The sequence below is a fragment of the Podarcis cretensis genome (genome assembly GCF_951804945.1).
Source record: "Podarcis cretensis genome assembly, chromosome: 12".
Lineage (NCBI taxonomy): Eukaryota > Metazoa > Chordata > Lepidosauria > Squamata > Lacertidae > Podarcis > Podarcis cretensis.
This window is the reverse complement of record NC_137181.1, coordinates 50,343,326-50,415,414: the sequence shown is the minus strand read 5'-3', so window position 1 is coordinate 50,415,414 and position 72,089 is coordinate 50,343,326. Positions and strand designations below refer to the sequence as shown.

Below are 72,089 nucleotides of genomic sequence, written 5' to 3'. Positions count from 1 at the left end.
GACGTAGAGCTGCGCGCTGCGGCTTTGAAATGGAAACTAAACCTCAATAAAGACTTTTGTACATAACGACAGCCTGGCGTTGGTCCTCTGTGAGCTGGGACCTAGAGGCAGCTCTGACATCTGACTTTCGGTCATTCACTCAAAAATGGTGCCAAACGGTTGCAAATGCTCCCCTGAAAAGTTTGGCGGTCGAAACAGAAGGCTTTTTATCACAGGAAAAGAAATCAGCTCGCGACAACTTAACTGGCAGAAAAAGATTTTTTTTGGAAAAATCCCTAAGCCCCGGGCTCACAATTTCATCAAAAATCTGACTTTCGGCAATTCACTCAAAAATGGTAACAAAAGGTTGCGAATGCTCCCCTGAAAAGTTTCGCGGTCGAAACAGAAGGCTTTTTATCACAGGACAGGAAATCCTTAACCGGCAGAAAAAGATTTTTTGGAAAAAATCCCTAAGCCCCGGGGTCACAATTTCATCAAAAATCTGACTTTCGGCAATTCACTCAAAAATGGTGCCAAACGGTTGCAAATGCTCCCCTGAGATGTTTGGCGGTCGAAACAGAAGGCTTTTTATCACAGGAAAAGAAATCAGCCCTCGACAACTTAACTGGAAGAAAAACATTTTTTTGAAAAAACCCCTAAGCCCCGGGGTCACAATTTCCCTGAGACGTTTGGCGGTCGAAACAGAAGGCTTTTTATCACAGAACAGAAAATTGTTAACTGGCAGAAAAAGATTTTTTTGAAAAAATCCCTAACCCCCGGGTTCACAATTGCAGCAAAAATCTGACTTTCGGCAATTCACTCAAAAATGGTGCCAAACGATTGCAAATGCTCCCCTGAGATGTTTGGCGGTCGAAACAGAAGGCTTTTTATCACAGGAAAAGAAATCAGCCCTCGACAACTTAACCGGCAGAAAAACATTTTTTTGAAAAAAAACCCTAAGCCCCGGGGTCACAATTTCAGCAAAAATCTGACTTTCGGTCATTCACTCAAAAATGGTGCCAAACGGTTGCAAATGCTCCCCTGAAAAGTTTGGCGGTCGAAACAGTAGGCTTTTTATCAAAGGACAGAAAATCCTTAACCGGCAGAAAAACATTTTTTAAAAAAAATCCCTAAGCCCCAGGGTCACAATTTCATCAAAAATCTGACTTTTGGCAATTCACTCAAAAATGGTGCCAAACGGTTGCAGATGCTCCCCTGAAAAGTTTGGCGGTCGAAACAGTAGGCTTTTTATCACAGGAAAAGAAATCAGCGCTCAAAAACTTAACAGGCAGAAAAACATTTTTTTGAAAAAATCCCTAAGCCCCGGGGTCACAATTTCATAAAAAATCTGACTTTCGGCAATTCACTCAAAAATGGTGCCAAATGGTTGCAAATGCTCCCCTGAGATGTTTGGCGGTCGAAACAGAAGGCTTTTTATCACAGGACAGAAAATCCTTAAGCGGCAGAAAAAGATTTTTTGGAAAAAATCGCTAAGCCCCGGGCTCACAATTTCAGCAAAAATCTGACTTTCGGCAATTCACTCAAAAATGGTGCCAAACGGTTGTAAATGCTCCCCTGAGATGTTTGGCAGTCGAAACAGAAGGCTTTTTATCACAGAAAAAGGAATCAGCCCGCGACAACATAACTGGCAGCAAAATATTTTTTTGAAAAAATCCCTAAGCCCCGGGGTCACAATTTCATCAAAAATCTGACTTTCGGCAATTCACTCAAAAATGGTGCCAAACGGTTGCAAATGCTCCCCTGAGATGTTTGGCTGTCGAAACAGAAGGCTTTTTATCACAGGAAAAGAAATCAGCCCTCAACAACTTAACAGGCAGAAAAACATTTTTTTGAAAAAATCCCTAAGCCCCGGGGTCACAATTTCATCAAAAATCTGACTTTTGGCAATTCACTCCAAAATTGTGCCAAACGGTTGCAAATGCTCCCCTGAGATCTTTGGCGGTTGAAACTGAAGGCTTTTTTGTTGTTTTTGCAGAGTCTTTTACGCAGTGGAATGATGAGCAGTACGTGCCACATACTTTATTTTACTTTATTTACATTTCAATGCTGAGAGCTTACAAATAAGCATCTTGCCTCTGTGAGAGCAGAGAGGCATCCTCTCTCCGCTGAAGCACCGAGAGAACCGAGAAAAACAGGAAACCAGTGTACGTCACATCCAGTCTCCCTTTCCCGTGGGAAGCCCAACAGTATGCTGACTGTGGAATGTAAACACCTGTCTCGTGACAAGCACTTCGCTGCACAGTGAAGGAAGCAGAAACCAACATCCTCCCCCTTTCTGTGAACATCACTGGGCAGCGTGTTCGTACAATATCAGTACAAACCCAACTTCTGCACATAGGTACAGTGTTGATCCCTTGATACAATCTTGGACAATACATCAGCAGGAATTTCATTACCTGGCATATAGGACACCGTTACGAGTCCCTCCTGAATACGTTCCCTAGCATGTTGCAACTTCAATTGCAAGTGCTTCGTGCTTTGCTTACAACCTTCAGAATTCAGCAAAGCCAAACATGCTTTGTTGTCCTGGTAAACCTGGATTGGACATTTGACAGGAATTTTCATGTCTTTGCACAATTGTAACAACCATTCACAATCCTTAAGTGAATAAGACAGTGCATTCAGTTCAGCTTCACAAGTACTTAAGCTAACTGTTGTTTGCTTCTTGCATGACCAATCAAATAGACCCTGATTGTACATATAGCAAACTCCAGACGTGCTTTTCCTGTCTGCAGTGTCACTTCCAAAACTTGCATCTGCAAATATCTCAAGACCACCAGACTTCTGATTGTTAAATTTCAGTCTGTAATGCATAGTGCCTTTCAAATAGTGCGCTATGCGTTTCAGAGCTTTCCAATCCTTAACAGTAGGATTGTTGACTTGTCTGCTTAGCAAATTACAGCTAACAGCAATGTCTGGTCTTGAACATCTGGCAATGAAGTTTAGCTTGCCTAGCACACTTTTGTACAGTGTAGTGTCAGAAAATGCTTCTTCAGTGTCATCTACCTGATAACCTGTTGTCATCGGTGTGTCTACAGGGTTAGCATCCATCAGGTTTAGTTTGCTTAACACATCAGCAATTTTCCGTGACTGGTATACTAGAATGTTACCATCTTGATCTCTCTCTATTTCCAGAGATAGGTAGTTGTTTACCTCACCAAGATCTTTCATGTCAAAGTGCTCTTTCAGTTGAGCTAGGGCGTTATTGTACATTGTGACATCTTCCCAAAAGAATAAAATATCATCAACATAAAACAAGCAATACAGCTTCTTTTGCCCCTCTTCTTTGACAAATACACATGGATCAGCTTTCCCTTGCTTAAAACCTAGAGAAAACAATACTTCAGTGAGTTTTGTGTGCCAACACCATGCACTTTGTTTGAGACCATAAAGGGACTTTTTCAGAGCACAAACATATCCCGGATTTACCTGTACGCCATCAGGTGGAAGCATATAAAGTGATTCACCTAGAGATCCATACAGAAAAGCTGTATTCACATCGTGGTGACTAATGTGTAGATTCTCCTCTGCAGCTAGCTTGAGCATAAGCCTAATGCTCTCATACCTCACTGTGGGTGAGTAGGTCTCGTGATAGTCTTCACCTGGTACTTGTGCAAAACCTCTGGCTACCAATCTGGCTTTGTGTCTGACTATCTTGCCATTTTGATCAGTCTTCGCTTTGAAGACCCATTTGCTTCCAAGCAGTTTCATTCCTGGAACTACTGGAACTAGCTCCCAAGTCTTGTTCCTTTCTAAGGAACCAAGCTCAGCCTTCATGGCATTTAACCATGGCTCAGCTTCCTTTGAATCCAAATCCTGGATTTCTTGGAAACTTGAAGGTTCAAATACCTTCTTGGAGCTTTTAACAGCTGTTACCGCTATCTTAGCAAACTCATCAGCAAATCTCTTTGGAGGTCTGCCTTTTGTGGCTCTTTGCGACCTACGAATTAGCCTTAAGTCCTCAACACTTTCCTCTTCCTTCTTAGGAGAAAAGTGACCTATTGTGAACAATGGTTCTTCCAATTCTTGATCAGAGCTTTCAGAGGGTCACATAGAGGCTTTTGCACTCTTGAAATCCTCTGAATCACCCGATTCAGCTTCAGACTCAGAATCAGAACCTTCATCAGTGGGTGTGGGTTGTTGCGGTTGCTTTTGACTATCCTCAGTCTCATCACCGTCATCAGGATAACATTGGAAAATTCCCACATTCTCCCCCCACTTTGCAATGTACTCAACACTTCTTGTGAGCTTAATTGTCTTAGAGTCAGACATCATTATTCTGTAAGAACCTTTCTGATAACCTAGAAAGATACCATGCAATCCACGCTTGTCTAACTTGGAGCTTTGTGGTGAGTGAACCCACATGCCAGAACCAAAAATTTTCATGTGTTTGATGTATGGCTTCTTGCCAAACATCTTCTCATAGGGGGTACAACCAATCGCTGAAGATAACCTCCGATTATAACTGTAAGTAAAACACGAGAGAGCTTCGGCCCAATAACTCTCTGGAAGATTTGCATCATGCAGCAAGGTTTTTAACCCTTGAAGCAATGTTTGATTTGCCCTCTCGCAAAGTCCATTCTGCCATGGCGAGCGAGGACTAGACAAATCGTGTTGAATTCCTTTCTCAGTCAGAAAAGCTTCAAACTGCTGAGAAGTGAATTCCCCCCCGCGATCAGTGAAAAAAGTTTTTATCTTCTTACCATGCACATTTTCCAACCAAGCACAGAATTCCTTGAACCTTGGAAAAGCCTCTGATTTCTGCTTGAGATTATACACATAAATATACCTGGAAAATGCATCAATGAGAACCATGAAGTACCTGTTTCCACCCAAAGAGGGCACTAGTGGTCCAACCAAATCAGCATGAACAACCTGGTATGGTTCTGTAGCTTGCCTACTAGACACCTTACCTTTCGCAGCCATCTTCACCTTGTTTGCTGCGCATGCCTTGCACTTCATGTGGTACCTGCAGGGTTTAATAGTCATACCTTCAACCAAGGCAGGCATTTTAGATACTGCCTCAAAATGCAAATGACCAACTTTCCGATGAAAATCATGAATACATCCTGCATGCAAACTTTTGTTAGTACCTGCAATGCAACAAGTTTCATCCTGCACAACATCATCAAAATACAAAACAAACAAACAATCAACATATTCAGCATGCAATACATAATCATTTTTCTTTGTGATGATGCATTTCTTGTTCTTGAAGGAAACGTCAATGTTCCGTTCATTCAGCTGCGCAACGCTGAGTAGATTATGTTTGGCTTCTGGTACATAAAGTACATCTTTTATCGATAAGTCCAAACTGTGAAGAACAACAGTTCCGTAGCCTTTACTGGGGATTGTGTGGTCATCCGCCTGGTGAATCGCACCTTCCTGCGGTGTAAAAGACACGAACAGTCGCTTATCGTTGCACATGTGGTGCGTTGCAGCCGAATCCACCACGAAAAAAGATCTAGACGTCTTCTGGACCTTTGCAACCTTTGGAGTGAAGCGTGAGACCATTGCCTTGTGCTGCGTTGTCCTGGACACCAGAACTTTGCCTTTGCTTTGGCCTTTTCCACGCGATGAGCTTTCGCTGCTCTGCTCTGTCTTGGCCATGGGATATCTGCATTCCCTCTTCATATGGCCTAGACGTCCACACGAGTAGCATTTCACAGCCCTCAAAGCTTTGGCGCCATCTGGTGGTTCCACTGCACTCTGGGATGACGTCTGTGAAGACTCCCCCTTACCCATGCAGCTATCACCCCGGCGGTCTGCTTCATTCTGAATCACGGCAGTATCACAGGCTACTCTGAGCTGAGCATGTGGCTGATTGGCATCAGATTCCCCACTTGCATCAGCCAGCCTTCTGCAGCTAGCCATCATGACTCTGGCATTAGCCTTCTGCGTCATCTCTGCTGCTTTAAATCAAGCTGCTTTATACAAGCTGCGTCTCTGCTGCTTCAAACCTCATTCCAAAGGCACTTTTAAAAGGTACTTTCGGTTTACCAAGCCTCCACGCTTGTGCCGTGGCAAACGGCTTTAAAAGTTCAAAGTCCAGCCATAAAGCCATTAATTAGGAGCTGGCAGGCTGCCCGGAGCATGAGCACATACCTCATCAATCATCTTGACGCGCAGAGCAGATACCGTCCGATCCGTCCCTCTGCATTCCGACCCTTATTGCCGGCATTCTGATTCGACTTCTGAATTCCATTCTCAAGATGACTGCGTTTTCCTGGGCCCCATAACCAGAAATGTTGTTTTTGAAGAGTCTTTTACGCAGTGGAATGATGAGCAGTACGTGCCACATACCTTATTTTACTTTATTTACATTTCAATGCTGAGAGCTTAGAAATAAGCATCTTGCCTCTGTGAGAGCAGAGAGGCATCCTCTCTCCTCTGAAGCACGGAGAGAACCGAGAAAAACAGGAAACCAGTGTACGTCACATCCAGTCTCCCTTTCCCGTGGGAAGCCCAACAGTATGCTGACTGTGGAATGTAAACACCTGTCTCGTGACAAGCACTTCGCTGCACAGTGAAGGAAGCAGAAACCAACATTTTTATCACAGGAAAAGAAATCAGCCCTCGATATCTTAACAGGCAGAAAAACATTTTTTTGAAAAAATCCCTAAGCCCCGGGGTCACAATTTTATCAAAAATGTGACTTTCGGCAATTCACTCAAAAATGGTGCCAAACGGTTGCAAATGCTCCCCTGAAATGTTTCGCGGTCGAAACAGAAGGCTTTTTATCACAGGAAAAGAAATCAGCCCTCGACAACATAACCGGCAGAAAACATTTTTTTGAAAAAATCCCTAAGCCCCGGGGTCACAATTTCATCAAAAATCTGACTTTCGGCAAATCAATCAAAAATGGTGCCAAACGGTTGCAAATGCTCCCCTGAAAAGTTTGGCGGTCGAAATAGAAGGCTTTTTATCACAGGACAGAAAATCCTTAACAGGCAGGAAAAGATTTTTTTGAAAAAATCCTTAACCCCCGGGGTCACATTTTCAGCAAAAATCTGACTTTCGGCAATTCACTCAAAAATGGTGCCAAATGGTTGCAAATGCTCCCCTGGAAGGTTTGGCGGTCGAAAAAGAAGGTATTTTATCACAGGACAAGAAATCAGCCCTCGACAACATAACCGGCAGAAAAACATTTTTTTTTTTTGAAAAAATCCATAAGCCCCGGGGTCAAAATTTCAGCAAAAATCTGACTTTCGGCAATTGACTCCAAAATGGTGCAAAACGGTTGCAAATGCTCCCCTGAGAGGTTTGGCGGTCGAAACAGAAGGCTTTTCATTACAGGACAGACAATCCTTAAGCAGCAGAAAAAAAAAATCCCTAAGCTTCACAATTTCATCAAAAAACTGACTTTCGGCAATTGACTCAAAAATGATGCCAAACGGTTGCAAATGCTCATGTGAGATGTTTGGGGGTCGAAACAGAAGGCTTTTTATCTCAGGACAGAAAATCCTTAACCGGCAGAAAAAGATTCTTTTGAAAAAATCCCTAAGCCCCGGGGACACAATTTCAGCAAAAATCTGACTTTCAGCAATTGACTTAAAAATGGTGCCAAACGGTTGCTAATGCTCACCTGAAAGGTTTGGCGGTCGAAACAGAAGGCTTTTTAGCACAGGAAAAGAAATCAGCCCTCGACAACATAACCGGCAGAAAAACATATTTTGGAAAAAATCCCTAAGCCACAATTCCCGGGGTCACAATTTCAGCAAAAAACTGACTTTCGGCAATTGACTTAAAAATGGTGCCAAACGGTTGCTAATGCTCCCCTGAAAGGTTTGGCGGTCGAAACAGAAGGCATTTTATCACAGGACAAGATATCAGCCCTCGACAACTTAACCGGCAGAAAAATATTTTCTTGAAAAAATCCCTAAGCCCCGGAGTCAAAATTTCATCAAAACTCTGACTTTCAGCAATTGACTCAAAAATGGTGCCAAACGGTTGCAAATTCTCCCCTGAAAGGTTTTTTGGTCGAAACAGAAGGCTTTTTATTAGAGGACAAGAAATCAGCCCTCAACAACTTAACCGGCAGAAAAATATTTTTTTGAAAAAATCCCTAAGCCCCGGGGTCACAATTTTTTCAAAAATCTGACTTTCGGCAATTCACTCAAAAATGGTGCCAAACGGTTGCAAATGCTCCCCTGAAAGGTTTCGCGGTCGAAACAAGGCTTTTTATCACAGGACAAGAAATCAGCCCTTGACAACTTAACCGGCAGAAAAATATTTTCTTGAAAAAATCCCTAAGCCCCAGTGTCAAAATTTCATCAAAAATCTGACTTTCGGCAATTCACTCAAAAATGGTGGCAAACGGTTGCAAATACTCCCCTGAGGGGTTTGGCGGTCGAAACAGAAGGCTTTTTATCACAGGACAGAAAATCCTTAACCGGCAGAAAAAGATTTTTTTGAAAATCTGAATTTCGGCAATTGACTCAAAAATGGTGCCAAACGGTTGCAAATACTCCCCTGAGAGGTTTGGCGGTCGAAACAGAAGGCTTTTTATCACAGGACAGAAAATCCTTAACCGGCAGGAAAAGATTTTTTTGAAAAAATCCCTAAGCCCCGGGGTCACAATTTCATCAGAAATGTGACTTTCGGCAATTCACTCAAAAATGGTGCCAAGCGGTTGCAAATGCTCCCCTGAAAGGTTTGGCAGTCGAAGCAGAAGGCTTTTTATCACAGGAAAAGAAATCATCCCTCGACAACTTAACCGGCAGAAAAACATTTTTTTGAAAAAACCCCTAAGCCCCGGGGTCATAATTTCAGCAAAAATCTGACTTTCAGCAATTGACTTAAAAATGGTGCCAAACGGTTGCTAATGCTCCCCTGAAAGGTTTGGCGGTCGAAACAGAAGGCTTTTTATCACAGGAAAAGAAATCAGCCCTCGACAACATAACCGGCAGAAAAACATTTTTTTGAAAAAATCCCTAAGCCACAATTCCCGGGGTCACAATTTCAGCAAAAATCTGACTTTCGGCAATTCACTCAAAAATGGTCCCAAACGGTTGCAAATGCTCCCCTGAAAAGTTTGGCGGTCGAAACAGAAGGCTTTTTATCACAGGACAGAAAATCCTTAACCGGCAGGAAAACATTTTTTTGAAAAAATCCCTAAGCCCCGGGGTCACAATTTCAGCAAAAATTTGACTTTCGGCAATTCACTCAAAAATGGTGCCAAACGGTTGCAAATGCTCCCCTGAGATGTTTCGCGGTCGAAACAGAAGGCTTTTTATCACAGGACAGAAAATCCTTAACCGGCAGAAAAATATTTTTTTGAAAAAAATCCCTAAGCCCCGGGGTCACAATTTCATCAAAAAACTGACTTTCGGCAATTCACTCAAAAATGGTGCCAAACGGTTTCAAATGCTCTTCTGAAAGCTTTGGCGGTCAAAACAGAAGGTTTTTTATCACAGGACAAGCAATCAGCCCTCGACAAGTTAACCGGCAGAAAAATATTTTTTTGAAAAAATCCCTAAGCCCCGGGGTCACAATTTCAGCAAAAATTTGACTTTCGGCAATTCACTCAAAAATGGTGCCAAACGGTTGCAAATGCTCCCCTGAGATGTTTCGCGGTCGAAACAGAAGGCTTTTTATCACAGGACAGAAAATCCTTAACCGGCAGAAAAATATTTTTTTGAAAAAAATCCCTAAGCCCCGGGGTCACAATTTCTTCAAAAATCTGACTTTCGGCAATTCACTCAAAAATGGTGCCAAACGGTTTCAAATGCTCCTCTGAAAGGTTTGGCGGTCAAAACAGAAGGTTTTTTATCACAGGACAAGAAATCAGCCCTCGACAACGTAACCGGCAGAAAAATATTTTTTTTCACAAAATCCCTAAGCCCCGCAAAATCTGACTTTCGGAAATTGATTCAAAAATGGTGCCCAACAGTGCAAATGCTCCTCTGAAAGGTTTGGCGTTCGAAAGAGAAGGCTTTTTATCACAGGATAGGAAATCAGCCCTCGACAACTTAACCGGCAGAAGAATATTTTTTTGAAAAAATCCCTAAGCCCCGGGGTCACAATTTCTTCAAAAATCTGACTTTCGGCAATTGACTCAAAAATGGTGCCAAACGATTGCAAATGCTACCCTGAAAGCTTTCGCGGTCGAAACAGAAGGCTTTTTATCACAGGACAAAAAATCAGCCCTCGACAACTTAACCGGCAGAAAAATATTTTTTTGAAAAAATCCCTAAGCCCCGGGGTCACAATTTCTTCAAAAATCTGACTTTCGGCAATTCACTCAAAAATGGTGCCAAACGGTTGCAAATGCTCCCCTGAAAGGTTTCACGGTCGAAACTAGGCTTTTTATCACAGGACAAGAAATCAGCCCTCAACAACTTAACCGGCAGAAAAATATTTTTTTGAAAAAATCCCTAAGCCCCGGGGTCACAATTTCTTCAAAAATCTGACTTTCGGCAATTGACTCAAAAATGGTGCCAAACGGTTGCAAATGCTCCCCTGAAAGGTTTCGCGGTCAAAACAGAAGGCTTTTTATCACAGGACAAGAAATCAGCCCTCGACAACGTAACCGGCAGAAAAATATTTTTTTGAAAAAATCCCTAAGCCCCGGAGTCAAAATTTCATCAAAACTCTGACTTTCAGCAATTGACTCAAAAATGGTGCCAAACGGTTGCAAATGCTCCTCTGGAAGGTTTGGCGGTCGAAAGAGAAGGCTTTTTATCACAGGATAAGAAATCAGCCCTCGACAACTTAACCGGCAGAAAAATATTTTTTTGAAAAAATCCCTAAGCCCCGGGGTCACAATTTCTTCAAAAATCTGACTTTCGGTAATTGACTCAAAAATGGTGCCAAACGGTTGCAAATGCTCCCCTGAAAGGTTTCGCGGTCAAAACAGAAGGCTTTTTATCACAGGACAAGAAATCAGCCCTCGACAACGTAACTGGCAGAAAAATATTTTTTTGAAAAAATCCCTAAGCCCCGGAGTCAAAATTTCATCAAAACTCTGACTTTCAGCAATTGACTCAAAAATGGTGCCAAGCGGTTGCAAATCCTCCTCTGACAGGTTTGGCGGTCGAAAGAGAAGGCTTTTTATCACAGGATAAGAAATCAGCCCTCGACAACTTAACCGGCAGAAAAATATTTTTTTGAAAAAATCCCTAAGCCCCGGGGTCCCAATTTCATCCAAAATCTGACTTTCGGCAATTGACTCAGAAATGGTGCCAAACGGTTGCAAATGCTCCTCTGAAAGGTTTGGCGGTCGAAACAGAATATGATGGCCTGGGATTCCGATTCAGAGGCTGAACCGGAGGAATCCCAGCTGGCACAGGAGTCCCCGCCTCCAGGGCCGGCTGAACTGAGGCAGGGCCTTGATTCTGAGGAGCCTGCACCTAGGCCGGATCCTCAGGACCAGGCACCAGGTGAATCCATTCTGGCCCCAGAGGTGGTTGAGGACTCAGTGCCTGCAGGTGAGTCTCCCCCTGGGCCCAGTAACCCTTCAGCCTCTCCTGAACTGCAGAGGCTTAGGGCAGAGAGGCGAAGGGAACTGGTTTCTCCCAGGAGGAGTGCTCGCCTTAAGGCCAGGGGAGGCGAGGCGCCTGGGGGCCAGGACTGCCCCTGGCCTCTGAGAAGATAAAGGCCAGTCAGCCCCGTCCCAGGTTGTGATAGCAACGTCGTCATTGAAGAGCTGTTTCGGCCAGCATCCAGTCCTGTTCCTCCAGTGTTCCTGTTCCCCACCCGGCTTCCTGCTTCTGATCTTCGAGTGTTCCTGTCCCTGCCCGGCTCCCTGCTTCGGACCTCGCCTCGCACCTTGTGCACTATTTCCAGGCTAGTGACTCAGGACTGAACCTTGACTACGGTAGCAGTAACCTCCCCCCCGGGACCAGCACAGTTTGCTCCCGCCACACCCGCACTCCCCCTTCGTTGGGGTGCGTTCGGGAAGAGCCAGAGGCCATGGCTGACCAGGCAGCTGCGCTGGTGGCATTGGCCCAGGAGAACCAGGCCTTGAGCCACACCGTTCAGCAGCTAAGCGATGTGGTTGCGGCGCTTCAGCAGCGGTTGGATGCCTTTCCAGATCCTGGGGCCGACGCCCCAGCTCCAGGCAAGTACCCAGTGGCCTTGCCAGAGGAATTTGATGGGGCCCTGGCCAGTTTTCCCATGTTCCTCGCCCAGGCCAAGTTGTATATTCAGGGGCGAGCCCGAAACTTCCCTGACGACCGCACCATGGTGCACTTTTTGATCAGTTTGTTAAAGGACCAGGCGGTCAAGTGGGCTTTGCCCTGCTCCGGCAAGACTCTCCTTTGCTAACGGACTATGTGGGGTTTTGTAACCACTTAGAGACTGTGTTTGGTAACCCTCTGAAGGAGAGCCAAGCCAATCGGGCGATTCGTCAGTTGAGACAGGACAAGTCCACAGCCACCGCCTACGCCACAGAATTTCGGCTGCTGGCACAAGACTTGTCTTGGAATCACTCTGCACTACGGGACCAGTATCTTGAGGGACTGTCGGACGAGATACTGGACCAGTTGGCCATGATGGATCGTCCCACCACGCTGGACGCCCTCATTCAGCGGAGCCTGCAGATAGACGATCGGTTGGAGGACTGTCGCCAGGCCCGGGACCGCCAGCACTCCCGGCTCCTAGCGCCAGACCTTCCCAGCAGGTCCACGCCCACAGCCGAGTTGCCAGTCGAGCCAACGCAGCTCGGGGCTATGCGACCTCGTCTCTCCCCCTCGGAGAAGTCGCAGCGTTGGGAGGGGAACCTGTGTCTTTACTGCGGTGGGAGTGGACATTACGCCCGTTCCTGTCCCGAGAAGATGCCAGTCGCAGGGAGACTGCCAACCTCGGTAGCTGAAGGCCCTAGCAACATGGGGTCCCAAACCATGCAAGAGGGGCCCTCACCAGTGGAATTGTGACATCTTATGGTACCAGTGCGTCTCTACCCTCCAGGTGGGCCCTGGATTCTTACCCACACTCTGGTAGATTCGGGGGCAACCCGCTCCTATATGGACGCTGCCTTTGCCGCTCATCATCAGGTGCCACTTCAGAACAAGCCAGAACCGGTACAGGTGGAGGCAATTGATGGACGGCTCCTGCATTTGGGTGCCGTCACTCTGGAGACCCAGCCCTTGGTCCTGTGTCTCCAGCAGCACCGGGAGGTGCGAACCTTGGACATTGCCTCCATGCCCCGGTTCCCCCTGGTGCTTGGGATGGACTGGCTGGAGGCTCACAATGTTCAGATTGACTGGGTCAATTGGACTGTGCACTTCCCAGACCCATGTCCCCATGCTCGGTCCGAGATGCTAGCAGCCGCACCCACTGAGGAGGCTGCATCCACGCTCCCCGCCGAGTACCAGGACTACCAAGATGTGTTCGAGGAACGGGGGGCAGACCAGCTGCCGCCACATCGGTCTTTTGACTGCAGCATAGAACTCCAGCCCGGAGCGCCCCTACCGGTGAGTCGCTTATACTCTCTAACAGAGCCAGAGCGCGAAGCTTTGCAGGACTTCCTGCGCAAGAACCTGGAGCGTGGGTTCATTAGGCCTTCTACCTCGCCCACCGCTGCACCTGTACTCTTCTTTAAGAAGAAGTGTGGGGAGCTTCGCCTATGCCACGATTACCGGGCCCTGAACAAAATTGCCATCCCAGACCGATATCCTTTGCCCCTTATTTCAGAGTTGCTGGAGCGGGTGCAAGGGGCGCAGGTGTTCACCAAGCTAGACCTCCGGGGGGCCTACAATCTAATTCGGATCCGAGCCGGGGATGAGTGGAAGACAGCGTTCAGGACCCGGTACGGGCAGTTCGAATACCTGGTCATGCCCTTTGGATTGTGCAACGCGCCCGCTGTGTTCCAACGGTACATCAATCACGTGTTCCAGGACTTGCTAGACAAGTACGTGGTGGTGTACTTGGATGATATTTTGGTTTTTTCCCGTGACCCGGCTCGCCACAAGGGTCATGTCCGGACCGTGCTGCAGCGTTTGCGGGAGCACCGCCTGTATGCAAAGCTCAGCAAGTGCGAGCTCCATCAGCGGTCAGTGGACTTCCTTGGTCACCGACTCTCTCCAGATGGGGTGCAGATGGATCGTGGGAAGGTGGCAGCGGTTCGGGAATGGGCGGCACCTCGGAACCGCAAGGACCTACAGCGTTTCCTGGGGTTCGCCAACTATTACCGGACCTTCATTGCTGATTATGCTCATCGCACCACCCCGTTGACCCGGCTACTGCGCCCCAAGACGCTGTTTTTCTGGGACAAGGAGGCAGAGGATGTGTTTCAGGGGTTGAAGGCCTGTTTCCAGAGAGCACCGATCTTGCAACATCCTGATCCCTCTCGACCCTTTGTGGTAGAGGCCGACGCCTCCAGTACGGCTCTCGGTGCCGTCTTGTCTCAGCAGTACGGACCTGATGCACCACTCTTACCCTGTGCCTTTTATTCCCGTCAGCTCCTTCCAGCGGAGTGTAACTATACTGTATGGGAGCGGGAACTATTGGCCATCAAGGTGGCTTTTGAGGTCTGGCGCCACCATCTTGAGGGGGCACGACACCTGGTGGAGGTGAGAACCGACCACCGGAACCTGGAGTACCTCCAGACCACCCGCAAGCTGAACCAAAGGCAGATCCGGTGGGCGTTGTTCTTTTCCCGGTTCCAGTTCCGGATCCGCTACATCCCTAGCTCCCAAAACCAGAAGGCGGATGCCCTGTCCCGGAAACCCGAAGACAATGCAGACACGGTACAGCAGGCAGTACCCACCACGATCCTACCACCGGCTGCATTCCTGGCCACCCGGGAGGCTGAGCCACTGCAGGCTTGGGTGCGGGAACAGCAGCGGGTCGACGCTTGGGCCCAGGAACGACTCCGGGAACTGGCCGAAGGGTTATGCCCTCAGTATCCGGGGCTGGTCTTGCATCAGGGCCTTCTGCTGCACCACGGTCGCCTGTACATCCCGCCAGGGCCACTGCGGGCTGAGGTTCTCCGGATGACCCATGATGCTCCAGCAGTGGGGCACTTTGGGCGGTATCGGACCACCCATCTGATAAGCCGTGAGTTTTGGTGGCCCCGCCTGAAGGCTGACGTGGCTCGCTACGTCGCTGGTTGTGATGTCTGCCGGCGGGCCAAGGGCCCTACCGGGCGACCCCCCGGCCTACTTCAGCCATTGCCAGTTCCACCACGTCCTTGGCACACGGTTTCGCTGGACTTTGTAGTGGACTTACCCCTGTCTCGTGGCTGTACCTGCCTTCTAGTTTTCTCCGACCATTTCACTAAGATGGTGCACTGTGCACCCTGCCCATCTGTACCCACAGCCAAGGAAACCGCTCAGCTGTACCTTCAGCATGTCTTCCGCCTGCATGGCCTACCTGAGTGTGTGGTGTCCGACTGGGGCGTTCAGTTCACATCCCGGTTCTGGCGAGCATTGCACCAGACCCTCGGGACAGAGGTCTGTCTCTCGTCAGCCTACCACCCACAGACCGATGGCCAGACGGAACGGGCGAACGCGGTGCTGGAGCAGTACCTCCGGTGTTACTGCAGCTACCAGCAGGATGACTGGGTCAACCACCTAGCATTGGCGGAGTTCGCCTACAACAACGCGGTGAATGCGTCCACCCAGCAGACCCCGTTCCAGGCCAGTTACGGTTATCATCCACGGCTGTTTCCAGATGTGCTGCTGGCATCCGCGGTCCCTGCGGTGATGGAGTGGCTTCAGGAGCTCCAGTCCCAGCAACAGCTATTGATGGAGCAACTGCACCAGGCCAAGGAGGTGTACAAGGCCCAGGCCCACCGCCAGGTGGGGCCGGAACTTCACGTTGGTGACCTGGTATGGCTCTCCACTCGCCACCTTCACCCCTCTCGACCGTCGCGGAAGTTGGACGCCCGTTTCACCGGCCCGTTTCCTATCGTGGACCAAGTCTCACCTGTGGCATTCCGTCTCCGGTTGCCCGCAACCCTGAAGGTTCACCCGGTCTTCCACAGGTCCCTTCTGAGTCCAGTGGCCCCACCCGATGAGTTCCACCCGAACCGTCCCCGACCGCAGCCAATTTTGGTCCAGGGGGAGCCTGAGTACGAGGTGGAACGCATTCTGGACTCCCGATACCGCAAGGGAAAGCTGCAGTATCTCATAGACTGGAAGGGGTTTGGACCGGAGGACCGTTCCTGGGAACCAGCAGCCAACGTTCACGCGCCTGCCTGCCTCCGAGATTTCCATGCGGCGTACCCCAGCAAGCCGGGTCCAGACCCTCGATTGAGCGGGGGGCCTGGGAGGGGGGATGGTGTGATGGCCTGGGATTCCGAGTCTGAGAGTGAACCGGAGGACTCCCAGCTGGCACAGGAGTCCCCGCCTCCAGGGCCGGCTGAACTGGGGCAGGGCCTTGATTCTGAGGAGCCTGCACCTGGGCCGGATCCTCAGGACCAGGCACCAGGTGAATCCATTCTGGCCCCAGAGGTGGTTGAGGACTCAGTGCCTGCAGGTGAGTCTCCCCCTGGGCCCAGTAACCCTTCAGCCTCTCCTGAACTGCAGAGGCTTAGGGCAGAGAGGCGAAGGGAACTGGTTTCTCCCAGGAGGAGTGCTCGCCTTAAGGCCAGGGGAGGCGGGGCTCCTGGGGGCCAGGACTGCCCCTGGCCTCCGAGAAGATAAAGGCCAGTCAGCCCGGTCCCAGGTTGTGGGAGCAACGTCGTCATTGAAGAGCTGTTTCGGCCAGCATCCAGTCCTGTTCCTCCAGTGTTCCTGTTCCCCACCCGGCTTCCTGCTTCTGATCTTCGAGTGTTCCTGTCCCTGCCTGGCTCCCTGCTTCGGACCTCGCCTCGCACCTTGTGCACTATTTCCAGGCTAGTGACTCAGGACTGAACCTTGACTACGGTAGCAGTAACCTTCCCCCCGGGACCAGCACACAGAAGGCTTTTTATCACAGGATAAGAAATCAGCCCTCAACAACTTAACTGGCAGAAAAAGATATTTTTGAAAAAATCCCTAAGCCCCGGAGTCACAATTTCATAAAAAATATGACTTTCGGCAATTCACACAAAAATGGTGCCCAACGGTTGCAAATGCTCCCCTGAAAGGTTTGGCGGTGGAAACAGAAGGCTTTCTTTCACAGGACAAGAAATCAGCCCTCGACAACTTAACCAGCAGAAAAAATATTTTTGAAAAAATCACAATTTCAGAAAAAATCTGACCTTCGGCAATTCACTCAAAAATGGTGCCCAAGGGTTGCAAATGCTCCCCTGAAAGGTTTGGTGGTTGAAACAGAAGCCTTTTTTATCACAGGACAAGAAATCAGCCCTCGACAACTTAAGCAGCAGAAAAATATTTTTTTGAAAAAATCCCTAAACCCCGGGGTCACAATTTCAGAAAAAATATGACTTTCGGCAATTCACTCAAAACAGGTGCCCAACGATTACAAATGCTCCCCTGAAAAATTTGGCGGTCGAAACAGAAGGCTTTCTTTCACAGGACAAGAAATCAGCCCTCGACAACATAACCGGCAGAAAAATATTTTTTTGAAAAAATCCCTAAGCCCCAGGGTCACAATTTCAGAAAAAATCTGACTTTCGGGAATTCACTCAAAAATGGTGCCCAACGGTTGCAAATGCTCCCCTGAAAGGTTTGGCGGTCAAAACAGAAGGCTTTTTATCCCAGGACAAGAAATAAGACCTGGACAACTTAACAGGCAGAAATTTATTTTTTTCAAAAAATCCCTAAGCCCCAGGGTCACAATTTCAGAAAAAATAAGACTTTCAGCAATTCACTCAAAAATGGTGCCCAACGGTTGCAAATGCTCCCCTGAAAGGTTTGGCGGTCGAAACAGAAGGCTTTTAATCACAGGACAAGAAATCAGCACTCGACAACTTAACCGGCAGAAAAAATATTTTTGAAAAAATCCCTAATTTCACAATTTCAGAAAAAATCTGACTTTCGGCAATTCACTCAAAACTGGTGCCCAACGGTTGCAAATGCTCCCCTGAAAGGTTTGGAGTCGAAACAGAAGACTTTTTATCACAGGAAGAGAAATTAGCCCTCGACAGCTTAACTGGTAGAATTTTTCCCCCCAAAAAAATCCCTATGCCCGGGGGTCACGATTTCAGAAAAAAACTGACTTTCGGCTATTCACTCAAAAATGGTGCCCAACGGTTGCATATGCTCCCCTGAAAGTTTTGGCGGTCGAAACAGAACGCTTTCTTTCACTGTCAATGGCACCATTTTTGAGTGTGTTTCAGGGGAGCATTTGCAACCGTGGGCACCATTTCTGAAAAAAAAATATTATTCCGCCGGTTAAGTTATCGAGGTCTGATTTCTTGTCCTGTGATAAAAAGCCTTCTGTTTCGAACGCCAAACATTTCAGGGGAGCATTTGCCATCGTTGGGCACCATTTTTGAGTGAATTGCTGAAAGTCAGATTTTTTCTGAAATTGTGACCCCGGGGCTTAGGGATTTTTTGAAAAAAGAAAATTTCTGCCGGTTAAGTTGTCCTGATCTGATTTCTTGTCCTGTGATAAAAAGCCTTCTGTTTCGACCACCAAACCTTTCAGGGGAGCATTTGCAACCTTTGGGTGCCATTTTTGAGTGAATTGCCGAAAGTCAGATTTTTTTTCTGAAATTGTGACCCCGGGGCTTAGGGATTTTTTTTAAAAAAAAAATTCTTCTGTCGGTTAAGTTGTCGAGGGCTGATTTCTTGTCTTGTGACAAAAAGCCTTCTGTTTCTCAAGAAATCTTGAGAGAAATTAAACTGTACCAGAAGCAATATATGGAATTGATGAATCAGGAGATTGAATGGAAAATTAAACGAATGAGACAAAAGACATTCGAATCGGCAGATAAATGTGGAAAACTCCTATCATGGCAATTGAAGAAGAGACAGAAATTGAACACAGTTAGAAGTTTGGAGGTAGATGGAAAGAACATTTCTAAACCAAATGAGATCAGCAATAGCTTTCAGAGTTATTTCAGAAGACTCTACGCACAATGGCCGGAAAAAGAAAGAGAAATGGAAGAATTTCTCAAGAAACATGGATTACAAAAAATTTCGCAACAAAGTATGTTGCTTTTAAACGAGAAAATAACTGAACAAGAAATTGAGGGTGCCATTCAAAATATGCAATTGGGGAAATCTCCAGGGCCAGATGGATTAACCTCCAGATACTACAAAGCTTTGAAAGACTGGATAATACAGCCGCTTAAGGAGGTATGCAACGAGATACTAGAGGGGAAAAGGGCACCTGAGACGTGGAAAGAAGCCTTCATCACACTTATACCAAAGACTGAGGTTGATAAAAAACAGATCAAGAACTATCGCCCTATATCATTACTTAATGTGGATTATAAATTTTTTGCAGACATTTTGGCAAAAAGATTAAAGAAGGTGTTGGTGGAGGAGATCCATAAAGATCAGGCAGGCTTTCTCCCGGGTAGGCATATATCTACCAATGTAAGGAATATAATTGACATTATAGAAATGTTGACAGTGAACATTAATACAAAAGCAGTTTTAATTTTTGTGGACGCGGAGAAAGCCTTTGACAATATATCCTGGAAATTTATGAAAAAGAATCTCCATGGGATGGGGGTAGGCCAAAGGTTTGAAAATGGTATAAGTGCAATTTACTCTGAGCAAAAGGCAAAGTTAATTGTAAATAATGTGGTCATGGATGAATTACCTATAGAAAAAGGGACACGTCAGGGGTGCCCAATATCCCCATTACTTTTTATATCGGTCCTGGAGGTCTTGTTAAACATGATTAGGGGGGACCAGCTGGTAAAAGGGATTCAGGTCGGAGCCAGACATTACAAATTGAAGGCCTTTGCAGACGACTTAGTATTGACCTTGCAAGAGCCAGACACTAGTACCAAAAGAGCTTTAGAATTAATTCAAGTATTCGGCCAGGTCGCAGGATTTAAGTTGAACAAACAAAAAACCAAGGTACTGGAAAAAAACCTAACAAATGTTGAAAGAGAGAGATTCCAAGAGGAAACTGGGTTAGTGGTGGCAAAGAGTGTAAAATACCTGGGGATTAACATGACATCTAAGAATATAAACTTATTTAAGGATAACTATGATAAGTGCTGGACTGAGATAAAGAAAGATTTAGAAATATGGTCAAACCTGAAGCTTTCCTTGTTAGGTCGAATTGCAGTAATCAAAATGAATGTATTGCCTAGAATGTTATTTTTGTTTCAGACACTACAAATTGTGGATAAACTGGACTGTTTCAAGAAGTGGCAGAAAGATATATCTAAATTTGTCTGGCAGGGCAAAAAGCCCAGAATTAAGTTTAAGATACTTACCGATTCTAAAGAAAGAGGGGGGTTTGCCCTGCCGGACTTGAGACTGTACTATGAATCGGCAGCTTTCTGCTGGTTAAAAGATTGGCTACTTCTTGAGAACGCAGATATTCTAGATTTGGAAGGATTTGATAATAACTTTGGTTGGCATGCATATATCTGGTATGACAAGGTTAAAGTGTACAAGAGTTTTAAAAATCACATCATCAGGAAAGCGCTATATAATGTTTGGATACGGTACAAAGATTTATTGGAAAATAAAACTCCCAGGTGGCTTTCACCTATGGAGGGCAAGGAGGTAAAGAAACTTAATATGAGAACTAATTGGCCGAAATATTCTGAAATTTTAGAACAAGAAGGTGGTGAACTTAAATTACAAAGTTATGAGAAAATAAAGTCCAAGGTACGAGATTGGCTCCATTATTTTCAAATAATGGAGGCTTACAAACAAGACAGGAAAATTGGTTTCCAGGTGGAGAAATCGAAACTAGAAACAGAACTGTTAGAACCCAATACTAAGAATCTATCAAGAATGTATAACTTGCTGTTGAAGTGGAATACATTAGATGAGACAGTGAAGTCTGCTATGGTTAAATGGGCACAGGACATAGGTCATGACATTATGTTTGCTGACTGGGAGCAGTTATGGACCACAGGTATTAAATTCACGGCATGTAATGCCTTACGAGAAAACATTATGAAAATGATTTACAGGTGGTACATGACCCCAGTCAAGCTTGCGAAGATTTATCATCTGCCCAATAACAAATGTTGGAAATGTAAAGAGACTGAAGGTACCTTTTTCCACCTTTGGTGGACCTGCCCAAAGATTAAGGCCTTCTGGGAAATGATTTATAATGAAATTAAGAAAGTGCTTAAGTGCACCTTTAACAAGAAACCAGAGGCATTTCTCTTGGGTATGGTCGGCCAGCTGGTGCCGAAGGATAAGAATTTCTTTTTGTACGCTACTACGGCAGCAAGGATTCTCCTAGCAAAGTATTGGAAGACACAAGAGCTACCCACGCTGGAGGAATGGCAGGCGAAAGTGATCGACTTTATGGGACTGGAAGAAATGACCGGCAGAATCCGCGACCAAGAGAAAGAGACTGTGGAAGAAGATTGGAAGAAGTTTAAAATATATCTTAAGAGTTACTATAAAATTGAGGAGTGCTAAAATGCTGAGGGAGAGGAAGACGTAGAATTGCAGCGGTAAATTGTGTTTAGTTTAGGGTGAAATTGAAAAGGAGAATGAATTTATATTTAATTGGCTAAGAAGGGTTGCTGAACAATTGTTTAAAATAAAGGATGCAAAAAGGGGAAGGTATGGGGAAGTCCGGGAAAAGAGGTTTATGGAAATAAGGTAAAGAAAGTATGATTTTTTATGTTTGTTTTTATGTTGTTTTTGTGTTTGTTAAAAATAAAAAAAAACAAAAAGCCTTCTGTTTCGACCGCCATCGGAGAGGAGGCAAGAAGCTGGGACCCTTCCTGATCCATACTAGATAAGACCTTTATTAGGCTTTCTGTTGACTTTTTGACAAGTAATGGTATCTAGAGGTTCAGGCAGGGTTGGTCTGGCTAGACGAATGATTCTTCCCCATGGTATGGAGGCAAAAGACCCAACCCAAGCTCTCCAGTAAGAAGCATCCCTTTACTAGGAATGTCTTTCATCAATATTTGGCAAAACTTCAGGGTTTTTTCTAAAGTTAATTATAGCTCTATGTCAGTTCTTTTACACAAACATGCATATAATTCACACATACTTTCACTAATGGGATAATCTGAGTCCAAGCAATAGCTAAATGTCAGCCGTGGTTTGGAAAATGAAACGCAAGGACATACTATACTACACAAATTCCAAGGAGCTGTTACTACAACATCATTGTTTAATTGTATGCCATAGTTAAGCCATGCTGAAGGCGGCTTACGATGTGAAAGGATTTACAAAATATAACAAAAGTCATAAGCAATAAAAGTCAAAGGGCCACAAAACACACCTGTTCTTAATCAAACCTGTCACAGTGAGGTTTTGGGGGAAAATTCCTATGGGATCCCGCAGGATGCTTTTTTCAAGCCAAAATATGCAGGGGCATTTTTGCTGGAGAGGGCTTCAAGTGCACAGGGATGGGAGAGTTGCATCAATTCACATATTTTGCTAGCATCTGAACCCACCATGAAAGGTAGGTTAGAAGTAATGTTCTCATATTGCAGATAGATCATGGTGAGAATGCAGGGAGTGGGATCCTTTGAGCTGGGAGTAAGAAGTTTTGAAGCAGTGGCTTTTACGTCACTTCTTTTGCTCTTAACAGTTCTTAAAATGTAGCTGCTTTTGCATTGGAAAACTTTTATAACCTTGAAAGAGACATTCAGGGTTTCTCCTGTAAATGCATCTAAAGATAACCTCTTAAAAGGCAGGAAGTGAATGAAAACGTTATCATTTGCAACCTTATTTTTCTTTTTTTAAAATAATTTTTATTAACCGGCCAATCAAATCACATCACATAAATTCCGAATTACAAAGCTGAATTTTAAATTTTGTTGAGGGGACCCATATTTCAAGATCCGAAGGGGGATTCTGATCATCTTGCTACTGCTTTAATGTCCAAATCAGTCCAAACAAAGTTCATAATTCTATCCAGTCTTATCTTGCTGTTTCCACATCACCTCTTGTTCATATATTTTCTCTTTTTTCTTTATGATCTCTTCTGATAGTCTCCTTAAGCCGATAAACACCAATAATAATTCTGTGTGAATTTTTCCGTTCTTCCAATCCTCAAATCGAGATGGTTTCCATATATCATTGCCTTCATAGATAACATCACTTTTCCCATCTTTAATTACAGAACTGTTGTTCTTAAGTCCCTCTGAGAAGTTTCACCCACAATATAAAAACAGCTCTATTTCTCCTCCCAGACTTAAGTCCACCGACAGAACTTCCCAATATGGCGACGGCACTTTTAACTGCGTCATTCCAAAGCCCTTATACATTCCACGCTCTTCGCAAAATATGCTTTGGTTCAAAAGTTTATCTCCACACAGCCTTAAATCCACAGCTTAAGTCCTTAAAACGACATTTCTGACTTGTGGGGGGGGGGGTTTCTTGTTTAATCACATAAAAGAAAGAAAGGAAGGTTTTTCCCCCTCCCCCATCAGTCCCTTTGCCATACCGAGTCTTGGTGTATCTTTTCGTGATTTATACTTGCTCCTTCGACTCTTCTTGTTTTATCAGAGATCTCTTCTGTTAGCAGTCTTTACTCCCCCTTCTTCCTTGAAATATGTGCATTCGTGTCATCCAAATTGTTTCTTTTGAAGTTCTTGCAGCTAGTGGTGCGGATCAGAGACGGCGTCCAGGAGTGCCGAAATCCCACAGGAGGGCATTGTGCCTAGTGCCCCCATCCCCACAAATTCGGGGGTGGTATAGGGCACAGCAGGCAAGGGCAGTCCCACCCCACAATCCTGGGGGGGTAGGGAGTCTATTTACTCCCATCAAAGCCTCCAAATTACCTTGTGTGGGTCAGAGAGATGTTATCATCAGCCATCTTCTGATGCGCCCCTAGTGGCCCCCCCATTTGCAACCTTATTTTTCATGCTTCTTGCCTTCATTCCTAGGTCTATATTTTCAAATAATAATAATAATTTTTTATTTATACCCCGCCCTTCCCAGTTCAGGAAACGGCTCAGGGCGGCTAACAACAAATTTAAAACAATTGATGCAACAAAAAACAGCATAAAATACAATATAAAACATGAATAACAATTCAGAATTCAAAAATCAATTTAGGGGGAAAATCCATCCAATAAACATTAGATAATCACCAGGGCTAGCTGGCTAAATTAGTCCTATTTGGGCCAGCGAGGAGACCAGGGGAGAATTAGCTGTGGGATCCCAGAGCGGGTAATCTTCAGAAAAAAGGGGAAGGAAGGAAGGAAGGAAGGGGAATAAAAGAATAAATGGGGGACCTGTTGTCTTAGCATTGCTCATTCTGAACCCACCTCAAAAAAGATATGCTCCTGATTGTTTAAGCACTGCATATGCTCAAAAGGAAAAGGGGGTTTGGAGAAGTGACCACAGGAGGCTGTTTTTTATGATGGACTTTTGACAGTGATGTACTTTAGACCTCAAATGTGGATGTGTAAAATTTCTACTTGCAGGAATTGATGTGCAGCATACATTTCCAGTGCACGTAGATGAATTGTGTTTTAATGGTAGTTAATGAGTCTTACCCCTCCCCATTCCAGAGGGTGGCCCCCTTGGTTGGTTAGGCAGCCCGCCTCTTGGGCTTGGTGGCCGAGTCACTACAACAGCAGGCTGGAGTGTGGCTCCTCTTGCAGGGTTCTCAGGATTACTGTTTCTGGTGGTGCTTGCCTCTTCCTTCATTGCAGGAGTGTTTTTAATGTTGGCAGACTCAGGCTTGTTATCTTGTAAAAGGAAAGGAACATTCAGTGCTTTTTCGCATATTAACTAACCCATCCATGCATCCTTCAGATCTCATTTAGCTGTTATTTTTGTGCACAGCAAAGCCACTGAGGCAAGCAGTTAAATTCCCCTTGATATCTCTATTAGTTGTTGCATTAGCTAAACTTTTATAATAGTTCAACATCAACCTCCAGAGGGACTGCAGTCCACCTTACCAGATGCATGGAGGGACATCCTCATGAATACACAGGATTTGGGTAAGTATCAGTGAGGTCAGAGGGCAATGAAATGCTGACAAGTAAAACCTGAGAATTACACAATTAACAGTGGTATTTTACATAATCAGTAGGTGTAACAGACAACCTGGCACTGGTCAGCTAATTAATACAATGCTAAAAATCCTTTGTCTCTGTTTAGGCCAGAAATGATAGCACTGAAGTTGTCACCTGATGGCATAATGATGTTTAAAATAGTCTATGTAAAGTGAGCCAGACTATAATCCAGTCATTGGGCAAAAAGAAGTTTTCACTTTTGAGAGAGAGAGAAATAGTGTCACCAAAAATGCTGATTATATTTCAAAGGCTGGGTTAACCTAGTTTTCACCTAGTGCCTAAATGAGGCCAACATGGGACAACCTGATGCCATTTAGGGAGGGGGTTCCATAATGTGGGGGGCACTGAGAACACCCTGTCTCATGCAGTCACCTGTCCAACAGAAACTAAAACTGGAATAATAACCAGGGCACCCTCAGTAAATCTTAGTCATTTTTTCAGGTTTTTGATTCCCAAGTTGTTTAAACCTTTGTATACCAATACCCAAACATTGAACTGAGCCCAGGGATTTACCAAAAGAATTACTGGTACATTGACTAGCATTGATGGAGGGCCAGTGTGTTGGGCTGTTTTTACCTTCTGTTGGTTTGGGTCCATCCATGGCCTTTGCACGTGGAACAAGCAAGTCTTCCAAGTCTTGCATTGCGGGATTGGTGGAAGCTTTGTTATTCTTCTTGTTTTTCTCATCTTCACGTTGCTACAGAGCATGGCACATAAAAACCTTAGGGTCATATCCTTTGCAATTAATGGACCTAAGCTCGTCCTGATGATTAATTTCAGTTGGCCTACGCCGAGTAGGACTAGCATTGGACACAGCTCTCCGGCATCATCATCATCATTTTAAAAAAATAATTATGGTAAAAGCTACAAATTAAGGGAGAACTAAAACAGAGGCTGAGACTTGAGTGTTCTCAATATAAACTGGAAAATTACCTGAAATGCAGCAATATTATTTATTTATAAATACACATACATATGAGAATGGAGAAACAGGGCAGGAAAAATGGTTTAAAAGAACAGCCCAGGTTTGAGTAAAGCAGGGATGGAGAAACATTGAGGGGAGGGAAGTGACAATTTAAAACAATACCAGGATAAATACAATGAGCAGGACGGGACATTGGCAGTTTAAAACAAGGTTTGGGAATAGCGAGAAGGGTGTTTGAAAAAGCTCTGTTGTGTTAGCTTTTTGGTGTCAGCTTCTGTGTTGTGCTCATCTCTGATATTTCTCCTTTTAAAAACCGATTTTTTCTTTTTAAAAACGACCTCCCAGTGTCCTGCCAGTGTTTAAAACTGTCATTTTCCTCTCAGAGTTTCTTTCTCCCTGCTTTACTTAAACTTCTGCTGTGGTAAAAGAGCTACTGAGAGGGAAATTGGGGTTTAAACAGCAGCAGCAGAGGTTTGAATTAAGCAGGAATAGAGGATCGTGGAGAGAGAGAAAGGTGGCAATTTAAAACAGTTTTGAGGAGAGTGAGCAGGGATGACACTGGGGGAGGACTGGCAGTTTAAAACAAGATCTGAATACCAAGCGAAGGGAATTTGAAAAGGTTTTGTGTTGTGTTAGTGTCTGTGTTGTACCCAACATTTTTCTTTGTTAAAACTGGTTTGTTTGTTTTCTAAAAAACCACAAAGCCTCTGTGTACTCTCAGAATGGAGTTCTTCAGGTGGGGTGAGACATTCATTTGGGGAGTGTATTTATGCCAGTGGAGTGGGGCTGGGGGGCTGGATACATCATATATTTTCAAATGCTTGCCCCTAGATAGAGCTGCACACGGGTATATTTCATATTATAAAAATGGTGTAGCATTTTTTATATCAGTGTTAAGTGCATCTTAAAAAGTTGGGAATATGAGAATTTATTATGTGGTTTTAATATATAAAGAAGGAGCAGGTAATTCAGGATGAGCTAATATGTACTTAAGGAATGCTAGGAATGTAGCAATCAGCAAATGAACTGGCACATGGATTTTTGAACCATGTAGTTCAACAATGGACAAAAACACCTGTGGTGTTTTCATTTGTAAGTTAATTTGATAAAATACAAACATACCATTTGCATTTTCTTCTTCAGCTCTGCATTGGCATGTTGATAAGCTTCAGCCACAGCATTCAGGTAATATATAGCAAGGCTACAAAATCAAATATCAATTAAACTTCTGTGACACCTTACAATGGCTTAAAAGTAGACAAAAGAGGCAGGTTTAATTATTTGGGAGACCAAAACACATTGCCTAATTCATGCATTCTCTCAATACTGATCTAAGAAATACAATATCAGTTAAACACTTTCATGAGTGTTTTTGTTAATATCCACATTTCCTATCAGTTATTAACAAAAAACAAACAAAAAACCTCTTTCTTTTACAACTCTAGCAAAAAATATCAATGCATTTTATGAGAATCTATATATAATAAAAACCACAGAAAAAATTAAAATCAGAGGCCATCAACTGTTAAAGAAAGACATTGTCTTAATTGCCTGGATAGGTTTGGCAGCATAGAAAAGTTTTCAGCAGGCATTTAAAGGTTAAAACAGAATATTTATAAACTATATATAAGCATATGATTAAAAATATCAAAGTGGCTTACAAAAAAGTATTGTTGTTTTTGCTGCGGTGGAAAAATAATCTGTATTATGGATATAAGGAGTGGAAATGAATTAGGGTGAGAAGACATTTTTGACAGATTCTGCATAATCCATTAATGGTTGGTTTGATTTCAGGCTACACGCACAGCATGGCATTTTAAATCCTAGCAAATTTTAAACCAATAACCCAAGGATACCTCTTGCTAAAATAAAACTCTTCTTCGCTCTCAGGTCCCCAGGCTATTGGAACAACTTACATCATAAGTAGAATGGCGGGTATAATTAGTCCTGGATTTGCCACATAACCGAAGATCTTGGCCACAAAGGGTGGGAAATCGTGTTGGATGGTCTCTTGGATTACATCGTACATTTTCTTTTTCCCACTGGAATGGTAAACAGGTACATATAAATGACAGTTTGCAGTACTCATTAGAGGCCATTATCAACTTCTTTCAGAAATGTACCATTCAGAGGAATTCCAAGATTGTGTAGTTCTTTTTGAGTATGTCAAGACGCAGGTGCTTGCATCCATTTTGTCTTTTTTCCAAAAATAATATTTAATTGAAATTTGTTTTCAGTTACATAAAAGGTAGTGAAAAGTCCACTTACATAGACTTAGGGGGGGGCAGCATTCAATTTTCTTTTCTAAAGGGAACATGACAAGCAATCCTCATCTTTGGAAACTTTTGTACACTGTGTTATGTTCAGCAGGAGCTGGATCAAGAATGTCTTTTTATCAACCTAAACCATTTCACAACTATCAAGAGTGTGGTAGGTTATTTACCAGCTGGGATTTAATGAGGGCATCTAGTTACTTCAGGATAGCAGACATTATACAGTACCATATTCTTCATATGTGCAAGGTCAAGTGGCCCACAGACCAGTGTGCTATGATGCAGTCTTAAAGGGTAGAACAGCTACATGCAAAGAGACTTGTCTAAAATAATCTAAAGAAACTGTGTACGTTCCTTCTTCCCTCAAAAGTCTGAGAAGAGATTGCTACTGACAACGCTTATTAACAAAAGAATGGTCCGGACAGTGGAGCAAAAGGAACAATTTGTTCTGAACTGGCTCCACGCTGAGTCAGAGCCAGCAGTGCAGCGAGAAACAGTTACTAAATCAAATTAGGGCTCATTGACATGTTAATCCAGTCTGAGGAGCAATTTGTGTAAAGCTGATGCAGAATGGCAGTAAGAAATGCTTATTAATACAGTGATAGTGGAGCATATTCTGAAGAAGTCAGTTTCTGTTTTACTTTTACCATCTACGGTCATATTACATTGCAGATTTTGGATGGGGAGGCAATGGAAAAAGTTGCTTTGGAAAGCAGGGCTTTATTTCTGAAGCTTGTCTGACTTCTCTGGTACTTTGAGTTTTAGTCTATGTATTGATCCATTACATTGCCATATTCCAGATTAAGTGCACAGTCTTATATACAGTGGTGCCTCGCAAGACGAAAAGAATCCGTTCCGCGATTCTCTTCGTCTAGCAGTTTTTTCGTCTTGCAAAGCAAGCCCATTGACAGCTTAGCGGATTAGCGCTATTAGCGGTCTAGCAGCTTTTAGCGATCAGCTGTTAAGCGGCTTATCAGCGGAACAGCTGATAAGCAGCTTAGCGGCTTAGGAAGGGGGGGGGAGCGGAAAAAACCCGCGGGAACTTGCAAGATTTTTTCGTCTTGCGAAGCAACCCCATAGAGAAATTCGTTTAGCGAAGCGCCTCCAAAACGGAAAACCCTTTCATCTAGCGGGTTTTCCGTTTTGCGAGGCGTTCGTCTTGCGGGGCACCACTGTACAGACCCTCCAAGTGTCCCTATTTTCCAGGGACACCCCTGATTTAGAGAAGCTGGTCCCAGTTTCTGATTTCATCCCGGAATATCCCACTTTCCCATAGGATGTCCCTATTTTCATTGGAAAAAAGTTGGAAGGTTTGGAGATATCCGACTGCCGAGCCATCTGAAGGCAATCCTGTATAGGGAAGTTTTCCTAATGTTTGATGTTTTGTTATGTTTTCATATATGTTGGAAGCTGCCCAGAGTGGCTGGGGCAACCCAGTCAGATCTGTGGGGTATAAATAGTAAAATTATCATTATGGAATGGGATGTCCCTATTTTCATTGGAGAAATGTTGGAGGGTATGTTATATAGTTCCCCATAGGGCGGCTCTCTCTGCAACAAGGGAATATCAAGACTCCTAGGGCACAGCAGACTGCTCACTGTCCATGGCTTCTCCTTTAATATGTCAATTGCTCACCCTGGATGCTGTCCTACTCTTCAACAGCTCATCTCTTTTCATAGAGGTAAGGCAGGGAAAGGAAAGAAAGAAAACACTGGTCAGGAAAGTCAGGAGAGACAGCAAGTGTCCAATGTGCTAGCAGTAGTTGGAGTAACAGAGTACACTTTCTTTAAAACTCTTTAAAGTTACACAACAATTGACGCTCCTCTACCTATTAAATATGCAATTATGGCGCTGAAAAGAAAATCTAGGGCAATAGCTAACATTGCGCCAGCACATTTGATAGGGCTCCCCTCTGTAGTCCACTGCACACACCCAAGGTCTCCTCCAGAGGGTCTGCAAAGGTCTGGAGAAGATTTAGGAAGCAGTTATGCCACAGGGGAGAGGAGGACAAGGATAGCCCCATTGTGGAAGCAGCACGGCATTGTTGGCCGTCACCCTGAAGATTAAGAGAAATTCTTTATTATGTATGTTCTTCCATGGGAATAAGGCCCATTAAACACAGCAGTAAATGTGCATAGGATCGGGTCTAGTGTGCATGGTAGGACAAATGAGCAGGAGTCTGGTCTCATGCTAAGGAGGTGTTCTCCACCAGGATCCCCCAATACCTGAATGGTCCACAGTCGAAGGAGGGAGGCAGGGACATTATGGTGTAGGCAACCGGCAATAGGCTTAGGAACAGGATCAACAGCAAGAGCCCCATATAAAAATTATTGGATTTGGAGGCCTTGAAGACGCGCTCATGGGGAACATTGCTACTCATAACAGCCCAGCTCTGGTAATACATGGAGGTTAATAGACGTAGCACATTTATGCCGACTAGTCCTGGTGCATAGAAGGATCCCATCCTATAAGAAAGGAAGAAAAGAGAGAAATATAGAAAGCTTTTCAGGAAGGCTTTAGCTGCATCCACTTCAGAAACAGCAAACTATAGAAGAGCATAGGAGCCTGCGGTTAAGGATGGACTCAGAGCAAGTTCTGCCAAGAAGGAAGTAGTTAGCGACAACAATGTGATCATACTATAAAGCAAACTCTTTAAAAATAGAGCTTTCCCCTGCCTGGCTTGCAAAATGGAACCATAGCTACTTATTATGACAGTCCCTTCGGTTTCAGCATTAGGGATACATCCAGATGAGCTGTCTCCACCCACTACCCAGATCAGACAGCATAATAATGTGAGATGGCTTGGGTGACTTGAGCAGGCAGAAGAGGCTCCAGCTCAGTTCCTTTGTAGTGCATAAGACAGTAGAAAGGCTGGATGCCAAAGGGAAAATAAGGTCAGCATACGGATAGCCTCCAGACATCTTGAGCTCTATCACACCAGCAGCCACCTACTGCAGTGGGACTGGGCGTCTCCTTCATGCTGGACCAGAATTGACTTTCACCGTAAGTAGCCAATGTCCCATTCAATGTCCCAGGATGAGAGAAACATCTAGGTGGGATGTGCACCAATAAAATTGCCTTGGTGGGTGAGATGAAGGAAGGTAGCCGTGTGTTTTGGATGGATGGAGGACATGTTGGAACACCAGCAGGAGCTTATAGAAGGTGTGGGCATGGAACCAAGCCTGATAAGGACACCACACCCCTGTCTGTTTCTAAGTGAACTCCCTGGTGTTGGAGTGACAAAGTGGGCTGCAAGTGGCCTTTGGATCGTACCTACGGGACCGCCTCTCCTGGTATGTCCCACGGAGGGCCTTATGGTCGTCAAATAAAAACATATTGGAGATTCCGGGCCACAGGGAGGTTAGGCTGGCTTCAACCAGAGCCAGGGCTTTTTCGGCCGTGGCCCCGATCTGGTGGAGCTCTCTGTCACAAGAGACTAGGGCCCTGCGGGACTTGACATCTTTCCACAGGGCCTGCAAGACAGAGCTGTTCCACCAGGCCTTTGGCCAAGGCACAGTCTGACCCCCTCTCTCCTTCTGTACTCCTCATAGAACTCTAGCCCAATGGTTGTCATTAATTTGACTCTGAATTGATTTTAGAATGAATTGATTTTAGAATGTATTTCAATTAATTGATTGTGATTTTATGTAAACTGTGTTATTTTTACTGTTGTTAGCCGCTCTGAGCCGGGTTTTGGCTGGGGAGGGCGGGATATAAATAAATTATTATATTATTATCAATTATTATTATTATGGCACAACTGTGAGCTGGAAAGACCTCTGGCCTAATAATAACCATAATTTATTATTTGTACCTCGCCCATCTGACTGGGTTGCCCTGCATCCACCCTTGCCTTGATAATAAACAGAGACTGGTTCAGGAGGTCCTCCAGCTGTGGAATTTGTCTGGGCTTTAAGGAGAACTTGATGGAGTAGCTGTCCCAGATAGTCCTTAAAACCCAAAGATCCTGCACAAACCTTGCCCACTGGGAGGAAAAGATAGGGCCTCTTACAAGAGGCAATGTGGTTGTTTAGTGGGCTTACTGGCCTTGTAGGATTCCACAGACTTTCACTGGTATATCTGGGGCAGGCACATGGGGGTCTGTGAAACTAAAGCCCTGGGGTCTCTAAAAAAGGACCTATATGAAGAAAAATAAGGGGCCCTTTATGAGGCTGGCTCCTATCTTCCTTATTTGAGAAGAAAACATTGCCTTCTTGTCCTTTGCGGCAAGCCTGACTTTTGACTTCTTTTTTTCTGTTGTAATTCCCAGTCCCATGACTGAGCAGGGGGAGAGAGGAAGATTGAAGAGCTAAATTCAAGGTATGAGAACTCCTTTTTCATTTTTGAAATAACAGAAAGCAGGACAGAGAGTGGAGCTATCACTTCAGTGCGGCAGGAGAAAAAACAGCGCAGAGCCTCCTCAAGTCACCCAAGCCGTGTCACGTGATCCAGCCTGATCTCTCCCTCCCACTGGACTGAGAAAGAAGCATCTATATCATTTGCTCAATTTCAGGTGCACAGGCACAAAACATTAGGAGCATACGTGAATGGGGAAAAGAGGGAAGGTGTATATAGTGAGTATCAAGGAACATAGGATGATGGGAAGCTACCTTGCAGACCACTGATCAATTTAGCTCTCTAGTGACTGGCAGCAGCTCTCGTGGGCTTTAGATGGGGGTCTTCCAGCCCTGCCTGTAGATAATGGAGATTGAATCTGGGGTGTTCGGCATGCAAAGCAGATCCTCCATCAATGAGCTATGGACCTTCCCTGGACTGCAGAATATGGAAAAATGTAGGATCTTGCTCATCATTCATATATAAAATGAACCCCATGATAATGGGCTCCACATTTCTGTTTTAGTGACAAAATGAACAGGCTGTTCTTCCTCGCCCCTGTTATTTGACGGATTCTCAGCTTGAGTAAGTTGACACTACATCCTATGGACCTGTGGGATTATTCTAGAACCTTTTTAAATAGGTAGGTATTTGTTCTAAAACCACCGTTCTGAGTAAAAGTTACCAAAATGTGATGTGTCTAGCATGCACTTCTGAGTGATTAGAAGAGCCATAATAATAATAATAATAATAATAATAATAATAATAATAAAAAACCTTTATTGTCACTACACCACCCGTGTGCAGTGAAATTAAATGAGCCCCCCCCCCATATACTCAGTCTTGTTCACGCTCTGTGTGCTTGTCAGAAGTCAATTACATCACTATTTTTTCCCCATTCAGCAGCCCAACAGCCCACAGATAAAAACTGTTCTTTAACCTGCTGGTACGGTTGACTATACTTCTGTATATCCTGCCCGAAAGTAGAAGATTAAAGAAGTGTTAGCCAGGATGTGAGTCATCCCTAAGAATTTTCCTCACTCTCCTGAGGTAGCGGTCTCCCGCGATGTCATCTAGCGAACTCCGAGGACAACCCATTATGTCATGTGCTGTATTTGCCACCCTCTGTAGGGACTTCCTGTCCATGGCTGTCAAACCAGCTTACCACACTGTTATACAGTATGAAAGGACACTTTATATTGTGGCCCGGTAGAAGGAGATCATCAGTTTTTGTTTGCACTGCTCTTACGCAAGACCCTAAGGAAATGGAGTCTCTGTTGAGCTTTCAAAAATGCACAGCAGACCTCAGTCTGATGCATTTGTTAAGTTTTAATTTAGCATTTTCTCTAGCAAAGGGCTACAGTAGACAAGAATACCTCACCAGATCATTCCTTGGTTGAAGATCAAACCGAGCACGTTGCCACTAATATCGAACTCAGCATATGAAGGCTGTAATGAAAAAGAGGAAATATGACTGAATGCTAAATTTTGGTATTGGAGGACTACAGAAATATCAAGGAGAAAATAAAGGATTCTCACCAGAAATAAAACATTGGGTTTCCATTCACTTTTACCCTTTGGATTATTTGAATAAATATAAAAGGGGCCTAGAGATAGCTGATATCTCATTTCAAAAAGGAGTACCCTAATTCAACTATTGTTGCATTAGATTTAAAATTATCACTGAATGTCTGTAAAAAGCTTCCTGTACATTTATCCTCTTTGAAACTAATACCTGTAGGGTGGAGTTAAAAGTTAATGAACACACAGTAGTCATTTTCTATCCCTGATATTATGGTCTGTATAGACATGCACCAGACCATTCCCTTGTCTCCCAGATTCTGCATTTTTGATCATTTGTTTTTAAAGTGGATTAAAAATAATAATTCCTTCAAATAGTGGCCTAGTGAAATGCTGGTTGGATGCAGCATATGCTACGTTTGTCGGATCCCTTATTTCTGCATCTCAGGTAAAATGAATTCTACTTGTATTTCTGCAAATAAGTACATAAAGACACACAACCCTCCATTCCCATCTGTTGGTAGGGTTTTATGCATCCTCCTGCTGATCCAAGCCTCCACCTTGTTAGAGAAAGTGATGGCAGCGCCAAAACTGGGGAGTGGGTGGAAAGCAGCAAATTGGGGGTAATAGGATTGCTGAAACAATAATGTGTGACTCAGGACTGCCTGTCTTCCTCTGGAATGACAAGCGGGAACAATGTGACCCCATAGATGGAGAATTACATAATGTTGGGGTTGTCAGGAAAGAAGAATTACAGATGCTGTGTAAAAATTGGGAGATATAATGAGCTGTCTAATAATGACTCAGTTTTCTCTCTCTAGCCTAATGTGACTAGCATCAGCTCTCATATATTCCATCTGTGTACTTATTTACAGGGGACAACTTTCATTCTTTGGAAGCTGTTGCTGGCAAATATGTGCTGCTTTGTTGTTGTCCCAGTTTTTGCCTTGGGGGCGGGAATGCCATGTCCAAATGTTGTTAGTGGGATGGGAAAGATGTAATTAGAAGCCACATCAGTGTTTTGTTTTTTAAACAGCAGACATTGGAAGGCCGAATTTTATTATTTAATATTATTATTGTCACATTTACACCCCACTTTTTCATCAGGGAGCTTGGTGCCACACACACACTTATCTTCATAATAACCCAGGGAGGGTAGGTCAGCCTTCATGATGGGCCCAAGATCACTGTGACCCCAATGAAAATCCCCCACCGTGCTGTGGTTATGAGCCTTAGGGGGAAATGTTCCCATTGACAGCACTGGGAGTCGTCCCCCATAAGACTTATAGCAGGAAAAGGGTCCCCCCCTTTAGATCATGATTGTGGAGGGAAGGGTTAAACTTCTCCATGGGCTGGGCTCCCAGTTAAAATTGCCTCCCCACACTTCTGCCATTAAATTTTAAAAACTGTTGGCATGGTTTATTGTGATGCATTTGACATCAAATCAACTCGGACAGCTGGTAGAGTTCAGCTTCCTAGTATCCCTACAAGTTCCATCTCTGAACGGGGTGGGGTAGAGCGCTGAGAATAATCTTGTCTTTATTATATATGTGCATCAATGGTTCCACATGACGGTACCATGCACTGCACAGCCTGATGTTCTGGTGAGTCCTGGACTATTGATAATCTGAGATTTTGGGACTTTTAAGTTTTTTCTAGCATACCTTTACCTTCCTGGCTTTTAAATCCATGCAGGATAGATTGCTGCAGACTAGACAAAGCCTTTTGCCAACTTCAACTGCTGCTGGACAGGCAAGAGCCTGGCTATAGCGATCAATGCATTGGCAATCTCAAGGCTAGGTTACCGTCATTTGTTCTATATGCCACCGCTCTTAAGGCTAGTTCAGATGCTGCAGTTGTTGCAAAATGAAGTGTCATGACACATTTATAAGTCATAACATGCCCCAGCCTGCCTGAGCAGTTACACTAGCCTTATCTGCAGTGCAGGGGTTCTAAATGTACATTTCAGTGGTGGTGGGGGAACAGAATTAAACTGTGGCTCAAAGCATTGGTTAAACTCTATTATAAAACAAGAACTTTGTTTCATTTACAGTTCATTTACTTACGAATCCAGCCTCCAGGTCCCAGCACCAGCAATAGTTGACAAATCTGACAAAGCAAGCACGGAGGAAATCTCCCACAAGTATGGTTACAAATGTCACAAGTATATCAGACACAGTGAGCCTCACAAATTCCTGGGGGGCGGGGAGGGGACAAAAAGTGATAAGTATTTAGCTAGCATGTTCTCCAGTTTGTATTCTAAGACTTCCCCACCTGCCATATTTATTATTTTAAGAAGAAATGAACATTAAAAACAGAAAATTGTCTTTCAGAAGTCACTAATTCAGTAGCCACCAAATTTCCCATATAATCTTCCTTAGAAAGACTGCGTTGGGACTTGTAGGCCAGTCTAAGTGTCTGGTTATACCTGGTGCTGAACCAGGCTCACTTTTTGCCTCAGAACTCCTTTGCCTCAATTGCATTTGTCCAAGTTGCAGCCAGGCCAACTGGTTATTCAAGTCGCCAAAGGCCTAGCAACACTCCTCGGGCAGGGTTGAAAAGATATTTTAGGACTATGGCACTGGAGGGTTTTACAGCAGAAGCAAAATTTGGAATTGCCTTGAGATCTTATGACGAAGGGCACTATATAAATCTAATAAATAAATAAATATAAATACAAAAAGAAATAGAACTGGACTAAGACTGTGCTGGCTTTCCAATGTTCCTCCTGTTTTCCTGGCCAAGGGAGCTGGCCAGCTTTTGTGTTGTTCAAAACATCTGCCTAGTTCTAACTGAGGCAGTAAACCTGTGTGCATGCTGTAGCATAGGAGTCAGCAAACTTTTTCAGCAGGGGGCCGGTCCACTGCCCCTCAGACCTTGTGGGGGGCCGGACTATATTTTTGGGGAAAAATGAACGAATACCTATGCCCCACAAATAACCCAGAGATGCATTTTAAATAAAAGGGCACATTCTACTCATGTAAAAACATGCTGATTCCAGGACCGTCTTCGGGCCTGATTTAGAAGGTGATTGGGCTGGATCCGGCCCCCGGGCCTTAGTTTGCCTACCCATGTTGTAGCACTTCAGTCTGTAGGTGAGGATTCATTTGATTGACTGCTGCAAGTATAGGGTTTTTCTTTCGATGCCATGAGAGACTTCTCCATGACAAGCTCCCTCTTGCTGCCTGAACTGGCGCAGCCCAGATGCAGACTTGTCGCCTCAGAAAGAGCCTTGAGTCTACTGCTTCCATCTCTTCCTCTTCTCTCGTAGACTCCCATGTCTTTCCTTTAGGTTAGGACACATTTGGTGTTTCTCAAGCAAAGCATCTGTCTGATGGTGACAGGACTATAAAGTAGCAGGACAGTGGTGTGTGTGTCTTTTGGGTGTCTCCCTGAAATACGAGCACCATGAGCAGGGGGGACCCACTTGAATAAAATATTGGGGGGTCGGCAAGCCCCACGCCTCATAATCGATCACATGATGCCGCCATTTGAATGTCCGTCAACATTTTTTGGGGGAAGGCCCTCAAATATTTTACTGGGCGGAGCCAGAGGGACCTCGGCCCCTAGGAGTTGGCTCCTCTGACTACCATGAGGCAAACAGGAGACTAAGAACCCATGTTTGTTTCATAATCCCTTAGCCCTCTTCCTCCTGCTCCTTCTCCAACTGTCTTTTCAAGTGTTCTTTTCTTTTTTCAAATCCCCAAAGTTCTGAACTTCTTCTGCTTCAAACCTGCTCTCTCTTATTGGTCAGGCAAAGAAAGATTCCATTGCAGGCACATCCTTCTCATTTCTGCTGTGACCACTAGATGTCTCCTGCTCTTTAGATTCACAAAGCTGCATCGTATCTCCTGCCACTCCTTTGTTCTTATGGAGAAAAAAATATATATAATTGAAGGGAAGTAATTTTATAAACATCTTCCTCCCTCCGGCCCCCAAATGAGGAAGAAAAACTGACCCAATCAGGGGCACTTTGGCACTAATCTTCCACCTGCACTGTTCCAAGGAAGCAATAAAATGGGTTGAAGCTACAGGGGGGAAGCTTTTAATTTAAAGGAGGAATTCCTAATGGAGCTGCAGACTCTGCCTATTGGTGGTTGAAATACAGTGGGAGATGGTGCGAGCTGAAAACAAAAGACACACACACAAAGGTAACAGCTGGAGTGCTATGTTTTTATTTTCTTACACATACCCAAACCGCTACATGTCTGTGGTGTTAATTCCTGTGGAAAAGCACATCTATATCCAATGTCTTTAGTGACCAGGAGAATGCAAAGGTATCAGCCTTATAAGATTTTGTGTGTGTCCTCCTTTCTGGCTTCCCCTAGGTATTTGGTTGGCCACTGAAAGAAAAGCTCCACCATTGGAGATGGGATTCCAGAACATTCCAGATCTGCTGTTGATATAAAGGTCCAAAGTGGTCAGTTGGTTCAAGAAGGGAATCTCCATTTTTGTGTGCTTCCTAGTGCTCTTTGCATAGGATAAAAGCTGTGGTTGGGGTGAAAATGCTTTTTTCAAAAACGTTTTAAAAAATACATTGAATTTGGCATAGCTCACTGTCACTGTCTAGTGCCACATTTGTATATTGCACTTTACAACACATTTAAAATGTTTTATTTGCAGCTGTATAGCTCAGTCCTAGGTCTACAAAGTGAGGCTGCTGCTACTGTAGGCTGTCTTGAGGGGTTATTTGTTATTATTGTGTTTTATTCCTATGGAGAGGCCTTATCTGTGGTATTTTCCAAAATAAATTGGCCAGCCTTAGTATGTGCACTTTGAGAAGGGTGAGAAGGTTTTGTTACTTCACCTTAGGCATCAAAACAACTTGAGCCAGTCCTGTGGGAGGAGAGTTCTTACTTTAGAGTAGCCATAGGGTTGCTATCTAGAAAACCATGGGCCCTAAATGCTCTATTAAAGAAGGGCTGGATGTTAGGTAGCCTGAGGAAAGAGTACCAATAAGGAAGTTACTGTTTTGCTCCTGCAGAAGACCGTGATATAGATTTCATCTATTATGAAAGCTGAGTCATGAAGTTTGATTTTTGATTCTTAGACTATTTGAATTATTGATTGTGTTGGACTTAGGTTAGGATAACCTTTGCGCACTGAACACTTGACCCGGTAAATAAAGAACCTTCGTGCAACTGCTGAGACTACGAGGTCCTTGAAAGAGATAGCTCTGAACAAGAGAAGGAACAGTATAGCTCGGACAGTATTCTAACTTAAGAAGTTGGTGACAGTGGCCTGGTTATTGCTCTTAACTGCACCCTGTGGTTAGTGAGGAGATAGCTGAACCAAATGGTATGCTAACCTTGGTTTAGCTCTGTGTGGCATGGGATTAAATAAAATTGGGGAGAAGCAAAGTAACTGTGAGATCTCTAGGACCTCTAGGACCTCACTGGGTGGTTCCAGTGAGTCACAGTTTGGCTTACCATGTTGTACAAACTGTATGTTTCCTTGTGCATTTCTGTTTTGGAATCGTATAAATAAAGCAGAAAAAAAATACTACTGCTGACACTTTTTTAATGTACCGTCAAACCTTGGTTGTCGAACGTATTCAATTCCGAAATGTTTGACAACCAAGGCGAGGCTTCTGATTGGTTGCAGGAGTTTCCTGCACTCAAGCGAAAGTCGCGTCAGACGTTTGGCTTCTGAGAAACATTTGAAAACCGGAGCATTTACTTCCGGGTTTTCCGGGTTTGGGAGACAAAACGTTCCAGAACGGAGGCATTCGGGAGCCAAGGTTTGACTGTATTTGGAAACCTCCGACTTTTGAGGAAGTGCACCTGGCTCTATGGCAGAACATTTGGTCCTCAAGATGTTGCTGAACTACAATTCTCATCAGTCCCAACAAACATGGCCAGTGACCAGGGATGATGGGAACTGTTATGTACTAAGTTGAATAGGATCCAAAATGCAGCAGTCTGATTGGTCCTAGAACAATGCAGCAGTATAATTGGTCCAAAGGAGCCACCCAAACCAGCTCCAGGTGGAAGTGAATCCACAACCTGATTGGCCTACAGAAGAATCCCGTAATTAGCTGATCACGTGGGGCCCATTGTGTAAATAATGTATATAAAGCAGATATTGTGGGGGAACTTCCATTCTTCCTCACCACTATGAGCTGAACAAAGAGCATGAAATCCACTCTCGACTCCGAGTATATTTCAGGAACCTTTGGCCCTGCAGATGCTGCTGAACTATAACTCCCAACACCTACACTATGAGTTCAGGCTACAAAATGGTACAGAAGTCCCATGGGTGCACAACACAATTCAGTTTGATGGATTGTGTAGCTCTGATCTCGGTTAAACAGGGCTCACACTACCAGGCCCTGTCTGAGGCATGCTAAGATAAGAGTTTAATGGAAGGACTTACTATTCCCACAGTGGTTTCCCAGCAAGGTCCTCGAGGGACATCGGCTGGATCCATGGAAGGTAGAGAAACAGCACTTCCATTCGCCACAGACGAATTATGATAATTTAGGAGGGTCCAATGTGTTATGTTCTTGATGCTGACTTCTTCAACCAGCTACAACAGAAGACATATTTATATTAAAATAATCATATTTAATTCTCATAAAATGTATGCTGGGTAAACGTGCATCCTCATAATGGCGACATAAATGATCTAAACTTTAAATGGAAGCAGTTAAACGTTGTTAACAACAACAGAGAAGCTGTACCATCCAGGATAAGCACCTGGAAAGCATTTTCCAAGGACTATCTATAAAGATATGCCAGAATGGACAAGGCAGTCCAAAGGCACTGGTTGAGAATGAAAATCAGCTATCTACATTACAGTGCACACTTGGACTGTAAGCGTGGCTAAGAAAAGGGGTCAAATGTGGTTGTCAGGATATGCAAACAAGTATTCATATTCCAAACATATTGCAGCTCCGTAGGGATTCTTCCCTCCAAAGCCCTGGTCTGTTTTGTTTTAAATCCCTTGTTTCATCTCCTGTAGCAAGACTGAAGTCATACAACATTTGTTGGTAAGGGTGTATGGAGAATTAACCAGTTTTGAATGGTGCTAAACCTGACTCACAGCCACGGGGTCTGAATAATTCTCCCTCTTTTGGGTAGATTGTGTAAGAAGCCTAAGTGCCAGGCCATGTAGAATAGCTGTCAAGAAGTCTCCTTCCTTCTCTCCAACCATTTCTCTGACATGTCATGTTGAACGGGGACAGACAGACCTTCCAGGGAATCTTTTAGTCAAATGCAGTACACTTCCATTTGGGCCTGATGGGCACACTGGCTAATATTTCTACAGAGGAGTCGTCTTGACAAGGCCTTGGTTTTGCTTGAGGGTTTATTTGCCTCTCATACACCCCCCTACCTTGCTTGATGGACTCTGACTCATGAATAGATCTGATTTTCCCATACGCTCAGTCTTTTCTGTGGCTCAGCCCTGTCAGCCACTTACAGATGTCACTGACTCCTCTGCAGCTAGACCCCCACACCAGCCTACAATTTTTTGTAATTGCTGATCCAGCAAAGACTCTTTATTTCTAACTGACTGATTTCATCTCCTCCGGTGAGTCTGGCTGCAGCACTTTCTGCTCCAGAGCAGATAGATCTGTCTGGATCTTTTCTCCTCAGGGAATCCAAACCACAGAGTAAGAGTCGATATAATATAGTGGGAAGAGACTGGTTTGAATCTCACCACAACCATAATAAACTCACTAGCAGGGGCAATATAGGGGCAATATTGGCTTTACTTAGGTGCCACAAGACTGTTCTGCTACAGCAAACTAATGCAGCTACACCTCTGGGAATTAATGTACGGATATTCTTTTTAGATTCCCACCTTTTCTTTGACATCATCCATTAAGGCCAGCAAGAAAGTATAAAGGTTCCCAAGGAAGAGTGCAAAAATGCGTCCAAGTTGCCATTTCAGTCCAATCCGAGGATGATACTCTTCTAAGTTCGCAATGGTTTCAAACAGCGGAGGGCAAAACATTCCTAGCAAGGACATAACAATTTCAACCTGTCACACCGAAAAAGAGAGCTTTGTTATTTTTCAATGTTATTAATGAGCTGACACCCATCCTCGGCACCAGTTCTGCCCCTTGACACCTGTCCCCAGCCTCCAGCATCTCCTGCCTGAGGTGGCTGCCTCCCTTTGCCAAATGGTAGGGCCGGCCCTGTGCTTCTCCTTTGGCCGTTCTGATTTGCGGGGATGGAGGCAGGGCAAAGGCTGCCTTTGTCCTTCTGTGGGCAAATCAGGATAGATCTCTCACACCACCAAGCTGTTATAGGAAAATCCTTGGGCTCACTTGGTTTGCCAAACAAAGACACCAGCCAGGAAGTATAAGGAGCAAAACAGCAGCCTGTAGGCCTGATCTTTATTCAAAGACTGTTGCAACAGGACTTCCACCCACCACATGGAAGAAGCAGGAAGAAGCCCCGAATAAAGAGATGCTTCCTCTTTTATAAGTTTTCCCTTTTCCCATAAAGACCTTTGTTGAAGCATCATGCATACATTATAGATACATCATACATATGTCACAAAGAACTGGTTCATCAGGTCTGCCCCCGTCTCTCCCTTGCTTTCCACTTCACACCCATCAAGTGATACAAAGGAAATATTTACAAGCTCCTGGATTTCACACTTCTTTGTCCTGACTGGGAACCCAATCCATTCCTGGATGGTTTGCTATTGTCCATGGGATGACTACCTGTCTGGCACGCATTTGCCAGGATGCTAGTGATTATCTCTTGTGCAAGAGGTTGCTGTGTAGTTATCACACGTTTCAGGGATTATGGCTGCCCTCACTCATGTTCCAAGCTCCCCGCTTCGGTAGTCCTTTGTTCTCTGAGTAAAATGAAGTTGGAATGGTGTCGATCCGGACTTAGGACTGATTTTATATGAATATTTGAAGGTTTTGCTGCGCAAGGGACAGGTGAAGGCTATGTGACCTTGAACAAGATACAACGCAGCAAAACTGTGGTGAGTTTTTATGGGGATACAGTGGTACCTCGGTTTACAAACTTAATTAGTTCCAGAAGTCCGTTCTTAAACTGAAACCGTTCTTAAACCAAGGCGTGCTTTCCCTAATGAGGCCTCCCTCCGCCGGGGGCCTCCCACCGTTCGACTTCCTTTCTCAAACTGAGGTAAAGTTCGCAAACCGGGACACTACTTCCGGTTTTGTGGCGTTCGTGAACCGAATAGTTCATAAACAGGGCTGTTCTTAAACTGAGGTACCACTGTATTTAAAAAATTGAATGGTGTTGGTTTGGGGGATGGTCTGGGAGGTGCAGTGTCCCATTTAACTGGAAACAAACCATTATAAAAATTCCGGTAACAAAGCTATAGCGAGATGGCCACTTTAGGCTGGTGTTTTTGAGTGTTATGGAAGGGCAGAAATTACTAGTTAGAGGAAATTTATTATTGTTACATTTTTGATGCCAGAGAGGAGGAGTAATCCTTGCTGGATTTTCTGCCGCAGGTACAGAAAATAACTTAGCCGGCCTTGAGGGGACTAGTATGCACCTTGCCTTGTGTGATGGTGAAGCGCTATAACCTGCTTCACCTCAGTCAGCAAAATGTCTTGAGCCTTGTCTCCAGGCCCAATATTTTCTCTCAAGAGATTCAGGAGGGGAGCAGTTATACTCCCCTGCTGGCGGGCATTGACAGGATGGATTATTCTGCTTCAGCTTTCTCTCCCTCAGGTGAACATAGGGAAAAGGGAAACTGCACCAGAACTTTTTGAGTATATTTAAAAATGGTATCTTAGGAATAGTATCCAATAACTATATTGTTTTGGACGCTTGCTGAAAACGTTTCTGCCCAGGCACCTGATTTACTTGTCTACATTTAAAGTTGTGTTGAGTTTTTAACCTGGAGAAAACCACCAGTGTTTGTGGATTTTGCTGGGTTACTTTATTTGTAACCTGCTTGGAGAGCTTTTTGATTTTTTATCAAGCAGTTGATACATTTTCTAAACAAACAAAATGCGCCTCAACACTTGGGCTAAGCCTTTCGTGAAGAGAATGTGGGAGATATTAATAGTTGCAATACTGCTCTGAAAGCATCTGTATCCCTTTGCAGAAAGGCAAGGTGTAAATTTAATAGGAACAACAAAAAAGTGAACCAACAAAGTAGAATATTATCAGGTTTGAGGGTCTGGTGCTTTCAAAGGAGACCAGTACAGTAGTATGACTTAAATAAAAATACAGAGTAGTATCCAATGTGAGTCCTACTCAAAGCAGGACCACCGAAATTCATGGGCCTGACTAACCTTGTCCTATTAAATTCAGTGGGTCTACTCTGAGTAGGACTAAGTTGGAGACAATCCACATGTTTGAATTGCACAGGAGCATGTACGCTCCTTAAAGTGAAAGTGTGAAGCCTGCTGTAGGAACAATGTGAAATCACTTCTTACGCCAAGCGGATACACAGCTTAATTTTGCTGAGATGGCAAGGGAAGAAACCGACAGTAGGGATTTCTGTGTGAGAGCGTAAGAACACAAACGTCACAAATATCTGTATCTTCAAATGAAATTATTGACTCGGGGAATAAAGTTGTATACCTTTTATAAGGCAAGTGGGGCAATCCCTGGCTTAGGTCAGTTGGCAGAGCAAGAGACTCTTAATCTTAGGGTTGCAGGTTCGAGCCCCATGTTGAGCAAAAACATTCCTGCTTTGTAGGGGGTTCGACTAGATGACCCTTGTGGTCTTTTCCAGCTTGACAGTTCTGTTATTCTACCTGTGTACTGAACTCCTATCGTGGCTTGGTCAGTTTGGTGGGTGGTGGCAGGAAAATGGAAAAAAAGTACTTTGGCTTTGCTTAAATACACACAGGACAATTCCCAGTAATTTTTGATTGTTTGACTAGGAGGGTGTGTGTGTGTGTGTGTGTGTGTGTGTGTGATGGAGCTTTCCCAGTGTTGCCTAGCAACCTTAAACCACAACGTGCTTATTTCTTTCTAGGACAGATCAGGATATAGGCTGATCATTAACAACAGAACAGAGCTGGAGGAGAGACCAGAGAACCAGGAAGAGCAGATGCTAAACTAGGTTTCTATTCAGAGAACTCTAAATCTTGGGTCTGGCTTGTGATGTGCCCATCTTATTTTTAATAGGCCAATTAATTTTGCAGTACAAAAGCCTAGCCATAAGCTGTGTTAAAGAAAATTAGTTTTTCCTCTTGAAATGGGCACCTTAAGTCATCATGTGCCTTGACCATGGTGTGGTGTCATGTCTGAATTGTGGCTATTGCTTCCCAGAAACTTGGGAATCATGAGAGGAATGTGTCTGTAGTCAGGGTCTGGGAGATTTCAAACGGATAAAGATAATAATTACAGTACTGGTTGCCTCATATTGACTTGACCCGTTACATGAAGCAACAGAGGATATAAATGATAGTTAGCAGGGGAGTACTTTTCCGTTTGTCAGGTTACTACAGACCAGAGTTCTTCAACCTTGGGTCTTCAGGCGTTGTGGGACTGCAACTGCCACCATCCCTGCTGATTGGCTCAGTAGGCTGGGAATGATGGGAGTTGTAGTCCAATAACATATGGGGCCCAGTGTTGGAAGAAGGCTGCTTATCATAGGCTGTGTGCCCACTATAAAGTACATTCAAAGCACATTCTTTCCCTTCAAGTAATTATTGGCACTGTAGTTTGTTAAGGTTTGCTGGGAAAGACTCTCCTCCCTGCAAGAGAGGGGAGTGGTTGTGGCTGGGAGCCGGACTCTCCCTCAAGCAGGGGGCGTTTGCCCCCTGCCTCCCACTCACCTGGCTGGCGCCCACGCCCTCGGCCAGGCACCCAACCAGGTGCCTTCAAGGGGGCGTGTACAGCAGCCAAAATTGCTGCGGCGCCAGCCTCCAGCCCTCACTTTTTGTCGTCCCATCGCGAGTCACCCACCCTCCACTTCCTTAGAGCAGGGTTTCCAGTTGTCTTTTGGCCTTGCTATGGACCTTAGGTTGGTCGCCCTGGTTGTCCGGGGGGCCTGGTAGGAATTTTTCCATTTGGCATTAGGCTTTTTGGTTTTTTCGCCTACCTCGTAGCAATCATCACAACTTTCGTGGCATTGGTGGGTAGGTTAGGCATTGGAATAATGTGTTGTGGTGTCGAAGGGCTAGGTGTGGCCATCGCCTGCACCTTCAATTTTTGGGTATTCCGTTAAAGGAATCTGGCGGTCGTGTATTCTGTCCGATGCCTGCTTGGCGGGAGGCCATGGCACGACCCTCGGTGACATCAGGGGAGAGCTTATAGTTGGATTAGCATCAACAGGCTCCACCTACTGGTGAATAAACCCCCTTTGTTTTTTAGACTCACCCTTCTCCGAGTGGGTGGAGTCAGCTGACGTAATCCAATGCCTAAGCCAATACCTTTTCACTTGCTGTAATCAATAAAGTTGTGGCCTTTTCTTGCCCATTAACCTTATATCACGTGTCCTTGTGTTTCATTCCACTGTGCGGGGTTCGGGTCCTCGAACCACAATTGCAACTGTGTGAGGGGTATACTACAGTGCCCAGAATTCTTTGAAGGGGGAAAATGTGTTTCAAATGTGCTTTAAAGGCATAGTGAGCATACAGAGCAAATTGGTCAAAGCTCCCACTATTCTCTTTGTGGTGATGGTGCACTGCTGCTGAATATGTGTTTCTGAAGAATGGGATCGAGAAGGAAGCTTGATAACCTTGCTTTCAGAATGAAGCTATGGGCTTTATAGCAGAAAGGTTTTAGGAGCAAAGAAAAATACGTGGTTCTACAACTTTTAAATCCCCACCCCTCATAATTATTTTGCATCATTGCAGGTTGTTCATCTGAGGGTTTCACTAACTGATTTGCCAGATCCAAGAACAATTTTGGGAGAAATTCTGCAATCACCTGTGAGTTGGCCCATGTGTCCATCGTGGCAACAAAGGGCACACAAGAGGCATGTTTTTATCTTTGCGTGTATTGCTATAAATGTTAAAAAAAAAAAAAAGGCTGAGCAAATTCATATGTGGTTGGCCACTAGGAGAACAGCATGCTGGACCAGATAGGCCTTTGGCCTGATCCAGATTCTACCAATGTCTATGAGCCATGATAGCTAAATAGAACATCCACATTCAGAGGCAGCATATTGCGGAATACCAGAACATACCGGAACATTGACTTTGACTCAACTGAGGCAGTTTTAAAATGCTTGCACTCTTCTTACCTCATTTCTTTCATACCAGCCAATGTTTTCCATTTTTGAAAAGGCCTGGGAGCGCTTAACGACAAAGTAAATAAGATAGCCACTTCCACATAAGCAACATATAATAAGTACGTTGGCCAGAACCCTCAGGAATCTTCTCAGATGGATGTTCTCATCTTTGTTGCTTTCTTGCTCATCCACAATTGACTCCTTAAGAAATGCAATAAGCCACAGGGAGAGATGATTTGCAGCCCGATCATATATATGTGCTTGCTTGGACACAAATCCCCACCCGTTAGTGCGTTTTGGATTGTGGAACCGCTTGTGGAACAAATGCATTGGTGGTTTCTAAACAAAGCATTCCATATGCCCCAAAGATGCATTGAAGTGTTGGATTTAAACTTTAAAGTCTGGAATGGTTTGGGTCTTTGTTATTTGAAGGACTGTCTACATCTAAATCAACCAACCCACACTTTGAGATCAGTGATGGAGGCCCTCCTTGGCTGCAATGACTGGTAAAATTGGTGGGCCCAGTGGAGAGAAGGACTGTTTCATGGTGGCCCAATGGCTTTGGAGGCTCCTCAAGACAACCTCTTTATTGAGCATTCATCTTGATTTTTGCACAAATCTGATGTGGACGCTGGACAATAACTAGTCCTTAATGAGGATTTGTTCTGCTTTGTTTGTGAGGAGGTTATGTGAAGCTTGCGTTTTCATCCCAATTTGCTTGCACAGTGGTTATACACTGTCCCATCAACACATTTTTTTAATCCCACACTTTTTAGTGCATTTTCCATCACTTTTTTTAAAAAAGCTTCCTCACTCTGGTCTTTCAGGAAGGCTTTGATGATCTATTTGTTTTGGGTAACCAATGCATGCGTGAGCGATATTTTCTGCCTGTTATGGCATTCCTTTTAGCTAACATCATATTATATATTCTGGGCAGGTTGTGTGGGCTTTTTTTAGTATTGCCGGTTTATTATGTAAGCCACCTTGAGAGAGTTTTACTCTGAAAAGCAGCCCTATAAATATGTTAAAATAAAGTTAAACTTTAGAAAGACTGAAGCTCTTTAAGGAGAAGCTAAAGTTTAGTAGTGTTGGGCATTGCCCCCGAGAAAGCAGGAAAATACCTGAATCAACTGCATTATTATATGGGTTGTGTTCAGTTTGAGAATCATAAACTGATTTTTTTTTTAAACCCACAAAGAATTTAGGATGTTTCTAATGTGTCTTTTGGGTTTTCAGCCTCCACGGTACAATGCAACAATACTGTCAAGCTTTCCTTTGTGAAATGGGATAACTAGAAAGCGCAAAAGAAGAGACTGATGGATGATGCCAGTAGCTGGGACGTGAAAAGAAAAAACACCATTAAACTTTTGATACAATCACGAAAGTGTGTCTAAACGTGACTCCCTAGCTATGTAAAATGAGTATTCTTCCCTCATTGAAATTCTGCCAAAGGTGCAATGCAGCAGCATCTCGAGAGACAAGGATCTTGCTGCAGGGAGGAAAGTTAAGGTGGTGATTACCTTGAAACTAGTTGTAATGGATGCAAACTTGTTGTCGGCTGTCTCTGGGTTGCCTATGAGGTAGTCCCAACTAGTGAACATTTTCCAGCTAAAAATGAAGCTCTCATCATCCCCATCGCCTGTGTCTTCATGGGCATTCCGGGCCATTCTGCAGATCAACAAAATCATTTATTGTTGCTTACAATCTGCTATTCAGCCACTAGATGCCTCTGTTCTGTGAGCAGAGAGGTCTGTGTTTTCCAGGGCAGCACAGCTCTTTGAGACTTCTAGGCTGGCATTTCAGGCAGCAAATATATATAATTGTGGATACACATCAGGTTGAGCTGATTCAGGAGTCCTACATGTGTGCATTTATGATGCCACAAAACTGTCATTTAATTTTGCCTCTGAATGTGAAGATTCCATTTTAGGCTGCTACCAGTAAAACAACTTTGGTTAAACTGTTTTTATCACAATTTCATGTTTCATATTCTTAAGAGGGTCTCTTCTCCATTCTTCAGAGAGTGGCTGGAAGTGGGGAGGCAGAAAAAGGCCCTCCTTTCCTTCCACTCGCAGTTTTAATCTGAAATCTTAGGCGCAATACTGTGCCCAGAGCTCAGAAACTGCTCCTGCTAATGAAATATCCTGTCACAAAACACCATAGTGACACTTTCTGTTTCCTTGACAAACTTGGAGTTTTCAGACTTGCAACTTAACTGTTTTCAGACTTTGCAACTTAACTGTAAAGGGTGAGGAGGCAGTTGTGGAGGGCCATGGGGGGATGGGGCAAGAGATGCTTAACCCTTTCCTGGGCTTAATTCCAGTCCTGTACCTGACTGAGAGGAAAACTGCAAGAAAAAACTGAACTGCTTTGCCAGAGGAGTACCCGCATGTCTGAATCGTTCATTACACGCAAATGGCGCGCTTCAATGCACCACAGGCTAACCCATATTATGAAAATATGTGGTAGTGCTGTCTCGGAGTGCAAAGGCAATCCACACTCCCCAAATCTCTCTCAGAGCTCAAAATCCAATTGAAGAGTTGGAAGGGAACTCAAAGAATGTGCTGGTCTCTTATGACTCTAATCCTAAACTTTAAGTCGTGTTAATTCCAAGTGCCTAGCTAGACACAGGGGGATTCTAGAATCCTGATGTTGGCAGTTGCACACTGTTCAGCAGTCAAACTGTGAAGCTGTATTTGAAATGAAACGTCGGGGGGAAAGGTAGGAAGTCAGAATAGAATACAAAATAAAGCAGAGCATTTTGGCTTTAACACTGTTCTAACCCTAACCCTAGCTGCTACAATATGATAATTCTAGATGTTAGGCAGCAAGGATAATCAGCTTCCTGGTGATACTGAGGCATCTGATCAAGGCCTGTATTTTAAAATGAGCTTAAAGATATATTTGCAAATGTTTGTATGTTTCATGCCAGGCAGAGACCAGCTGGCTAAGTACTTTGGCAGTTGTTTATCTTCCTGCTCTCCTGAACAAGGGCCCCCCTGATTTATAGCAGTAGCAGGAGATAAGTTTCTCAAAGTTGTAAAAGGGAATTACAGGCTGGGAGCAAATGTTACACTGACCCTACATATTCACAATCAAGCTGCAAAAACACTAATTAAGAGTTGGTAAATAGTAAGATTTATTGTTTAACAGAAAATAATACCATGTGCCTCCCATCAGAACTCTAGCCATATTTTCCTAAGGTTTAAGGTATACTGAGAGAGTTAAAGGGCAATAAATTTTGGGAAGAGCTAATGGGAAAGGCAGCTGGCTGGGAAAAGGGGGGTGTAAACTGAAGAGGCTTCTTTTGAAGCTGTTTTTTACTGAGTTCCTTTTTTACTTTGCAAAGGCCTTTTCTTCTAAAAAGCTATCTATGTTATGTATGAGATTTGTTGGCTTAATGTAATTAGGCAAAGGATTTAGAAAGTAAGAAATGCTAGATTCTTATGTTAGATTCTTATTTCATTGATGGTGTGTGTGAATGTGAACCCAAGATCTCTGTTTAGATAGAATTTAATACCACGAGCCTTTTGTTTTAGCCATTTGTTTTGGAATGCAGGGGCAACAGGGGCAAAAGGTGATCTGGTAATTAAGGTGCCTTGTCGAGGCAAATGTAAGATATACGGCTACTTGTCTGCCATTTATGGATAGAAGGAAATTTGTCTCCCATAAAAGGTAATAGGAAATGGGTGTATCTTTTATGATTGGTTCTAGCAAACAGCCAATAGGAATTTCAACCAGGCTGATTGGACAGAGGCAGCCAAAGGAGGAGCAAGGGGGCTGGGCTGAGGAAATATAAGTGCTGGCCATCAGGGCTGGAAGGGGCAGAGCTTTGGTAACCATATACCACTGTGCCTATCATTTATTTGTCTGACAAATAAATTATTATTTTAATTTCTCTATTGCTGCGTTGAATATTTCATTCCAGCTAAGCGTTAACCACAAGCAGGGTGCTACAATACAGCAGTTGCAGTCTGGACCCTGATGATAGGAGGGAACTAGAGGCAAGACAAATCAGCATTTGAAAGGCTCTCTCCCCTGCCTTTTGAGAGAGTGACCTCTGACCAGTGGGGCACCAAAGCCAGTTGGCCAGGTCTTCTTTCAGGTAGGCATCTTAAGTACCCTTTTTGCAGCAGTTGTGTGGGACTGTCTTATCAAAATAGTAGGGGGGCTGATCAGGGCCTTCCTTCACCACCTTGATTTATCAGCAGGTCCCAACCAAATGGAAAATCTGGAGGGGAGACTTCAGGGTTGTGAGTCTGGGGTCTACCTTGTGTTTTCCTCCCTACATCCACTTTTTAAAGCAGCTTGTTCTTAGGAGCGTTTCTTCACGCCGTGTACCTGGTGCGGTTAAAATAGAAGTACATCAGCTTTATAAACTGCTAGGGGTTTCAGTGCCCTTTCCTGCTTGCTAAAATGATGCCGTTAAAAAAATAATTACATCGAGTGACAATGGAACTGCTTTGTTAGCACTCCAAGAAAAGAACTGAATGGATGGGAGCAGTGACTTGCCCTGTTTCAAGAAGCTTCTCAGGGACAGAATTGGAGAGAATTATGGATAACAATAAGCAATTTGTGCCAGGACAGAAAGCACTGCTTGGAAAGAATGATTCTTTTGTGGGAATTGTAATTAGGGGGCTTTAATGTGGGCCTGTCCTTGCATGCATTTGAAGATGTTGCTTTTAACTAAGGTGCAACTGCATATTTTCATAACATGGGTTACCCAGTGGTGCATTTGCGTGTAATGAACAATTCATGGGGTGGGGTGGGTGCCAAGCTGGGTCTTTGAACCTGGCGAAATAAAGCCTAGTTCTGCCTCTGCTCTGAGTAATTTATAAGGGGCTGTCTGGGAAACACAGGGTGGGTTGGCCTTAAGAGTGCCAGGAGGGGTTTTACGAAGTTTAGTGGAGGGGGTCTGCCATGGAAATGAGCAAACTGCTTTGATCTCAGAGCAGCAGGGGCAGACTTTGTTGCTATGTCACCTGTTAGCACTTGGATATGGATTATGAAGATCCATTATTGGTTAAAACTTATCTTTTCCCCTGTTGGGTTGGCACCCTTAACTACTGGATTCCTACCAAGCCAAATGGAAAGCTACACTGCATGAAAAGCCAAGAGGCTTGGGGTTTTCCCCACAGGCCCTGATAGCTTTAGGTTATGAGAAAGCTAGAGCAATAATCCGCCAACGAATTTGGGATGTGGAACTGCAATGCCACGTGAGCGAGATGAATAAACACCCAGCAATAAAAGATAATGGGAGAGGATTTACCCCAGCAAATTATTTGTCAAAATTACAAATACCTAAATACAGACGGTCATTTACCCTTATTGCACGGCAGATTTGAGGGCAAACCATACGCGGAACGAGTCTGTCCCTGCAGCTTGATGGAGGTAGAAACTGTCTCTCATGCCTTGTTATGCTGCCGTTTCTACAGGGATATACGCTCGGTATTTATTACCCCTGCCATGCAAAAATCTCCAAGTGAATCCGAACTTCAATGTCTAAAATCCCTGGTAGAGAACAAGGATTCTGAGATCACGTTAAGGGTAGCCAAATTCTGTGCAATTGCCATAAAACTTAGGGAACAAGCTGTGCTATCATAATGATTAAGGTTTTAAATGATAATTTTAGGTTAAATGTTAGTGACTAAGTTTTAATTTATATATTTTTTAACTGTTGCTATATCTGTATTGTCCCTGTTATACCCAATTGCAAATTCAAATGTATCCCTATCATGTTTTATGACTTCCTTGATATTGTATGTGGGCTGGAACTGGTCTGTGACTGAAATAATAAAATTCATTTAGCCTTGTGCGAGGCCAAAATTTGACGCCCTCTGCAGCCCTCACCCTGCCTTCCCAAAGTCAGGTAAGAGATGCCAGGGTGCTATCAGAGTCCTCATGCCTCCTTCCTGAATCTGGGCAAGCACTTAATGGGCTTTAAGAAGGTGCCCTCCCTGACTCCATACCGAATGTGGGCAAACCGCTGGCACTGCCCTAAAACCGCCTCTAGGTGTACGATACGGCAGCTGGAAGTTCTACCTGTGTCCCCTAGTGAGTTGTGGGCCAAGGAGTGTAATGAGCCCTGGCTCAGAGCCTTTATTTGTAAAAAAAACCAATTGCTTTGGTGCATCCCGGGTTCCCTCCCACCAAGGCTGCAAGATTAGGGGGTGTTGGTGTTGGCAAATACCAGAGAAAACTCAACTGGGAGTGTTAGGGCAAGGAAGGTGGGTGACAGGCTTTTCTGAGCATAACCTGTTCACCACACAAGGCAAGAATGCACCATACGCTAACACCACCAGTTTGTCAGAAAAAGCCATGCTAAAGAAAGAGCTGGACTTACGATCTTATGACAACTATTATACTGTATCCATATACACCGACAACGCCAACCATGAAATATGCCATTGGTAGCCTGTACTTTAGCCAGCCAATTGTCCTTTGGTTGTTGTAGTAGCCATAGAAAACAGCAGAATACTTAATGTAGCCCTAGAAGGAGAACAAAACAGCCTAAATCAGTTTGAGCATATTAAATGTTCGTTTTTATGCATATCAGATTAAAACATAACTTCGTAATCAGTATTGGATGCAAGCCTAGTGAGGGCGACAACCTGAATTCAGTTTACTCCTCATTGTGGAATGAGATGCCCATTTATGACTTCGCTGGTGTGCTGATTGATGCCTACCATTGTGGCGGGCACTTTTGATTGGGCACAAGAGATCATATAAGCAGAAGCTTTAGTTGCATTTCCTTTTGGGCTGTGCTAAGCAATTTTTCAGCCCGTTGCTTATTCAAACTTCCCACTGAGTTCAATGTGTCTTACACCCCAGGATTTGTGCTTAGGGTGGCAACAGTCCCAGTCTGATCAGCAACTCCTCGGCATAAGGACATGAAATGTATTGCATTGCATCTCCCTCTTGCAGGGATCAATTTTTCACTCCTGTGTACAGCCCCAGTGAAGCAGCATCCAGGAAAGGCTGCTAAAATTAATTTTCATTATCCCTTTGCAAGTTATCTGTGTGCTGCTACCTCTGCTGTGTGTGCGAGAAAAGAAGCAAAAATAGAAGTCGAGCAGAGAGGTCACAGATTGCTATTTCATAGACGTTACTATGTCAGACAGAATTCTCGTACAATCTCCAGATCAGCTCCATTGTCCCCAAGACAGACAGACAGATTTTCTTTCCCAAGTTATGCCTTCATATCTCTGAGTATGACATTTCTGTCTTCTGAAACAATATTGGGAGAGACTCTAATCTCCCCCCTCCACATTCAGTCAAAGGTAGACTCACAGAGTCTACACAGAGTAGACTCACTAAAATCACTGGGCTTAAGTTCACAGATTTCAGTGGGTCTGCTCTGAGTCCAAGGGCTTATCCACATTTACCTTTCCTTCATTCTTTCCAGGCATGGTCTGCACTTTAAAATTCTGGGCCCAGGTGTCCTTTTTTTTTTTTTTTTGCCACAGAGCTTTCCCCACAAATCCCACTCTTTAAAGCTCAATTGGAGCAAACATCAACCCATGGAAAATCCAAATTCCCATGAACTGGCAGGATGATGGAGAGGAGGAAGAGGATCCTGGCAAGGGATGTTGCCGGACTGGGACACACAGGGGCAAGCAGGGGACAGGGAAGGAAGTACTCATGGGGTGACAGAGGATGATGAGGAATGGGGGTCAGTGCACAGGAACCAGAGCAGCAGGACCCATCATGGGCCAGAGGGCCCCATGTCTCCATGCATGTGATGGGCTCTGAAGAGTAGGGAGCAGCGGAAGTGGTGCTCCAGGAGGCTGAGCAGACAAGGGCCCACAGACCATCTCCCTAGCTGGCCAGGTAGTGCTTGCTAGCTCTGGGAAGATGGGTGTGATTCCTCAGCTGGAGTAGTCTCATAACAGGTGAGGGTCACAGGCCTCATCAAGCCCAGATACTGCAATCAGCAAGCAAAGGACAAACTGGAAGTAGACCTGAGGTCTTGTGTCTGCTCACCTGCCCATGTTGATGAACCTTGGCTTGGATGCTCCAAGACTATGTTTTGGGTTTGACTCTGGACTGTGTTCTGACTGCTGGACTTCAGACTTGGCTACTTGGATTGACCCTGGATTGCATTTCCTGACTTTGCTCGTGTGACTTGACCCCCGGACTTGCTGCCAGGTAGGCCAGGGATTCAGGACACATATTGGCAATTGCTAAAGAGCAGTTTTTTACAGGGAAAGGTCAGGGGCAAACCCTCCCCCACCCAAATAAAAGACCCCCTAAGCACAGACCTGTGCCTGGAAAAAGTGGGGCAAAAGTGTGGATAAGCCCTAACTTAATATATTTTATTTATGTATTGAATTTGTATACAATCCTATACCCGGAGGTCTGAGGGCGGTTCACAGAATAACATCAAAATATAAAACCACAATATATATAGTCAAAATAAAAACAACCCAATACCCCCCAAAGAACCACATTTTAAAAGGACATAGGATATATCAGCCAAAGCCTCTTTTATTTTTGCGTAAGTTGTTTGGAATATACAGCTATTTCAGTATGATATCTACCAGACAGTGGCTGCATTCAGACCTAACACTGATCTACGAAGCATTGCTTGTTGAACCATAAGCTGCTTGCTGGTGTGTGCTCGAGCTCTCGCACTTTGCGATGGAATGGCTGGCTTAATGTTATATCTGAACCAGCACTTGTGGCCGGTTTCTCCCAATCAAGCAAACCATCACTGGGGAGCAAAAAATAAAAATTGGCTTCAGTTTGTGCTTTGTTTGGAGGGGAAACGAACCATGATAACTGCACATAATACGAACCTCAGCTGGTCTATGGTTTGTTCCCCCCCCCCAACTAAGGGAGGAGCAGAGCAGGAGCTGTGTGGACCATAGTTTGTTGACCTAGCATGATGTCTGAATGTACTCTTGCTGTGTACAAAAGGCTCTTTTTGTTCTTCTCTGCCTCAGCAGAGTCGCTGCTGTGACTGAGGCCGTGGGAAGAAGGCAAATAAGGGGCACCATGCAGCCCTGTGGATACACGGTCAGAATCTATTGTGTGCATTGTTGGGACAGCTAAAGGCAAAAAGCACAATGGAAAATCAAACACAAACGAGTTCTGTTTCGGTGTTCATTAGAAAGTTTATTTTCAGCTTGGGGTCTCGCTCTGTGCTTACATTTTATTTTGCTGGTTTTCCCCACTGCAAGAATAAAATGAAGATTATAGCCTCCAGAACACTCTTGTCAGAAATGGTGTCTTGAGCTCAAATGAAGCCTATTTTTTTCCCTCCTCTGTCCTCTTTTATGTAACCCATTTGTTGAGAAAGTCTTACAGTCTCTCTCCGATACGCACTTTCAAAAGCAGGGTCTGCCGGGATCAGTGCTGCTGACTGTTCATCCACTTCCATGCTTAAATCTCATCTCAGCATTTCCTAGATATTATGCTTATGGTGCAGTTCGTGCTGAGCTTCAGTGCCTTTGCAGACAGATTGGTTCTGTGGACCTTTGAGGCAGCAATATGGTGTATGGATCCCTACTAAGGGGAAGGCTAATGTTTAGTCCACCCATACACATAGGGAGGATTCTTGGGAATGGTTCACACATACATCTACGTTGCTTGATTTGATTTCAGCCCAGACACTGAGATGCAGCTCCAAAAGTATTCTGGCGGTTCCCTCACTGAGAAGAGTGAAGTTTCAGGGAACCAGGCAGAGGGGCTTTCTTGGCAGTGATGACTAAACAGCTTGAGGCCATGAGACTTGAAGGATTGCATTCTCCCTTAAGTACTTGCCCCGACCTTAAGATCTTCCATTGATCCTCCAGACCCTCCCTAGTATCTAGAGAAATGCCCTTCTAGAGAGGTTTGGCTGATGCCCAACACTTTGGTCTTCTTGGAGCTTGGTGAAGACATTTTTGTCCTTGGACTTTCAATTATAGTAAAAAGGTAAAGGTACCCCTGCCCGTACGGGCCAGTCTTGACAGACTCTGGGGTTGTGCGCCCATCTCACTTAAGAGGCCAGGGGCCAGCGCTGTCCGGAGACACTTCCGGGTCACGTGGCCAGCGTGACATCGCTGCTCTGGCCAGAGCCAGAGCCGCACATGGAAACGCCGTTTACCTTCCCGCTGGTAAGCGGTCCCTATTTATCTACTTGCACCCGGAGGTGCTTTTGAACTGCTAGGTTGGCAGGCGCTGGGACCGAGCAGCGGGAGCGCACCCTGTCGCAGGGATTCGAACCGCCGACCTTTCGATCGGCAAGTCCTAGGTGCTGAGGCTTTAACCCACAGCACCACCTGCGTCAATTATAGTAGACACATTTATTTTAGTGCTTTCAGATCTTTGCACTACGTTATTCCCCTCTCTGGTTTTATATGCTGGTTTTAAATTGTTTTTGTATCATTTAAGTGTTGCATTGTATTCTGTATATTTAATGGCCTGTGAATCACCCAGAAAATCAGTTCTATGGGTGGTATACAAATGAAGTAAATAAATGAGACAAATCTGAAGACACCTACCTCAAAATCCCAAAGAACAGAGAAATCCATGGCAGTTTTTTGCTCAGCCCTGGGTACAATTTTTCTTGGTATGCTTCCATATGGTGCTCCCATTAATATCTGGAACAAGTTAATCATAAATTTTTAAAAGATAATTTCTGAAGCATTGAAAATGCCCTTTTATTTCCTGACCCATCAATAACAACACAGCAACTTGCCCTTTATGTTGATAAAGTGTGTTGTTTTTAAAATGTGAGACAAATGGGCTCATTTATATGAAAAGAAATATCTGTCCCTCTATCCAGAAAATAGTCTGCACTCCTGGTGGATGAGGAAGGTGGGTTTGGGGCTAGGGATAAGAGGTGGGAGATTGAGGAGGTCTAAAGGTGGAGCTGGGGACGCAGGTGGCGCTGTGGGTTAAAGCCTCAGCGCCTAGGGCTTGCCGATCGAAAGGTCGGCGGTTCAAATCCCTGCGGCAGGGTGCGCTCCCGCTGCTCGGTCCCAGCGCCTGCCAACCTAGCAGTTCGAAAGCACCTCCGGGTGCAAGTAGATAAATAGGGACCGCTTACCAGCGGGAAGGTAAACGGCGTTTCCGTGTGCGGCTCTGGCTCGCCAGAGCAGCGATGTCACGCTGGCCACGTGACCCGGAAGAGTCTCCGGACAGCGCTGGCCCCTGGCCTCTTAAGTGAGATGGGCGCACAACCCCAGAGTCTGTCAAGACTGGCCCGTACGGGCAGGGGTACCTTTACCTTTACCTTTAAAGGTGGAGCTGGCAAGCAATGTGAGCTTGGGATGGCAGCCCCTAGTCATTTTTTTAAAAAAGAAGGTCTCTAGCCCTCCTAGAAAGGAAGTTTTGAGGCAAAATGTAGAGATTCATTCTAAGCCAGTGTCATCCTCAATGTTATCACCAATTACTATTGGTGTGAAAAGTCTACTGAATTGTCAGGGACTGTGCTTTCTTGCATTTTGTTGTCATTAGACCCTACTTTTTACAGTTTTTCTCTAGACCCACCTATGCCAAAGTAATTGTGTTAGTCCAGTGGTCCTCAAACTTTTTCCCCTCTGGGCCACACTTTCAGAATAAACATTTGCTTGCGCCACACCAACTTTTCTATTGGTAAGAAATACATTGGAAAACAAAGAGGAAACAGCTAGCAGTGCTTGATTTATAACACAGAGCGCAACTACTTTATAATATGATTGTGGGACCTCCATAAAATATAAAACAATGCAAATACATAAGAACACAATCCGTTCCCAAAATATAATTATAATGAGCCTCTTGCATATGTACCTTAAGTATATATATATATATAACTCAATGAGAGGTGTGAGCTTGCTTTCGTTGGCTAATCTCATTTATATCAAGTCTAATTTGAGACAAACTCTCATCTCCTCATCAACACAAAGAAGCCTTTCTCTTTTCTGATCTTTCATATTTGTCAGAGTTGAAAATCCCTGTTCACAACAATTTGTCGTGGAGAACTGTCAAAGAATACACAAAGCTCTGGGAGTGAGGCATGGATACTGTTTCTGGTTGTATATCCATTCTCCACAGAAATGTTCAAATGTTTCTTTGATAGTCCTTGAATATTCCTGCCACATTTGCTAACCTCTCTTGCCACACCAGTGTGGCATGCCACATCCTCCTTTGAGAACCACTGCTTTGGTGTCACAAGACTGTTGTTTTTGCTGCAACTGACTAACACAGCTGCCTCTCTGAATTAAATTATGCTTCTTACCCTTCCCCTGTTTTAAGTGGGCTTAGTTGTGAAATATTCACAGTGGCAAAATTATATCTGGGCACTGTAATCCACATAAATATGAAATTTTACTTAAATACATTAAGGGAATTGGTAACCATTATTTTATGAACAGATTTCTTCTGATTTTTAAGCAACAAAACATTTTACATCATCATTTAAAACCAGTTACACACCAGAATGGCATTGTTGATATTGTATATGGATGCCAAGTGCAAATTAACAAAATCTATTAGAATAAGGGTGGGTAGAAATCCAAAGGCTAATTTTTACATGGAGTTCTTTGCAGTATATTAGACTAGGAACCAGAGAATGAGAATGATTTTTCCTATTAGTTAAAAAATCTTGTGATTTTACAATGGTCTCCCATTTCATATAGTTAACACTGATCTGTTGCCTTGCATGGCTTGTATCTGTACTGTCCTTCCTGCTTGGAAATAAAATAAAATACCGAAACTAAGATAATTCAGAATAAAACCCCAGTCACCCATACACTTAAACATTCTCCTTTCACAATTAATGTGTGAAGATCATATTTTACATAGCAGTAATCTGAATTCTGCTCATTTTCGGCTGATGGCAGAATTCTTGGGGGATGTCATGGGTTATATTTCCCCTGAATGCCGTAAAAGGATTATGTTTATCTCTCTATGCAGCACACATTCCTCTACAAAAAGCTGGATCAAGTTGGGGGCATTGTTCATGCCTGGAGAGAGGCTTTGTAGTACAACATCCCAATGAATGTGAAGTAATCTTTGTTTGTGCTGTGGTGTGTGTGTGTGTGTGTGTGTGTGTGTGTGTGTGTGTGTGTGTGTGTTTGCATGCAAGAATTCAGGATGATGGGGCTGATAGATGATAGCAGCAAGATGCTAGGGTGAATTTGATAGCTCCATGCAGAGAAATGTGCCGTTGCTTCCTGCACATATTAAAATTAGGAAGCAATGTAAGGTGGGGTCCAGGGTCCAGACTAAGGTTTGAAGGTAAGGGACCCCTGGACAGTTAAGTCCAGTCAAAGGCGACTATGGAGCTGCGGCGCTCATTTCACTTTCAGGACGAGGGAGCCAGCGTTTGTCCATAGACAGCTTTCTGGGTCATATGGCCAGCATGACTAAACCACTTCTGGCGCAATGGAAAACCGTGAAGGAAACCAGAGCGCACGGAAATGCCGTTTACCTTCCTGCCACAGCAGTATCTATTTATCTACTTGCACTGGTGTGCTTTCAAACTGCTAGGTTGGCAGGAGCTGGGGATTCAAACTGTCGATCTTCTGATCGGCAAGCCCAAGAGGCTCAGTGGTTTAGACCACAGTGCCACCCCTGTTTGTATTCAGTGCTGTGAGAGCAGAGTTCTGCTATGCTCTCCTCTTCCTGGGCACTCCAAAAACCTGCTTTTGAGGGTCCCCATGCACATAAAAAGCTGCCTCTAGGCCACTGGCCAGTCTATTTCAATATTGTCTACAAAGTGAGGCAGCAGCTGTCCCAGCTTTCAGACTGGGGTCTCTCAACGTACATAGAGAATGAACCTAGAACCTTCTGAATGCAAAGCAGATGCTTTCTGCTCCTGAGCAACAGCCTTTCCCTAGAGGTCTGCCCTGGCGTTCTATATACAATGTGTTAAATAGCCCATGTAGATGTTATGGCTTATTGCAACATGAGCTGATGCAAATCAATGTCTTCTGGGTCCAAACCCAATTTTTTTTACTGAGGATTATTATTTCCATACTTACCTCTGGAATTATAACTAATCCAAATATCAAGCCAAACAGCACCAAGTTCACTCCATACATCCAACGTAGAAATATGAAATAGGAGGCCACTGAAGAACCAAAATGACCTTAAATAATGAGAAGATGTCATTAGAAAAGTGCTGGGTTCAGACAGAATTTTCTGTGGTACAGGTACATCGTTCAGCCCGGACACTGAGATCCAGCTCCAAGGGCCTTCTGGCGGTTCCCTCATTGCAAGAAGTGAGGTTACAGGGAACCAGACAGAGGGCCTTCTCGGTGGTGGCGCCCTCCCTTCAGATGTGAAGGAAATAAGCAGCTATCTTCTCTTTAAAATACATCTGAAGGCAGCCCTGTTTAGGGAAGTTTTTAATATTTAATGCTGTATTGTTTTTAACACTTGATTGGAAGCCGCCCAGAGTGCCTGGAGAAACTCAGCCAGATGGGCGGGGAATAAATAAAATTATTATTATTATTATTATTATTATTATTATTATTACACACAGGGCTGGCCCAGGATGCTTTGCCACTGGAGGCAAAACCTCGCCTCTGCTCCCCACCATAACTGTGTCCGTCTGCCATGTCCTGCTCCTGGCAGCCTTTTCTTCAGCCTGCCGGCAGCTTCCCAATTTATCTCACAAACCATGCCTGGCTCTGACACACTGAGCAGGTGGCCATCCTCTTATCGCTGGTGAACTATCGACACTCCCGTGTCAACCTTCATTCTGTCAAATGCCTTTGGTGCCGGGTAGCTCTCTTCACTGTAAGTAAAGCCCTGTAACAACGGAGGCACCTGCCACTTAACGTTCTCCTTGCCTGATGCCTCTCTGCCTAGAGCTGTGCCTATAAGAGAGAAAGAAACTGTGCCCACGTGGTTCTACCTGCTTCAGAGGGAAAGGTTGTGCCCACACACTCTCTGCTTCTGTGCCTGTATCAATGAGAGAAACTGGCTGATCCCTGCTGATGCCTCAAGGGAAACTGACTGGCCATTCATTCAGATGCAGTCCAGATCAGGAGTGCCAACGTGGCCCTGTGACCGAGGGTGCCAGGGGCCATGGGTGTCATGCCCTGGCACCATAATTTATGGGTGCCCAGCCCCTTCATGGGGAATTTTGTGGGTGCTCAGGCACCCAGGGCCCCAGGGAGTTGGCACCTATGGTGACAATAATGCAAGAAATGAACCATAGAATTGTGGAATTGGAAGGGACCCCGAGGGTCATCTAGTCCAACCCCCTGCAATGCAGCAATTTGCAACTGACCCATACAGGAATCAAACCTGCAACCTTGGTGTCACCAGCATCACACTTGAACCAACTGAGCTATTGTGGCTCTTAGCCATTTCCATGAGAAAGGTGCCTCTTGCACTCCAGATCAGGCAGAGGTTTCAACTTTTTTCTTGACCTCCCATCTTCTCAAAACACAAGTTTGGCATCTCCTTAAGGCAAGCACACACCATACTCATGTTTTTGAGCCCATGGGACAACTGCCCTTGCTGGCTTCAGTGAATAAATGGAAGCCATTGATGAGGAATAAGCAGCCAGCAAGTGAAAAACTGTGAGAAATATCTGGGAATCAACCTGAAGAGGGTTGTAGTTATTCCCATAGAACAATAAAAAACTAAAATTGAAGTAATTTTTTTAAAAAACAACAACAACACTTTAGGACTAATATTAAAATGTTATTTCCTGCACATCTTCAATTACCCCTGTTTGTACTGGACAAGCAAAGAAATCAGCATATGCTGAAATCCTTGGTGCATAGTGATTGGATGTAGACAACAAGTTTTTAAGTGGTCAATAAGTAGCATTCTCCTTCCACACTGAGAACGAAATTATTAAGTCTGTTATCTTGAAGTTCTCCAAAATAAAGCATGCAATGTAGCTTTGAGGCTTGCTCTTTTAATGAAATCTTTTTTATCTGTACACTGCTTTGGAAACAGAAGTTGAAAAGCAGTGCTTAAACTTAGTAAACAAAAGAAGTGTTTTGTGAAACAGCGAGCATGGGATGTTTCAAATGAGGGAAAGGTCATTATGTTTGGGTTGTGATGTTAAGGTTGGTCTATGAAGATTCTTTTTAGGGATTCCAGAACAATATTGACAAACATTCTATTAAATAAGTAGAAATGTTAACTTACTTTCCACTTCTTTTATCTTCATTTCCCATGGTATACATTGTGTCTTAAAATTGTCAAAATCTCTCTTGAACTTGACCCATTTCTGGAAATAAACAGAGTAGAAGGTAACGTTGCTCCGGCGCTGCAGGCAGAATTGTGGAATTGTTAAAATTATTTATTGCTGTCCTGAAAAACTAAAGATGAGCCCCTCATCTAAAACTGCTGGATTTCAACTAGACAGTGACATTGAGCTCTTTTGATTGATGACAGGGAGAACAAGTGGACTTTACTTTGACTCTTCTTTCTAGCAGTATACTTTACCATTAGACAGAGTGAGGCGGCTGATTTTTGAGTGCCATGAAAGGGCAGCAAATTGATTGATTATTATTACTATTACTCCCAGAGAGAGGTGTATGTGGGTTGTTGTTTTTTTTGTAGAAAGTGCCAGAATAACTTAACTGGCCTTGGATACTCTGCACCTTGACCTGAAAGACGCCATTTGCTTCTTTGCCTTTGACAACAAAATATGCTGGGAAGCCCTCTTTAAAGTGAGACACCTAAGTATTGTAAGGAATCCTTGTTCATACTGCCTTCCCTATTTAGCAGCGGTTTGGTTCTTCCATTTATTTCAACATTGACAGTGCTTGAAATATGTATTTCAAGTACAGTGGTACCTCGGGTTCAGTGGCGTAGCGTGGGTTGTCAGCACCCGGGGCAAGGCAAGTAATTTGCGCCCCCTAACCCATGGATTTGCGCCCCCTAACCCTAACCCCCAGATGTTGCGCCCGGTGTGGCCGGGCCCCCCTGCACCCCCCACGCTACGCCACTGCTTGGGTTAAGAACTTAATTTGTTCCGGAGGTCCGTTCTTAACCTGAAACTGTTCTTAACCTGAGGTACCACTTTAGCTAATGGGGCCTCCTGCTGCTGCCACCGTGCGATTTCTGTTCTCATCCCGAAGCAAACTCGAGGTACTATTTCTGGGTTAGCGGAGTCTGTAACCTTGAAGCATCTGTAACCCAAGGTACCACTGTATGGTTTTAAAAACTCAACTTCAACATTTTTAATTCCTGCGTTTGCATTTTCTTTCTTTCTTTTCTTAAAAATATTACAAACAATACAATAATACAGAAGAATACAAAGGGGGTACAAAACCAAACCAAAACCAAAAAGATAATATAAATAAAATTACACATATAATCCACCAACCACCCTTGACTCCCCTTCACCACATCCCGATTTCTGTTATCTATTATATTGAATCTTTACATTATATTCCTTATCTGGATTATCTTTCATTTCTCATTTCAAACATCATTCTTCTTGTAAACTCTACAGTCTTAATCTATACATTTCAACATATTGTTTTTTGATCAGTGTTTATCTATTTAATCTTCAAAGCATTTCCATTGTAATCTTAACTTTTGATTACAGTAACCTTATGGCTGCTGTAAATTTTGCCAGTTGTATATAATGACTCATTTTACATACGCTTTGGAGGGAATTATTTCACTTTTCCATTTACTGGCTAATACTGTTCTGGCAGCTGCTGTAGCATACAGGAAAATTACTTTCTTTTCTTGTGGAATATCCTTCCCCAAAAGGCCCAGTAGGTAAGCCTCAGGTTTCTTTTCTATGGGGCTCCTAAGGATCTTTTTTATTTCTTCATGTATAATATCCCAGAAACGTTTTACTTTTTGCAGTCCCACCAGATATGGTACATCGTCCCTTCCAATTCCTGACACTTCCAAAATAGGTTGGATTTTAATTTGTAAATTTTAGCTAATTTCGATGGTGTCAAGTACCATCTAAAAACATTTTCATGAAATGCAGCAGCAAAAATGCACCATACAAATTATGGGAAAACCTTACATTCATCAGAGTTCCTCATGTCGCTTACCTTTGCCATCATCATTTTGTAGGCATACAACTTTTTTCCTTTGCCTTTCCCCAAGGCACCTTCAAACTTTTCAACAAAAGCTTGAGCCTCCCTAATTTAAAGTTTGAAAAGGTGATTATATTAACGACAACAGCAATAATAATGCATCTCTGGAAGTTGACAGAAGCTTTAACATTTACCGTTGTGTTGACCACAAATGCAGTATAACCACTGAAGTCACAGTGCTTGAGTTCTAAAGCAGTGCCAAGGCCTGAGTTTCATCATGAAGGAATCTGAAATCACGTCTGCTGTCATGTTATACAAAGGGGTTCTTATCCAACATTTCTCCTCTGTGATGATATTTACACTATAAATGTAAACTGGTTTAATTGCCATGGTTTCTTCTCTCTCAACATTGTGACTTGGTCATTGTTGCATCATTGTCCATGAACAACTTTCTTAGTAAGATGGCAAGCCACATTATGTTGAGGTAGTCCTCTCTATGTCTCCCTCCCTAGTTACGTCAACTGACAAACTCCTAATGTCAGCTGACCAGTTTACTCAGATTTGGAGCTTTCAGTGAGTACTAAAGGATGTATCTTCACCACAAAACCTACATTTTTTTCATGAGGGGTTACTGATCTACATGGTTCTCTGTGGTGCCTTGAATTGGTGGGGGCATTGAAGTTACTGGACATGACTCACTTAAGTTCACTAATTTCAGTTGGTTTACTCTGAGTAGGGCATAATTAACTACAACCCTAATTCCTTATGTTGTGTTTCCTTGATACTTTAGCATCTAGTAACTTGCCCTGCTTTCTCTTCTAGCTCTACATGTGGGTCTTTGTATGAAATAATTTGGACATCATTTTGCACTATATTATTATTATTATTATTATTATTATTATTATTATTATTATTTATTATGAAAAACATGCTGCCCATTTTTCAGTTGAAATTGATGGTGAATATAAAATAACCCACAGTTCAACTGAATCATAAATCAAAATATGAGCAGAAAAATCAAGACTATAATAAAACAAAATGACTATTAGATAAACATCAATATGCCAAAAAGAGAAAATATTCAGCCAAGGGCCTTCTTAAACAGCCATAATGAACCATTAGGTTTTAAAACAGTTAATGTACACATGAAGCCTTATACTGAACCAGACAATTGGCTCAGTTGTCTGGTCTGAGTGGCAGCAGCTGTCCCAGACAGAATGCTCTCCTCTCACCTGCTGAGATGCCAAGGGCTGAACTTGAGACCTTCAGCAAGCCAGCTGTATGCTGTACCATTGAGCTCTAGCCACTCCCTGATGCTGGCCAGTAAACATTATTAGCTGAGGGCACATTGCGTCATTCGCTGGAAGAGCCTGGCAGCTGTACTCCACAAAGCAGTAATTGGTGCATTATGTTTCTCCTAACTGCTTCCAAATGTCTAACACCTGAAAGCTCTTGGGAAAGGATCACTGTGATTCGTATATATAGCAAAAAGCATAAATAATCAAAGAAGAGCAGAGAGCTTACTTCAACAAGGTTTCTGAAAGCCAGGCATTTAGGCCTGTGTGTTTTAATTGAAGCAATAAAATGAGCCAAAGCTGGGTATCAGTCGAAGAGATTTCTACTCATCATCTGGCCTTCAGTTACAAAGACCGATAACAGATTCCTGCTTTCAGCGTTCTTCTTGTTAAGGCAACCGATATGGCAAACATTGGTTGCTTTCCCAAAGTGATATAGTGGCTGCAGGGCAGTTTCTGCAGTTTTGGAAGAGAAGCCTAAACACATACCTATCCCTTGTGAAAATGGACATCACTGGGGGGAGTGTTGCAGGTTACCTCAGCACAGCTAATTTCTTTGCCATCCGCCAGGGTTTGTTTCTCATGATCGAAATGAGTTTCTTCTTCTCCTCCACTTGCTCCTTTAGCTTGGCCAGTTCTTCTTCGCATAGAGACTCATCGTCTGAGGAGTTGGGAGATGAGGAAGAACTAGGAGCAAAAAGACAAGATCGGGACCAGGGACAGTTCATTCCTTTGTTCATGTGGTGAGTGCTTTGAATCTTGCATGTATCAGCTCATCAAATGCATTCAGCTCACCATGTGCACTCATTGCTATGCACAGGGTCCAGTGTTTTGTGTTCCAATGCAAAAACAGGAGTAACACGTGCAAAAATACTTTGCATTTGATGACAGGTGTTGACCATGGATAGCTTGGCATGTGTCACATACTTTGTGGCTATTGTGTGTTCAGTAAACATGTGATTTGGCTATAAACATGTGATGTGATGGTAGATGTAAGATACTGGGTGACTTGGTCAATATTATCCATTACTGATAAAGGATGGAAATGAGGATGAAAAGTGGACACTGATGCCTGAATACACAACAGACTACAGTGGTACCTTGGTTCTCAAACACCTTAGTTCCAAAACACCAAAAACCCAGAAGTAAGTGTTCCGTTTTTTGAACATTTTTCGGAAGCTGAACGTCCAATGCAGCTGTCAGCTATTGTTTCCAGGGCACCTGCACCAATCAGAAGCTGCACCTTGGTTTTCGAACATTTTGGAAGTCAAACGGACTTCCGGAATGGAATTAAGTTTGGTGCTTTTGTTTTTGCTATTTATTTTGAGGCTTTTTCGGTTAGTTTGTTTTTGTGACTGTGTGGAACCCAGTTCAGCTACTGATTGATTGATTGATTGATTGATTGATTGTGTGACTGCGGAAATGCATAAAAGCCCCCCATCCAAACAATGACTATCATCAGTGCAGGTAATAATTTTTTCAAAATTTTTTAATCATCTACAATACTGTCTTTTTTATTTTATAGTACAGTACATTGATTATTGCTTTCATTTTATGGATCAATGGTCTCATTAGATAGCAAAAATCACAACAGACTACAGTGGTGCTTTGGTTCTCGAATGCCTTGGTTCCCAAACACCAAAAACCCAGAAGTAAGTGTTCCAGTTTTTGAATGTTTTTCAGAAGCTGAACGTTCAATGCGGTTACAGGTAGGTAGCCATGTTGGTCTGCTGTAGTCAAAACAAAATTAAAAAATTCCTTCTAGTAGCACCTTAGAGACCAACTAAGTTTGTCATTGGTATGAGCTTTTGTGTGCATGCACACTTCTTCAGATACATTGAAACAGAAGTCACCAGACCCTTATATATAGTGAGAGGGTGGGGAGGGGTATTACTCAGAAGGGTGGTGTGAATGGGTGATTGGCTGATAGGTGTGGTAAACCTGTTGACGACTGTTAATGACTGCAGTTGGTCTTACAGGAAAAAGCAAGGGGTGAGATGGCTAAAAATAGCTTTTTAGTGGTTAAGAAAGCCCAACAGAGACTCCATCTCCTCAGAGTATTGCGAAAGAAAGATGTCAATCAATATTTGATGATCTCCTTCTACCGGTCCACAATAGAAAGTGTCCTTTCATATTGCATCACAGTGTGGTACGATGGTTTGACATCAACTGATAGGAAGTGCCTACAGAGGGTGGTGAATACAGCACAAGATATTATGGGCTGTCCCGTGAATCTGCTGGATGAAATAGCGGAAGAACGTTGCCTCAGGAGAGTGAGGAAAATTCTCGGAGATGATTCACACCCTGGCCAGCACTTTCTTGATCTCCTGCCCTCAGGCAGAAGATATAGAAGCATGATTAGTCGCACCAACAGGGTAAAGAACAGCTTCTATCCATGGGCTGTTACGACTGCTGAATGAAAAGATAACAACAGGGCAACTGACTTTCGGGTTTGGTGGGTGTGCATCAGTAAATGAGGGGAATTAAGACTAAGAGAGCTGAGTGGGAGGTGCTCGTGTACAAGTGACAATAAAGTATTTCAATTTCAATAATGAGATAAGAATCCAATATCTCTATTCAGACCAGGTCTCTCCATGGTTTTAAGTTTGGTAATAAATTGCAATCCAGCAACTTCTCTTTCCAGTCTATTTCTGAAATTCTTTTGTAATAAGACAGCTACTTTGAGATCTTGTATAGAATGTCCTGGGGGACTGAAGTGTTCTCCTACTGGTTTCTCTGTCTTGTGATTCCTGATGTCAGATTTATGTCCATTTATCCTTTGACGTAGGGTTTGTCCTGTTTGTCCAATATAGAGAGCTGAAGGGCACCGTCCCATAAAGTTGTCGGCTATTGTTTCAGGGGCCCCAGCGCCAATCAGAAGCCGCGCCTTGGTTTTCGAACATTTCAGAAGTCAAACAGACTTCCGGAACGGATTAAGTTTGACACTTTTGTTTTTGCTATTTATTTTGCGTTTTAGTTTTTGAGGCTTTTCCAGTTAATTTGTTTTTGTGATTGTGTGGAACCCAGTTCAGCTACTGATTGATTGATTGATTGATTGAAAGCCCCCCATCCAAACAATGACTATCATCAGTGCAGGTAATAATTTTTAATTTTTTTATCATCTACAATACTGTCTTATTTATTTTAAAGTACGGTACATTGTTTATTGCTTTCACTTTATGGATCAGTGGTCTCGTTAGATAGTAAAATTCATGTTAAATTGCTGTTTTAGGGGTTGTTTTTAAAAGTCTGGAACAGATTAATCTGTTTTGCATTACTTTCTATGGGAAAGCAAGCCTCGGTTTTGGAACGCTTTGTTTTTGGAACGGACTTCCAGAATGGATTAAGTTTGAGAACCAATGTACCACTGTATCTGCATTACTCCTGAAAGGCACACATCATTAAATCTCATTTTATCTTCGTGGAGTACACAGAAGTGGTGCTGGGAAAGCAATGGACTCCACAGATGTTTATTTTGCTAAGAAAAGCATTGATTTAAATGTTTGTGTGCCACTCAGAACTGATAGAAAAGCATAGACTTTTTGTAAATAGTTATCTGTACTCAAGGCCCAAATATCAAAGTCCTTAAGCATATTTTATGGTCTTTACCTCTCATCTGCATTTTTCTTTTTCTTCTTCTTCCCTTTTGTTTTCTTGTTTGCAGCATCTTTTTGCTCTTTGCTGGAAACAGTTTTTCCTCCCTTATTCTTGCCTTTTGCTGTTTCTTCCATTTCACTTTCTTCATCTCCAGCAACATCATCCCCCACTTTCTGATTTTTCTTTTTATTTGTTTTCTTCCTCCTGGAACTCTCTCCATCATCCTCTTCACTTTCATCGTCAGCATCCCTCTCATTTTCTTTTTTTGTTGCCTTAGCAGTTTCCTTTGTATTCCGCCTTCTGGCTATCGTTTCATCCTCTTCCTCATCTGTATCTAAGGGAGCAATGCTTGTTTTCAATAAAATTCCCTTCAGTTAATAAGAAGTATTCCAACAATCCCATGGGCTGCATCTGGACCTGCAATTTTATTTTTCTGCTCCTCCAATTTGTCATTTTGATTATGCCTATAGTTTTGTTATGCCATAATATTAAAAGGGTGTGTGCTTTTGTAGCCTTCCAAGAGCCTTCCACCCCAGTTTTTAGTTTAAAAACCATTTCCATTCAGACAAAAACAAAAAAAACTTTATGGGTCTTCCATTATCATGCCATGATGCCCAAAAATTGTTTTGTCTGTATTTTACAATTCTTATTTCCCCCCTAATAATATATATATATGTTTACACTGACCACCCCACGAGTCCCCAGCTGCAATTGTGTGACGCCAAAATATTTTCATGGAAGGCGAAAGATTTATATGATCTGAAGAGAAACCAGAGCATTTTTGGACGCACCCCACCGCCACCCCCAGTTCCTTTTGGTCTCTCTTTTGGCCCAAACCATCAGGCTGAAAAGGATTAGCCACCCATTTTAAGGAAAGCACACACACACACACACACACACAGATGTTTGGCAATTACTGAACAATTGCTTATGTCACTGCCTGTATGCATCAGTTTATACACACTGCATGTAATTCTTGGGAAAATAAATTCTTTAATACCATTAAAGGCAGCTGCTATTAATCTATCATTTACCTTCACTTTCTGAGTCGCTCTCTAGTTGGCCATCTATCTCCATCCCGACTGCAAAACAGCAAATGGAATGATCATGTTTATTGTTAGTACTTCAGAATAATGGTTGATAACTCATAAAAGGGGGTGGGGAAAACATCTCCTAACTTTGGGCTAGAGAGAATAATAATAATAATAATAATAATAATAATAATAATAATAATAAATATTTTATTTATATCCCGCCCTCCCCAGCCGAACCCGGGCTCAGAGCGGCTAACAACAGTAAAATAATATAACATTCTAAAATCATTTCATTCTAAAATCAGTTCAAATCAAATCAAGTTTAAAACCATGTATAATTCTATTTTTTCCTGCTTTGCTATTCTTAACAGTGTGCAAAGTACTGATTTGCGTTTTCTTGCAAAGGAATCTCAAATACATATTCATTGAGCATTGGGTAAGAATTTAAAGCTATGTTGTTTCCCACAAGGTCCAAGAAATGGTGACCAAAGACAGGTGATTCCATACAAACCATCTTCCATAATGACCTCTAATTCACACTTCTCCTTCTTCTTCTTCTTTGGCATCTTTTTCTCTCTTGCTCGAGGATATTATGGCCACCAGTTATATTTATGCAGTTGCGCGCAAGGCTGCCTTCTTCAGCTACCTACTGCTGTTCACAAAGCACTGCCGTCAAGTCAACTTGCAACTACTAGTTCTCCCAGACATTGTTCTTCTGTTACACAGCCGCCTCAGCTTACAGACTGCCGGCTGAGAGGAGATTCGCGGTACCAATCCTATCCAGCCACTTTCAGCTCTGATCTCTTTTCGACACGGAAAGCACCTGTTGGCATTACATTGCACAACATTACTTAAACATGAAGGAAAGCCCTTTGGAGAATGCTCTGCGATGTCTTTGGAGAGCAATGCAAATTCTAGTGTACACAGCACTGTGATGGCTTGAGGATCTCATTCGTGGCAGAAATGTTTGCCAAACCCTTTGCCAAACTTGAGGCGTTCCTAGAGGGGCCGGGCCCATGACGCACAGGCCCCAGATCTTTTTATCTAA

General features: G+C 43.7%; 2 protein-coding genes across 2 annotated transcripts; both read right to left on the bottom strand.

The window, feature by feature from the left end:
- Positions 1-24,482: 24,482 nt before the first annotated feature.
- On the bottom strand, positions 24,483-67,150 carry TMC2 (transmembrane channel like 2; the record flags this gene model as incomplete). Its single annotated transcript, XM_079947703.1, has 17 exons — positions 24,483-24,646; positions 25,553-25,673; positions 27,024-27,102; positions 27,818-27,943; positions 30,400-30,639; positions 33,891-33,958; positions 36,097-36,225; positions 40,406-40,558; positions 41,837-42,016; positions 47,180-47,368; positions 48,688-48,835; positions 53,511-53,656; positions 57,655-57,753; positions 61,123-61,229; positions 63,254-63,335; positions 65,131-65,221; positions 66,948-67,150. Coding segments are annotated over 17 exons (2,325 nt in total), but the record flags the coding sequence as incomplete, so codon positions are not given.
- A 2,421-nt stretch (positions 67,151-69,571) lies between these two features.
- On the bottom strand, positions 69,572-72,048 carry LOC307200103 (uncharacterized protein). Its single transcript, XM_079948485.1, has 3 exons — positions 71,553-72,048; positions 71,042-71,089; positions 69,572-70,341 (listed from the first exon to the last, which is right to left on the bottom strand). Exons 1-3 carry the CDS (start codon positions 71,605-71,607, stop codon positions 70,016-70,018), a joined length of 429 nt encoding a protein of 142 aa, XP_079804611.1. The 5' UTR covers positions 71,608-72,048; the 3' UTR covers positions 69,572-70,015.
- Positions 72,049-72,089: the final 41 nt, after the last annotated feature.

Excerpts from the sequence above, each read along its gene's own strand:
- LOC307200103 (XM_079948485.1), bottom strand. The coding sequence starts at position 71,607 with ATGCCAAAGAAGAAGAAGAAGGAGAAGTGTGAATTAGAGGTCATTATG. Across the intron at positions 71,090-71,552 it reads AGAGGTCATTATGGAAGATG|TCGGGATGGAGATAGATGGC; the intron begins GTTTGTATGGAA and ends GCTGTTTTGCAG. Across the intron at positions 70,342-71,041 it reads GAGCGACTCAGAAAGTGAAG|ATACAGATGAGGAAGAGGAT; the intron begins GTAAATGATAGA and ends TTGCTCCCTTAG.